We start from the raw sequence: 72,089 nt of genomic DNA, 5'->3' as shown, positions 1-72,089 counted from the left end.
CTGTCAACATTAACCCCTGAATGTATCAGAAGAGATAAGGATAAATTGCAGACAAATAAGGAGAGCAGCTTTCTAATAATCTTTCAGAGTGAAACAGTAGGCTAGATAATCTGTTGAATGCATTAGCATATACTTATGATGTGAATATAGAAGACTGAGAAGTAGAAAGCATGTGAAAGACAAAGAGTTTATGTTAAAATAGTGTAGGTGGTATAGGTAGGTGACTTGTGGTGACATTAAGATACAGTGAGGTGATTTTAAAAATGCCAGTGCAAACCTAAAAGACATCTGATTTAAATTTCTGATGTTTCAGTTTTCTAACTCTCTTGAGAAGAGATGAAGCTAGGCTTGTGTTTTTTATTATGCTGTGCAATCAAATAAAGTAATGATATTTAGAGGAGCAGTATTTGAAATCTTGATGTTTGATATTGGTCAAAAAGCCTTAGAAGCAACTGATTTGACAGTTTTATTTCTTTTCAGAGAGTTTCATGCATCTCTCTAAATTGCTTGTAATATAATCAGAAAGCACTGACCCATAATCTAAAAAAAAAAAATAACATAAATAATACATTCCAGCTTAGTGAACCTTGTACTGGAGAGAAGCTGTAGTGATAATATATGAATTATCTTATTCTGTCCTCTCCATTACCCTGTCTGTAGATGTGGCAAGATACTATAGTTCTTCACAACTCCAAAGCACTAGCTACATTTATGGATACAGATGTCCTTAGAGTTTCAGAGTTTCAACTATTTCCCTCATTCACCAAACCAGTAAGCATTCATCATATATATATATATATATATATATATATATTAATTTAAATAAAAGCATAAAATTTACAGACTGGTGTGGAACAGCATTTGTGAAGATAGAGTTGTAAAGATCCGCTTTCATCGGTGTTACTTATTTCATTCAATGAAATGTTTTCTTGTTAATGAAAACCATTAGAATAACTCCATATAGCGTAAAAGTCTACTTTCTGATGTTCATTTAGTTTTCTCATCGTTTCTCAGTTTAATACTGTTCGGATTTCAGTATGACTTCTGCAAGGCTAATCTCAATGTGTGATAGTGTAATGAAGAATCTAGAAAAAAAAATCCAGATATAACAAATTACTTATTAATTTCATTACTATTGTATCATGAAAATATTATTTCAAAATAAGAAAGCACTGAAAATATTATTGATCTTTCATGCCAAAATGAATACTTTTTAGAACAATCTATTGCCCCCACCCCCTGCACTGTGTGTACTGAAAAGTACAAGGTACATTATTTCTATTGTACTTCTGCACAAAGTGTTTGCCCTAGAAAAAAATGTCATTCCTGTGTGAAATAACTGTAATTACTTAAAAAGTTAAGCTCTCACAAAGCTTTGAAGTGTTTAAAAAAAAAAAAAAAGTATGTTTTTTTTTTCAGTTTTAACCAAAAAAATTAATAAAACTTTCAAAGATATACAGAACAGTAATTAATTACAGTGCCTCTGGGTTTTTTAAAATACTGTAATTTTCTAATTACAGAGCTTCCAAAGTTATAAATTCTGATTCGCTCTCAGATACATGCATATAACTTTGCTAAGGTTAAGAGAGGTAATACATAACTTTGGGAGAGGGAAAACATATCCTAAAAGACTTTTATGTCGCACACATAACAGATAATAATGTATAATAGAATCAAAAATATATTCATTTTTATGGTAGACATTGGAATGAAGTATTACATGCTCTCTGTCTAGACTTTGGAAAAATCTCTAGTGAATACATTTGAGGAAGGAAGAAGAAAAGGACAAGGAGGATTGAAATATGATCACCCATCCAAAATTGATTAAGCATATCAGTCTGAAATATTACTGAGTACCTGAGCCTAGTTAAGTCATGTATAATTGTTCAGTTGTTTGAAAAGAGGAAATGTTTACGTTTTCAGCATCTGTTAATCAATAACAAATACTGAAGTATGTGCCTCATATTGAGGTTCCTTTCATAAGGCGTAATTAGTGTAAGTATAATAGAGTAGGAGCCAAAAGCAGCCACAAAGAAAGTGTAGAAAATTTCAGCTTCTGCTAGAGGACCCTAAAAAACAGTAGAAAATATGATGTCTCCTGCATAAGCAGAGGATACCTTGTATCTGTGGGATTTTGGTATACCTAGATCTCAGGTGATACTAATGTCATGAGCAAGACTGTGTGCATGTAGGTGGGGAGACAATTGCTCAAAACCTCTATCCATCTTTTTAGGTGACATGCCAACTGCTTTCTGCAGAATTGAGTCATGGAGGTGTATTATGAAAATATGTTTTGGATCAAGCTCCTTAGAGAGGGAGAACAGTTTTTAATTCAGGAATCCCAGCACGATTTAGACATAAATTAGTGTAATATGCATAAAAGCAGTGTTTTGGGCATCCAACAACAGAATGTAGAGTTTAAAAGCATGAATGATGCAACATGATCTCACCATATGACAGAGTTTGATTGTGTGGTGACTCCTGCTGTTTTGAAGCTTTTTAAGGAATCCATCAGCAGTCTTACATCTTAAAAAAAAAAAAATATTTTAAAAAAAAGTCTTGAAAACAAACAAACAAAAAAAAAACGAGTGTACTTAATTATGAGATGTTTACCAAATCTGGTGTTTTGTTAAATGTTTATGTACATATACTTCTTACATGCTATCGGGATCTCGGCCTGTGGTGGTACTTGTGGAGTAGCTGCATTTTAAAAGTTTATAAACAGCTGTCAACTCTGTGATACCAAAACCACTAATTACCCAACAAAGAATGGATGTTGCTAACTCCAGTATAAATGAATGAAACTGCTTTGCTGGTAATTTAAATGTTCATTATCTGATTCTTAAAATTAGAAAACACTTATCCAGTCATGCTTGATTTGATTCACTGCTGTGTTTCAAGTAAGGAACTGCAGTATATGAAGTTCTATAAACTGCCAAAATGAGCAAAAAGCACTAAGGAAATTAAATATGTTCCGTGAAAAATGTTCATTTATTGTTCATCAACAGAGGTAAAACTCATTGCTACACAAGCTGGTTCAACTTTTTACAAATCTGTCTATCATATATCCTTCTTTGATTCTCTTAGAAGTCATTTTTGGTTAAAGTGTGGTGTCTCAGTACATCAGTACAAATAAAATTCCACAGGACAGAGATAATATCCAATTACTTGTTTGGCTGAAAATAATTTCTGTTAACATTGAAAAAAAAGGAATAAGAAACACCACATCATCTTTAATAAATCTTACAATATTACAATGAATCTTGGAATGCTACGAACCAGCTTTTACTGCATGCTTTTCTATTAAGGCAGAAAATTGTGTTGGGGAAAAAGATACCCATCCTGTTTCTGCTCCATTGCAATGGTTTCACAGATGATGCTTTGCTTTGAATTTGCACTGGAAAAAAAAAAATCTTTAAAAATCGAATGCATATGAATTCTGACATAGTATAATAATCAAAAGTCAGTTTGGTTACATATGTATGTATGTTCAAGAGGAGCCTGGTATCTTCTAAATTACTGTTCTTAGGCATTTTTACTTCTTACCAACATCACTGATTGCTTTGCATATCATTCAAGGAGTACAAGTGTATTCTTTGAGTATAAGAATACGTGTAAATTACATTTTTCCTCCTTCGCTATTACCATCACCTTCAAAACAGTTTCCTGGTTTACCAGTCCTGTTCTTGTTACAGTCTCTATCACAGAAATAAGAATGGAATTTTAATGCCAGTGCAGGCTGTGAAAGCAGTAATTGGGTGTGTGACTAAGCTATTGGAATGTGATGTATTAGGTCCAGAATGTACTTATGAGTTCTCCAAACTATATCATAAAAGATGTATGGCAACCAAACTGGCAACGTTGAATAAGGTGCAACATTAGATTTGACTGTTGGTAGTGGGTAACTAGGAAATTCATTCTGAGGATGAGAAAGGTTTCCTTGAACGCTTCCTCTTCTATTTTCCACCCACAAATTATATTACACAAACAATTGTATTCACTAGCAGGTCTCCTTCAGAAAGGTAGCAATGACAATCTATAATACAAGAAATACAAGAAAAAACCAGCTAAAACTAAAAATAAATGTAAATCTAATGTAATTCTATTTTCAGCTATAGTAAAGAATTGATTTGACCCATGAAATGAATTAAGCTAATGTATTCATATCTTTCCCTAATCCTTTTGTAACATGTGAATCATTGTATTTTATATTTCTACTCTTGCTGTATGTTGGGTTATATTTTCAATTAGGTATCCTTGTTAATCAAATACTTACAGCCAGTTAGTCTATTATAAATATATAATCACAATAATTGGACTTATGATTACCTCAGTTTCACACTAGTGTAATTCAGATATGAATCTACATGCCATAGGCAATTGTTTAATCTAGTTTAATTTGTTGAAAAGGTTGACATTCTTCTGCAAGTTCTTTGCTGTGCACTTGTCTGTACTAAATTTTATATAATGCTGTTTCTTCAACTTACACTGACATCATCTCAAAGTGTTTCATTACAGTGTTGCCTTGTCTTAAGCATTTTGAATGGTCTTATGTTGTCAGCAGTTGTTCTTCCTCAAATTTTCTGTCTTCACAACCTTTTTCATGCCTTTGTGAGGTATACTTTATTAACTGTCCATTTTGAAATACATCAAAAGAATAACATACCATAATCTTAATCTTTAGAACAAACTGTCCAGCTCTGGCCAAGTTCTCTGTATTTTGGATGTTTAAAATAATTACTATCAAAGCACCATTGATATTATTAATATGATATCATCACTTTCAGTCATGTAGCTGTCACAAGGACAATGATCACAGGAATTGTTCTGTTCTTCAGCACTAGTAAAGAAGAGGAAAAAGCCTACATTTAGAGGAATCCCGTGAGATGAGTTATCTACAGATGAACCCTCTGTGATTTCCCCATTCTAATCTCAAGTGAAGATTAAAAAATGAATGACATTTTTGCTTTGCAGTTTAGTACTTCAGTGAAGGTGATTTGACAGCCATCTCTAGGAAGGAGCAGATGGTGAAAGAATACTCTAAGGTGGATTCTTTTCTTTCCCTCCAGTAGATTCTTTCATTTCAGTGAATAATTGATGCAGAAGGGAAATTCATAGCATAAACTGCTTATTAGAAACATCAAATTGTTTTGAGGGGGAAACAATGCTTCGTTATTTTGGGAGGGATTTGAAAACTGTTCAAAAGGCTATTATCAGCTATGTTAAAGAATACTTGGGCAAAAGAATGAAAGGTGCTGCTGATGATGATTGTATATGCTGTTATGTTCAAACTCCTGATATCAGCAAAAGGTGACATCCCATATATATGTGTGTGTATATACGGAACTCAGCATTTGCTGCCAGTCAAAAAGCTGTTTTAACAATCTGGTAGTCTAAGTTAATATGGAAGAGGCATGTTAATGACACAGTTTAAATTGTTATTAAAAACAAAAGAACAAAAATGCAAAACTCAGAAACTGTTCTGAGCATCTAGCCATTTTCTCTGATGTTAGGTTCACCTCCTTGACCTCTGGGCACACACGGAGCTGCTCCTGGTTCCCCAGGGGTGACCCAAGCAGCCAGGACTTTCTTTTTCACAGCACTGCCAGAGTCAGTGCCTACAAGGGAGGCAATGGTCACAGGTCCTTTGTCACAGGAAGGTCTGACTGGGGGCATGGTGAGACCAGCCCAGCCCTGGGACCTAGCACTGTTGGGTCAGGTCATCACAAAGCCTGTGGCCTTGATAAAAATTGGTTAAAATTTTTCATAGTAAAAACTATATTTACAGGGCTACTCTTCATACAATACTGCCTGACTGACTGGGTCTGTGGTTTAGAGAAGCTGTGGCCACACAAGAAGGGAACTAGACTCCAGCATTCACGGAAGCTAACGAGGTAACTTCTTTTTATTTATTTATTTAACTGTTTGTTTTGTACTATCTAAAATGAGATGATGTACTCAGATATGTGGAAGGTTATGCTTCTGTTCAGTTTCTCTTTTATGTCTCCTTCTCCCACCTCATCCTCATATGATATTTTAAAATAGAAAATGAGTATGGATTTGTTTAATGGATTTGTTTAAATCTCTGAGGATACAACAGTGCTCGTGGGAAACCAACAGGGAACTGTGTGAGCCAGGATTACTCTCTCTAATGAATGAGTATCAAGACAGAGACTAAAAGAAATGTTCCAGAATGGCAGAAAGAAGATACAACGCTAGTTTCTGCACTAATCAAGAAACAGGTAGTTTGTAAAACCCACACACTGAAGCTAGGGGATGTAATAAAACAAGAATCCCTCTATCCAGACACACAAATAGACTGCTTTTAGACAGCCATGGTTACAGAGTGTAATCTCTAAATACATATAACTTACCCAATTGAATGATTTGATACTACCATGTACCTCTATAGAATTACTGATCCAAGTTTTGGCAACCCTAACACTTAAAATGCAGTGCATCTTTTTGTATAAAAATTAACTAATATATATATATATATTTGTAACTGTGTGTAACAGTAAGGGAAGAACCTTTTTTTCAAAAGAATGAAAATATTACTAAAAAAGCCACAAACCATAAAACTTTAGCAAGTTATATTAACGAGTTATAACAGAAAAGAATGCTTAAATTTTCTTCTCTTAAAATGAAAATATATGGAAATTATATGTAATGATGAGTTCAAACAAACTATAAAAAAATCTCCTGCTTTAAATTAAATGGGTTTGATGAAATGGGATCACTAGATACCTATGCTATTTTGTGAGTAGAAAAAAAATACATATTTTCTGGATCTCGTAAATGAATGTCAGTGAAAAACATTGTGTCTGAACGAGGAAAAGAAAATCTTTTGCAGTGAGACAGCAAGTCAGATAAACATCCAATTGTCTTGAATGCTGATGTATGGTACCAAAAGGATATATTGGGCATATATTTTGTTCTTTCTGTTACTGTTGATGATTGTTATCAGACATATGATATCATTTCTGTTCACTGTGCAAATATCTGACACTTTTAAAGCCAATAAATAAAAGGAATACTCTGTAGCATGAATATGTGAAACTTTATTTCAGGGAAAAAAAAAAGCTATTAAATCAGTGAACTTAATAGAGAAGAGGTTTTCACTGGCTCTCATGTGTCTGAGTTTGGAGCAATGTTTTATATCCAGGGAAGGAAAAGAAGAGTCTTTTAGCTTTTAACTAGCTGTTTAAGGGGTTTATTTATTTATTGATTGATTTATTGGTATCAATATTGAAAGATTTCATTTAGTTTTTTTCCTTGGTAGTCTTGAATTGCTAGTGAATTTTCTGCCTTGTTATAACAAGTGTTTTTTACAGTGCCCCAAATGGGATGGCCTTTTAAAGTGTATACCCTGCTGTTTTCTGAGTAGGAGGGTAAAATTTTGTTCTTAATGGCTCTGAGATTCAGTTGGAACCACTGCTTTCTGCAATGATCCTGCAAGCATGGTGCACCGCTGCGTAACCATTGATTCTGAATAGCTGCAAGTTACCAACAATCAGAACTATACTACCATTTTGTTAATGCTAAGGTGATGTTTTTTTCATTGCGTTTATATACATTTCTACCTTTTATACTGCATTTAGATGTCTTTTAAGCAAATGTCATGACCTATGATTCCACAGTGTCATTAAGATATGCAAATATTGACTTTTTAATTGAGATCACTTTGTTGATGTTAAAATATTTGTGTTTGATTGTTCATTTTATCTTCCTGTTGTAGTTTTTTTTTTAGGCAAAGCTGTACATCTTTATTATTTCAAGTTTGCTTGATGAATAAGTCCCTCCAAACTGGTAATTAATTTAGATGGCATTCTCTGAACTCTGAACTGATTGCAGTATATCATCTTTTCATAGACACACTGCATGGGAAAGTAGAGTTTTGGCAATGCCACGTTAACAGAATCCATTAATCATTCATATGTGATGCCTGTGTATATGTAACCATGACTAACAGTAGCTTTACTCGATCCAATAGTATAGAGTAAATGTTAGAAACAAAAGGGAAAAATTCAACTGAAATTTAAAGTATTTTATCAAAGCTAATTAGTTTCCTAAGGGAGTGACCCTTAAAAATGTGAGGTTCTGGTGACTGATAGCAATTTTACCTAGAAAGGGTCTAAAGGATACTGTGTTTCCAGAAGATTCATTAAAAAACGTGACATGATTCAGGCTAAGCTATGATCTCAGTCCCTGTAGATACTAGAATATCTATCTGTATGAAAAAAAGATACTGTGTTAATCTAAACAACAGGAAAAAATGAAATATTTCATTCAGTTTGCATCTTACCAAAGGGAAATTGAGCTGTAAGACAAAAATCTGTGGGAAATAGAGAAATATATCTGGATTTTTAGAGATCATCAATTCCACCTTCCTGTCCCAAAGCAGGATGATTTAGATCAAAGGTTTATTTTGATTTTTTTTTTTCTATAAGATGTTTGTTTAAACTTCTGCACCTTCAAGACCTGCAAGAATGGAAACTTCACTATTCCCTCAGTACTTCACTATTTCTAGAATGTTAGAATGTCAAAAACTTTTTAACTGTCAGGCACATTTACTTCCATTGCTTGTAGAGGTTCTCTGATAAACATTTTGGCAATTTTATATTCCTGTCTGTCATTCTCCAATACAAAGAAGACTTTTTTTTTTTTTTTTCCCCCACTATAAACTTCTAATGTACAGAGACATTAGAGAGACAGAGACATCCTGTCTGGCTTCTTAGCGTATACAGAACACCATAGATAAAAGTGGTACAGAAGAAACTTTTGCTTCTGTAATAGCTATTTCCATGAAAATAAAGAAGCCATTTAACAATTGGAAATGGCTGCTAGACTGTGTGATCTGAAAAGGTGAAATATAAACAAGGAAATATCAGTTCTGTCTTCACAAGCCTTTCTTCTTGGTCTGATTAAGAAATTAATGGAAATGCAAGAGACCCAGCATGTAGTCTCCTGTGTGGTATCATATATCCTGTTTCGTACTAGTAACGTTGTTCACACACATTCATTGTGATCTGCTGGAAAAAAAGTCAATGTTTTGTGCAAAGATAATTCTGTCTTTTAGTAACTTTGGCTTCTTAATATGCATAATTTTCTAGTTACATTACAATACATTTGAAAACTATCAGCTGGTCTTGGAGTTGTATTGGGTACGGTATATATACACATATATTGTATATATATTTATGTATATATTAGTAAAACATAAGCTACTTCTTTCTCTGCAAGAATCTGCAGCCAAGAACTGGCTTTTTATTGTGAATATTTGACTTGTAGAAGCAATTGCAATCTCCTGCTGCTGCACAACTCATGATGCACAAGTCACACAGACAAGTCATACAAGAAATACTGTAGCCATTTTATACATAGAGAACTGAAGATGCCAAATGGAATTGAACTTACACACTGCAGTGAAAGACTTTTAGCACAGGATCATTCTTTGTATTTATGGAATCTATGTAAACATGCAGAGAAATGCATTGCCACTTTATTTACCATTTCCATCCACATACAAATTAGACAGGAAATAAATAAAGCTACTGGCTTGCAATGAACTTACCTGACACTTTTATTGTGACACTGTGCCAGTCATACTTTGAATATATTTTCCAGCTGTTTCATACTTTTGTCTCTGTACACTTGAGGAGAAGGAAATCACACTGTCAGACTTACCAGCTGTTCTTGGTGTTATCTTGACTGCTCAGTAGGGAATATTTTTCCTTCATGACTTATGAAACTCTAATACAGTTCATTGTACTGTTGTGAGATTTTATGAAATCTGTCAGGTGGCTATTCAGCTCTTGTCTTAGAGCTTTGGTTATATTTCTAAGAACTTTTAAGTGGCTAAATGTATCTAAACCTCAGTAAATAAAACCACAGAGCCTTATCATTGGGATAATCTTTAGAAACATTGCATAATCTCTCATGGCCCATAAACTTACGTACTGTAAAATAATGCTTTCCTATCATTCTCAGTGCAGGTTTCCCTGAAGTTACACTTAGAAAGTGAGATTTCATTTCATATTTATGTGAACGTCTACCAGCACAAATAAACGTGTATGAATAGCAAAGCCATAGAATGAATTAAATAACATTTATTGTTATTTATATATTTTAGTAATTGATTTGCTTCCAATTTGTCAATCTTTTTAAAATTACATATGAACGTGCAGGTTACTTATGGATATGAGGCATGCTATAACAACATCTACAGTCAGGGGAGTGGCTGCGGACAAGGAAAAATGGTAGTGAACAAGGCTATATCTTGATTTTCTACAGAGATGTTTTCAGGTATTGAGAATGTATCCATGTCTTTTGTGCAGCAAAAAGGAAAAAAGAAAAGGCAGTATGAAGCTTTCTGGGATCAAAAGCAGATTTAATTTATTTAATTTTAATACATTTGGCATTGGAACTCAAACCCGGAGCAGCAGCAAAACCTGAGGCATGCCGTAGGAGCCAGTTAGAGCAATAGTCTTGAAAAGCCTTTTAAAAATGGCTTAATTATATTGCCCTCTACTGGGACTATAGAAGATTGCAGACTGATGTTTAAAACGTGGAGGGAAAAAACAAAACAAAACGAACAAAAAACAAAGCAAACAAACAAACAAAAACGAACACGACTGACAGAGCCATGAGCAACAATTAAGTTGTTTTACATTGCTTAGCAGAACGCTTCTGGATTTGGAATCCAAAGATGAGCTTGGGGCTTCTACTGCCCTGCAAAGGGAGTATTCATTTCCTTAGAAAAAAAATCTGCAGACAAGAGAGAGATTCAAAGTTAAACTTCCAAGTACGTGGGTTTTGTATTGTGAATTTACAGGAAAAAAGGAAAGGTTTTGGAGTTATGCAGGCAGATGACCTCATAGCTGATGAGAAATGTGTGAAATTCTGAGGAAGAGGTCTCTTGGGGTCCTGTGCCACAGATCATTTTATTTTATATTTTATTTTATTTTATTTTATTTTATTTTATTTTATTTTATTTTATTTTATTTTATTTTATTTTATTTTATTTTATTTTATTTTATTTTACATTCAAAATGAATGCAGTTTTGTCCCCACTGAAATTTATCAAGGTTTTTTATTATTATTATTATCCAGCATTTCATTCAGATCATTTTCCCTGCTAGAACTTTAGGTCATTATTCAGTACATATGCTTTGTTACTAAAGTTAATGGAAAAAAGTAATCCCATGTATATGTATTCATATCTTTAAACAAAAAAAGGCAAATATTTTAAAAGTTTGGCTCATCTTTGATCCACAGTAAAATCTGCAAAATGCTGACAACCAGATACAGTAATTCTATACGTGAACAATACACTATGAATTAAATTCTCATCCTTCTGGTGCTTATGGGTATTTGCCACTGTCTCCCACAGTTTTCCTTGGAGCTGAAGCATACAGCAGAAAAAGTGTATGGAACGGTACCAAAGAAATCATACATTAAAAACAACAACAAAACCAGAACAACAGCAAAAACTTATTGGATATTTATTTGTATTTCTAGAACCTGTGTTAGCACAACAGCTGAGGTTACAGGCAAAGTAAAGCTTTTTCCTGTGCACCGATTTTAGAGGTATAAGTAAAGTTTAATAAGCTTATCACAAACTATTAATGCACCTGATTGCCTGTGTGTGGGCATGGGAAATGTGACTACACCAAGCAACCAAGGAAAATGGCAGAAGCTTGAGACAAAATGAACAGGAAGAGTGCACTTACAGCAGAACAAGCAGATCTTATCATATGTTCAGTACCAAGCAAGGCTCTGCAGTACAGTGAAGCAAAAATGTGTAGTGAAAGCAGTCAGCAAGCTAACAGATAGTTTCCATTACCCCGGTTATTCCTGTTATCACAGCTTTGCTTGAATGGCTTCTATTTTTAACCTAAAACATAAGTCAAGAAATAAGTCAGAAATGTACCAAGATGAAAACTTCATTGATGTAGTTCTGACATGGACAGATTGACCCAATATGTTGGTTAAAGAAAGTTTTGCATGCAGTTTGAAAGGGTTTGATTATTATGTTGTTAAATTCACCAATTTTACATGCCGTAATAATCTCTAGAAGAAATCTTCCTTTCCATATAAAGAATTGGAGAATGTGTGAATTATTCATGGCAGCAAGTTGAAGATCAGACTCATTTTGTGTAAAAGATTAAAGATTAGGTCAGGACTCCTTGGTCCCATAAGATGCACTTGCAATAGTTTCATTCCAGCCACTTCATTTGCAGTTTTCATGTTCTTGTTTAACTTTAGCAAGGTCATCCACACTTTTAAAATCATAAGAAAAAAAAAGAAAAAAGAAAAAAAAGTGAGGGGCTGGTTCTTAAGTGGATAGATCTAGTTCTTTTGTTTTTTGTATTTCTCACAATTAAGGCATCTGAACATATCCACATAAACAATCATTTTTAATTATTATTTCTTCCTAACACTGTTTAGCAACCTATGCTTCTATCCATAGTTGCTTTGTTTTCTAAACTCCACATGACTATTGGAAATCAAAAGGGTTTTGACTAAATCTCCTTTGTTATTAATCATTAGTTTTTAATTCAAGGACAGTTCCTGAGAAGCAAGCAAAAGGTAACTGAAAAAGCCCAAGGGTTTTCATATGCTAAAATATGTCATAGAGGGAGGTTAATTTCATGTCTGGAAAATGTACAGGTAATCTGCAAATTGAAAAGCTGAAATCCACTTCTTATGCTACCTATTTGCCTCCCATCTCACCGCAGAATGTTGTGTTTGATTTTTTCTTTCCAAACTCTGAAGACCTCTGTTCATTAGCTGCTATCCTGTATCTCCCCAGTACATGTAAACTGCTCTGGTTACTGGAAGCAAGAATTTACAAGCTTGATTTTGCTTGTCTTGGCTGAAGTGCTGAATTCTGCTTTTTGTGACATTAAATGAACGAGGTAGAGCCTAGAAGGACTCACCATCTATTTTTAAGGGAACTTGATATTGTTTTTATTTTAGCGTTTCATAAAGCATATTTTGATTGCTGAAGTAGTTGCGATATCACTGTCAATGAAAGTGTGTTAGTATGCAGTATCTATTTACGTAACATGTCAAAACTGAAGATATATTTTGAAAGTTCTTCAAATACCTCTGTTACTAGAACAATGTAAAAAGACACATTTACAAAATTTACTGTATTGAGCTGCTTATATTAACACAAAGGATTCCTGCAAAATTGTGGTTTGAAACAAACATGCAGAACTATTCAGATTCAGAAACCCTCCAACTAGTTACATAGTTGGAGGGCTTCACAGGAATCATGTATTTTAAAATTAGAACAGTGGAGAAACAAAATGATGTATTCTTGAATAAGCAATTAGAAGTTTCTGAAAATAAACTGTTTTGTAAAAGAATACTGACCTCAGTGGACTAAGAGATGTTACTTCAGTTTGGGGTTCTTAACTTTTTTCTTACTAAATGGAAAGCCTTTTATTTTACATTAAGTGTTCCTTATGAGAATGAGGAAGATAAAATGAAGTATTCAGCAAATGAGTGTATAGATTATGAAATACATAGTAAAATTGTATTCCTCCTTGCTGTCCTTCAGGCTGGTGTGATTGGGATAAAACCCTAAAAATCCTGTTTTCACTTTAGTACTAATCTTTCTGTTGAAGACTGATATAATGATAGAACAGTATTCAGGATATTTATTAAAATATTAATCTTTGTTTTACTTTGAAAACTAATATGTAGTCCTGTTCACTCATGTCTTTCACTTACTCATAGAATGATATGAAGAATTTGTATGGATAGAATACATTCAAATACAGCTTTTTGAAAATAAATAGATAAATAAAAATTAATAAAAAATAAATAAATAAAAATCACATTTAGCATTAAAATGTCTTAAGTAAAACACTCTGTAGTGTAGAATTGGAGAAATTTCCAGTGATTTCCAGTATCACAGTTCATCCTTTTTTCTGTTAGCCTAGTTGAACTTTACATTAATTTTCTATTTTATGGATTTTTATAAATTATTTAGTTGTATGCTTAAATACTGAGAGCAAAGTTAACAAAATAGTTTTTGTAAAGTGATTTTTTTTTTTTTTTGGTAGGGAGTAACATCTGTTTTGGAAAAATCTGCTACATGTTTTTTAAGAAAAGAAAAAATGGCCAAGTTTATCACACGCCAATATAGACCATACATCCAACAGTATTTTTAAGCTGTGTATAATACTGAATAATCAGTAAAATATCTGACTATAAAGAAGAATAAAAACAAGGTAATTGATCTGTACTGTTCCTCCTAGGACACAGCTTTGCTAAAAGGAGAAAAAATGGCAAATGAAATAATTGTATTTTAAGATGCTGAAGAGAATAGACTACATGAATGCCAATTAGTGCATGGTGTAGACGGATGAGGCATGCATTATCCGTTCTTGGGATTCAATTTATTTTTTTTTTCAGTGATTTTAACAATCTGCGTTAGAAGCATAAATTTTGAAGTAGTTTGTATGGTCTAATACAGGTTATGCAGGCACAAATGAGAGAAAAAAATGCTGCTTTTTCATATGCTTGAGAATAATCTTTCTTTCTGTAAGGCCTATGTACTCTTCCTCAGGCCTATGTACTCTGAGGTTCTGAGGCCCATGGCTTGTTCATGATACTGCTTCATGAATATATACATTATCTGAGCTTGACTCCAGATTCCTTGAAACCAATAAGAGACTTTACATACAATTGAAAGGTATTTGACCAATAATCTGATTCCAAGGTATATTTCTTATTCACTCATTAGCTGGGGGGAGGAAGTTACATTGTTCTTTTTCTGATATGTGAGGAATCTTATTAATAAATTCTTAAATAATTCTTAAATAAATTATTTAATAAATGCTTAAAATTTTATTTTAAGAATTTATTTAGAGATAATTTGGTCACGTTTTTTTTTTTTGCCAACAGGTAATTCCTGGTTTTCACCAGTGTGAATACATGTAAGTGGGAAATAAGATTCAGCATTTTTCTCTCATAAAAATGCTGTGACTGTAGATTGTACATGGCTTCAGAGTTGTAACTCTGAAGACTGATCTTCAATGCGAGGTTTAAGTAGCATAGTTCAGACTACAGATGGTTGGAAATATATCACCACAAGGGACTGTTGCTGAAAAATGTTTCATTAAAACTATTTGCATCCTTTTCCTTTTTCATCTTTATTTTCAATTTGTAAAAATGTATGTTTTCAAACAGTTTTGACCGGTAATCTTTCCTTAATCCAAGATATAATGTCTCATCTAAATGAAGAAAAGGAGCTACCCAAAATCAATCTATTTTGGACAGGCACTTGAGTCTGTTTCCCTTGCATCTCAGATAACGAATCTCAGCACTAGACACGTTGCTAATCATAAGTAACAGACTAATGACATTTTTGAGAGATCATGAGTTTTACAGATACTGAATGAAAACACTAGCTTCATCTCAATTTTTTCCCAGGTGGTAATGAAACCACATATATCACTCTTCCAAAAAGATTCAGAAAACAAGAGGATAGGAAAAAAAAGAAGAATAAAAAAAAAAAAAACTCAAAACACTGGTAGAACTGCTTCCCCTAATTCACCTCTGAACTGTGTTTTCAGCTATAAAATGTTCTTTCATTAAAAAGAAATATTTATTAAAGGCTTTTCATCCCCTGTCTTCCACTCTTCCCTCCAACCCCCAATAAGAACACAAGGAACTGCACTCAGGACCCCTTTTTTTGTTGTTGTTGACAGAAATCAAAAAGTCTGCATGCTAATGAGTTCTTTTCTCTGAAAATGAGCTCATTACTGTTCATTTTCCTCTGCTTTTAATCTGTTCAAGTGTGTTTCTTTAAAAATTTCAAAAGGCATTTCATGAATCTGTAACAAAAGGAAAGTTAAAAAAAATAGACTCCCTCTAATGAGAAACATAGTCGTGCTTCAGTCATGAAGGCAGGAATTAAATTATTGAAGAGAGGAAAACATGGATGGGCTACAGAGAAGTGAACTAGGAAAACATACAAAATTTCATAAAGGGAGATAAAAGGAAAGCCGAGAAGCCCCAGATTGTTATTAACTTTGTACAGTGAAATGCACAACATACTACAATGTAGTATAAATTACAAATATGTATAATTTCTTGATATAGTGTCCTCTGGTTGGGCTGAGATTTTTTCTAATGTTATATTTTACTGATAAAGAATTCAGTTTATACAGTAATAAAATGAAAGATAATTTCTAAACAAATCTGATCTTTAACTATTTCAGATTTTTCCTAGTCTGACTGCATCTCTACTGGATGCCACATTGTGTATAGAAGGTAATACTTTGCATTAGAGTACTTATATAAATGCATGACTTTTAGCCTATTTATTTACCTATGCTCATTAACGAGATTCGTTTGAATGACCTGACCTCAAGTTGCTCATCAAATAACTTAGGAGATTCTTTGAAGAATCGAACATGGAATTCTAAATGATTCTGTGCTTAACAGTAGACATCCCTAACTTTTTTTTTTTATTATTTTCCTTTTTCTGAATCTTCAGAGTTTACATGCTTTCATTGAGTTAGATTTCTACTTTTTCTCCTTCAAGCAATACGTACTAAACAGTTTAAAGATGTTGTAATTACTGAAATTTCTGATTTCTTTTGCCAAGCAGTATAAGAATTCAAAAATTTGGTATGTACTGCTAGGTTGAGCAAAATGGATGCAAGTTGCTAAAAGAAGAGATGTTTTCTTGCTTATGTAAAACTGCTGAGCTGAGCAATATTTGTGCTTTCTTCCGAGATTTTCCATTTGGTAGCGCAGCTGATTTCCAGCCATTCCTATTTTTCACACAGTATGAGTTCAGTTCTGAGCTCATACATCACTGACCACATGCTAAAAATGGAATTCCATTTACATTTAATAATCCCATTTCTACTTTCCAGAAGGCTTGTTAGGTTTACACCCTCCTCTTCCTAGCACTCCTCCTTTATTGGCTTGGGGTGAGTTTTAAGAGCATGAACATAATCCTTGACGGAACACTTTCTCTGTTTCTCTCCCCTCAACATGTAATTATGTAGTGGGCTGTTGAAGAGACTTAATAGCCCTCTCAATGTATAGACAAAATACTTTAGAGAAAGATATATATGTCTAATTAATGAAAGGCTGGCACTTCAGCATCATGTATCATCTGAGCATCATCCAATTAAAAATAACACAAAAAATACATGAATTGTAATGCCATCTATTCAGTCATGGTCTGTGTGATTTTGACATTGTCACAAGGACGTTTGCTTCTCTATTTGAAGCTGGTGTTGTGGCATAAAAGAAATTGGAAAAACACCTGACTCAGGGTTGCATAGATTTTGGAGAAACAGTCGTGAGAATATTGACAAGCTTTTAAAAGATTTACTCTTTTATTATTCTTTTCTATTTCCTGTGATGCATGTCAACTTGGGTTATTGGAGTTTTATCTTCTGTAGCCTTACTGATCTTTAGCTCTTCAGTAGACTAATAACAGACAACACATGCTAAATAAAGGTAAGAGCACAGGCGTTCTGTCAAGAGCTGTCTCTCAAAGTTCATTTAACCTATATGCTAATATTTGTTTTCTGTAGTGAGTAATGTGTATTTACACTTACACCAGTTAAGGTTCAGTCAAGCATTGGATGTGGCTGGTAACGGATATGCTGGCATGATCAGTTTTTGCATGAACTATATGCTCTTGAACCAGAGGCAATTTACACTGAAAAAGATTTTTTATGCCTACTTATTCTTAACTATAAAGATGAATGCCACAATGTATTACTACACCTATTTGTTTAATAGTTTTGGAAATAGAGACAGTTAAAGAACTGGCAGCATAGGCTGAAGGTTAGATGGTGATTTCTGTTCATGTGATCAAACTTAATCACGGTACCTTTCAGGCTACTGCAGCTGTAATACCTGACTGAATGCTGTGAAATTGGGAAAAAAAAAAAAAGGAAAGAAAAAAAAAGCCAGTTGTTCTTTCTTCATTCATGCATATTTTTGAGTTCCTGTTTTCCTTGCATCATATATATGCTGTTCCATTATGACTGAAAAACAGAAACAAAAAATAACCACTTCTAACATCAGTAGTCATATTCCTTTGCTTGGATAATCATGTCATGATTTTGCTCCTATCAGAACAGTTGTTGTATTCTTCAATTTGGGGGATTTTAGGGAGAGAATACTTTTCTAGAATTTCAGAAGTTTTGCAAATATTGATGCTTCCAAGAGTTGTTATTGCATACTTGATAAAGTAATCAATTTTGTTGTATAAAGAACAATGGTATGAATTTAGTAATCTAGGATTGCGTTGTGAATATACTCACACAACTTTTTCAACTTCCAGTTTTTCAATTGAGTTTTCTGTTTCTATTCATACTTGACTTAAGCATATAGAAGACTGAAATTGTCCTGGAAAGAGGCTGAATCGCAATCAGAAACATCTTTCTTTTCCGTGAGTATTGCAAGTTAAGATACTCAGACTTCAAATTTGTTTGCTTGTTTGTTTTTCATGTTCTGGGGAAAGGTACTACTATAAAAGTGTCTCATGATAGCCTGTTTCCAGATGCATGTTACGAGAAAATGTGTTTTGTGGTGATCTCACTGTGATAGTTTGCAGTATGTTTTCTCTGAAAGAAAAGTACACTTACCACTGGACCTTACAGGACAAATGTTCTTCCATGTATTAAAAAAGAAATAGGCTCTGAAAATCAAATGTATATTGATCTCTATAGAGTTATAGATGGTAGAATCTATTTCTAATAAGCGAATGAAAGCAGCAATGAGGAATATTCTGTGATCATATAAATCTATGAGATAGCACTTAATTTTTTTGCAAAATCTAGTTTTACAAAGTATGTATCTTCACCAGAAACATATAATTTAAATTGAATATGTATTTGGGTAGTAAAGCATTGGAATCTTCATGATAACTGGAAATCTCCGTTGGCAAAGTATGTTCAGATGGTGAGGTATGAAGCTCAGCAAACACGCAAGAGGCAATCCAGCTTCTACAGTATGCAACCTGGTAAAGCTCTGCAAAATTTTACCAGTTAATGTGTATACAGTAGCTCATCCTGGAAGGTGCATTCAGTTGAAACTTTAAAAGAAGAAATGGATTAACAAGACACAGATCTTTGTTACTAAAATACGCAAAACAAGGTAATAAATTATGCACCCCGATTGTTAAAATATGCAAATGGATCTACCATATGCATAACAATTTGACTAGAAAAATATGTACATAAGTCAATGAAGAATCAGCAGGCTGTGCAACTTGATGTATGCATTATATAACTTGATCACAAATGTAAACAAAATATTAAATGACAAAATACGTTATGTAGATGAATCGTTAAAGAACACTAAAAAGATTGAAGATCTAATCCTTTAGAGGTGGCAATATTAGGAGCAGTGTTTTATTGTGTATTCATGTAGGAGTGTCAGAACCTGAGTTTGGCAAACTTGATGAAGATAAATGGGATGCATTTTTGATTTAGTATGGAGCTTTTGTTTGCTTTGCTTCCTGGTTCATTTCTGTTATTTTGTCTGTTTTCATGATGTCACACATCTCTGTGGACTGTATACACATTTATAGAAACAGCTGAGTCACTTGGGAAACTTCTGAAAGAAATCAACTCTGCTGCTCAAACACAACATGGAGATTTCTGTGCCTTTGGTCTGAGGAGGAAAAATGCAATGTCTTTTGTTTCCCAATCAGATGGGGTTACTCCCTGTTGTTTTCAGCACCTTTTTGATTCCTAGCCCGGTTTTCAGTCTGGATTTTTATTTTTCAGAAGTGAGGGAAGCAGTACAATAATAGTAACCCTGCTTTTGGGAGATTGCCAGTTTCTTGTATGTGAAATGAAGGTGTACCTTCAGAAGAACTATTTGCTGTTTACCAACCTGTTTGAAGGATTCTTTATGGGAAAAGACAACTTTAGTAAGATCTAAAAACCTCAGATTTCCTTGCTGCTGTTTTGTGTTTTGTCATCTTTCAGGAATGATATGGGAATTATATGAATTGCATTATACTTATTTCCTGGTGTTATGAGATTATATCCATGCCTTAAGAGTTTCCTTGATACCATTGTCCTCTTCTGGATGGTAGAATTATTATTTTTATAGGTTTTCAGACCATTCCTCTTTTGGGCCTAAGCATGAGGAATCTAAAATATAACTCCTTTGCAAAACATGCACCATCATATCTCTAAAGTGGAAAGTAACAATCAGCAGTTTGATATTGACTCCAAATCAACCTGGATTTTATGTTATGCACATGCTTTCATCAGATGCTGGCGTGGGAGATCTGTGCATAGGATATCTTTGTGCTCCAAACTATCCATTCAGAAAAGATGATACAGGAATCAGGAAGATAACACTGAGCTATTAACTATTCAGGGCACTTGTTTTGCTATATAAGAAGTGCATTAATCTAAAATGCATAAAACATTGAGTTAATTTCATTGAATTTCAAAGCATGAGAACAGCACATGCGATCAATGGCCTTTTAGGCTATTCTGTTTCTTACAGTAACTAGTAGGTGCTAGGGAGGCTTATGGAAGACTATAAGGACAAGGCAAGCAAATAGAAATGCTCATAGAATGTCATAGATTCTCTTGGGTCAGAAGGGATACTGTTGCATGAAACACCCTTACCTAGATAATCATTGCATTATTTTGTCTAATCACTTTTTTAATCTCTGTCAACGCTTAACAGTGTTTTATAGAATTGAGTTCCACAGTGTAATACATCCTACCTGATGAAATAGCTATGTTTTGTATGTTTTGAGCCTACTCTATGTTAGAGTGTTTCATGCCTCCTAGATAGTGAGCAGTCTTTTTTTTTTTTTTTTTTTTTTTCTCTCATCTCTCTTTTCTGTCATCTCCTCTCCAAGTTATATCTATTTCTTGTGTGGCAGGCATTCAGAAATTTTGAATGTCCTTCACTATGGTCAGTTCTTGTATCTAGTGCTAATTCTAATCTATCCTTTTTTTTAAATTGAGTGAAAGTGAGACACTTAAGTGAGCTCCAAGCAACAGGGGTCACATCAAAAGCTTTTATTGATAATCCCTCTCAGAACTGTCTGATATTGTCATTCTCAGAAGGGAGTTGATGAGTGCATCATACTTTTGTATCTTCTGCTCCTGCTCACAGCTGCATAGAACAGTATGTAGGAATTGGCTTTGAAATATTTTACAGAATTCAAGCCTTTTGAGCTTTCTGCTCTCTGAATAAATTCTGAATACTTCTCTTTAGCATTCCTTCCTGCAATGGATTCCTCCCTTCTAGGGATGGGAGATACTTTTTCTAAGGCCACTGAGTAGCACAGACTCTATGTAGCTACCTTTGTGGTATTTCTTAAAAGTAAGCTGATACGACTTCAGAGGTCACCGATAGGCCATGGGATGCTTTTGTCCCATAGTAAATCTTCACTTGTTTCCAGGAGTTCTTAGGGCAGATCTTGAAAGTGGAAGAAAGAAGTAGAATAGAATTGAATGGAATGGAATAGTTTAGTTGGAAGGGCTTTACTGTCATCATCAAGTCCAACTGCCTTACCACTTCAAGGCTAACAAAAAGTTAAAGCATATTAATAATGAATATTAAATAATTTCATTAATTAATGAGGAAGGATATGCTGGTTGATCTGATTGGGATGGCCATTTAGCACAAGTTCATCAGTCAGCAATGTCACAAGACATCTGGAAAAACATTTTAGAAGTACTGACAGAGAAAGAGGAGGAAGATAATAGACATGGGAATGAAAGAAAGTGAAGGCTGAAAATTAAAACAGTAGAGAAACAGGATACAAGAGAAGATAAGGAGCTACAAGGAAAGTAAGAGGGTGAAAAGAGAAGGGGACAGCAGGAAAGGGGGGAAAGACAAAATACTAGCTAGCATTGCTTCATTGGAAGGTGAAAATGTTAGCTGGGCTGTGTCATTTAATTTTCTGTATGAATGAGTACTAACCGTGTAGCTAGTCTGGGGTCAAATACCTAGTTATAAGGGAAAACACATGAACATACAGAGAACAGTTGTCTCTGGACTGGCCACTAACTGTAGACAGCTGCAGCTGATGTGAATATATACCTTCTTTCTTATGGAGAGTGATTTTTATATGAATGACAGGAGTCTGCCAGCCCAGAGTCTTCCTTTGGCTGTAATACTCTGTATATTGGCATTAGTTTCTTGGAGAGCACAGTTTCCATGCGTAGGCTCTTTTCAGGCTGCCTTTGTGGGTTGCTGATCCTGCAACTGCTTCCACTAAGACCTATACAGGACTAAATCTATTCTGTGCCTTTACACAGAATAGCATTTTCTGGTCCCGAAATGATTAGTGTGGTGTGTTAAGAATATAAAACTCATTTTCTATATTTTGAATTAGACCAGAATAAATATAAAACAGAATATCCCTTGTGCTACATAGTTTGTAATTGAGTTTGCTTCTTTCTTCAATCTTGAACATACAGCTTATAAATTAGTGGGGCAGCAGAGTGAAGCAGAGTGTAAAATATTGCAATAAAACTGAACACTTCGTATCTTCTTCTTGCACAGTTATGATCATTACAGAAAATAGTTATTAAATCTCTAAAGATTACTTTAATTGAATTGCTTGTGTAATGATAAGTTACTGTTCCTAGGGTCCCACAGATAAAAACAACAGAAAACCTTTCAGTAATACTGCTCTTTTTTCATTCAGAAGAAAACTGCAATGTTGAATTTTTACATGAACAAACCTTTTATCTCTGTTATATTCAAAATAGATATATATACTATGGTTCTGCTTCTCATAGGCAATTCATTTAAAATTGCTACATGTCTATGGGGTTAATGCTATTTTACTTCTGTTAAAGAATTTGCCATTTCCTTGAGTATGTGCCCGTCTGCCCGGTCATTTAAAAAGCAGGAAAAAAAAAAGTCAGTGTACTTGACATATGACAGATAACTGAAGAAACAAACAGTATTACAGTCTTGCTCTTTTCTCTCTTATTTATCAGTCTGTCATAACTCTTTTGTCAACAAGGTGTGGCTTTTGGCTTCCTGGCTTGTCAGACATGCTCACAAGTAAAGGTATTTTTCTCTTCTGTGGGGTCAGAATCTGACAAGACAGGTATCCTAGAGCTTACAACTACCATTTTAGTTATTGGTACCCTTTGTTGCTTATACATATTTTCTTGAAGTATCATCACTGCTGCTGTGACCTTCTTGAAGTTGCCATAAAGCTTTAACTGTTTTCCTTAGGCTGCAGGTCTCTGGTGAGGTAGCAGTGATGTGGTGCTCTCAGGATCTCTGCTAGACCTGTGTTTTGCACTTGGAGTATTTCAGTCTCTAGCACAATCCATTTATCACCCAGTGATGACTGCCAGGACTTTGTCTCCTACTAGCTCATATTTCCCAGCATTATATGTAGCCCTCTTTCTTCCAGTTCCCTGTAACATACCTCTCACCTTATCTGGTGCCCTTCTGTGGTAAGTTCACGAAAACTGGGCCATTGTTTAGAAATGTGTTTTGCATCCAATTTTGTGTGTTTTAAAATTTGTCTTTTATCCACTAATTGCAACAGCAATAGATGAAAAAGAAATAGGAGTAGATTAATAACAGCATATAACGTAAGTAATCAGATGCTTACTTAATGAACCATTGCAGATATGATCCATAGACACATTATTGGCATATAAACTGGCCACAACAAGTATTTTAATGAGATATGATAGGCTACTTAAATCAGATTCTTGACAGGGTTATCCAAATGTGTTCAAGCTGGAAAAAAAAAAAAAAAAAAAAAAAAAAGTAATTGCAACATTTGTGGTAGCAAATAGCTAGAAGTTGTAAAACAGAAATACTAAACCACATGGCTTAGCAAGACAGTTTTCTATAATGAGGATAACATCCTCATTGCATCTCCTCTAATGAATATGAGGTCCACAGTGAACACTTTAGTAGCAAAAAAGAGGAACTACCATGCTTTGGGTATCTTTATGGATCAATCAGTCCTTAGTAAGAATACATTTTAGACAAAGCTGCACTAACAAATAGTATGTCTAACGAGGGCAAACATTGTGGTAAGAGGCAGGGATATCATTTCCTTAAGTAGTAGATATTTCTGTTACTATTTTTTCTAGAAATAAAAAAACTCAACATTTGAATACCTTTAATAAATTAACAATTTTTAAAATGTTAAATCTAATGCATATCTTCTCAACCCACACGGATAATTGGTCTCACCATCACAACTACACTGTCACTGGGTTCAAGCGTCAGTTCTTGTTTTCTATACCAGTCTGATATCCATAATAAGTTATTTAGTCATCCATCTTTCCTCATTTCTGTAATTAATAATCTGTCTTCTTTCAATCTATAAGTCTGCTTTATGTCTTCCAATGTAGGAAGTCCCAGATTCTGAGCATTTAAAAGCTAGTGTTGCTGAACCATTGTCCAGGAGTTTTTCAATGTAAACTGGAATAAAATGTCAAGATGTAGAACTTTGCTTTTGTGAGTAACAGATTTCTGCTATTTACATTTCTGTGGATAGTGTAAATTGTAATTCTGAGTGACTTCCAGGGGACAAAAGATAAAATTAAAATGCATCTCTCAGAGAAATAAGAGAGAAATATGTGCTGTTTTCATTTAATAAGGACAGAGACTGAATCATCATCATCAAAGTCATTCTATTTTGGAAGTCTCCCTCAAAAAACATTAGTATTTCTGTCAAGCTAATAGTTTGCCAGAATGTGATTTGTTCATGGTCGGCATATTCACTCAATTAGAATAAAGGAAGTTATGTGTTTTTAGTCTGTCTAATTTGGGTCTTCGTGAGATTCCTGACGGGATTATCTAAATGTATTCAAGCTGAAAAAAATCTCACATTAATAAAACTTGTAATATTTAAGGCAGCAAACAACCAGAACTGGTAAAACAGAAAAATAGGGGAATATGTGGCTTCTCAGAGCAGTTTTCTTTACTAAGCATAACACTCTCACTGAGAGAATTGTTTAATTCAAAAGAATTAATCTAATTTCAGTCCTCTCGGGAGCTTCCAGTGAAAATAAAGGTACAGGCTATGTAGTGCTGTCCTGGTTTTTTATTTTTGCAGTGGTTGCATTGCTTTATTACAATTCTACGGAGCAGCCTGTTTCTTTTACCCAATACTAAGCCCTTTGTTTGTACCTGATTTTAAGCAACTAGAAACTGCATTGTACTAGTAAGACTAGTGTTTCTTATTTTCCAACAAGGTTTGTTGTTTGTTTGTTTTTGTTTGTTTTGAGGCATAAGGAGGGTTAGGGTACCCCGTCACTTTCTCCTGATTTTGTGCAGTGTTCAATTTCTTGTGCTATTTTATTTGCAATTTTCTAAGGTCTTGTAGAGAATAAAGCTGGCATCAACAGCAGTGCTTCACCATTGTGTAACTGTAAAGTTTTTCAATAAATGAGCTTAAACTGACAAAATTTAAATAGGTAGCATGTCTTTTTTCATTAAATAAATAAAAATCAAGAATTAATGCTGAGAATGATCAGTGAGGAATTACGTCTGAGATCATAATAAAAATGTCCTGTTTCTAGGATGTATTTCAATTATTACTCGTTTCTTGTATTTTGGTGATGGGAAATTTTCTATGGAAAAACACGATACTGTATTATTTAATAATGTACTACACTATTTTTTGTAGTATAACCATTTTGAATATCAGATTTTTAGTAGGGCTTAGCTCATGGGACCCGTGGCAGGGACTATGTTTTCACAGTGCCTAGCAGAAGGGTGTACAAACACTCTGCATAAGCAGAGCATATGCAAAGCCATAAGGTAAAACTGCAACTAGTCTCAGATGGCTGGGAGTAGACATCCTCTTCCAGGTGCAGGTGATCAGCTCCAGAGGTCACTTACTCTCCATTTCCCTGCCAGAGAACATCATTTCTTCAGAAGTGCTGGCAGAGCATTCAGGTAGGAATGCTCTCTAAGTTGTTTAATGTAGGATGAAGTGGCTTAAAAAGACTTGCCAGTTAAAATGTTTCATCTAACCCAGCTTCTTGTGACTGAAAGAGGTGAAGGAGATAAAAAATCACAGTAACATTTACTGAAGAGGGGAGAAGGAAGCAAGCCAGCCTCTGTTTTCAGAGTGCATGTCTGTGTGTGTGTTTCCTGCACTACAGCTGAGTTTGTGGCCCAGGAAAGAATCTGTCTACACATATTCAAGAGAGGATGATGCCTGTGTATCCTAACTCACCTGAGTGAGTTAGTCCTAACTTAGTCATACCCATAATTTAAAACAAGTCTAGAAGAGAAAAGTAATTATAATTTAATGTAGAACTGACACTAAAATGGACATTATTCCTGTTCATAGAGTGAATTTATTGATGTTTTTTTTTTTTTTTGTGAGTGCATTCTTGTTTCTACAAGATAGTATTCACTTTTTTGACATTTCATCTAAGGAAATTAATTAACCTATACTCATCTGTTTTTCAGTTGCCCATACTTCAGAGATACTTTAGGCAAGGTACGTATTTGCTTTTCTTTTGTAATTTAAGATGTAAAAAAGAAAGTCACTCCAAAGTAGATCTTTTATCCTGCAAAACAGAAGGATATAATGTCTTGAATTTGAAATTAGTTTTTGAAATTTAGGAGACAACATGTGAGAAATTTTCTAAAATTTGCAGATAATTAATGATAGATAGGTTTAAGTACTCCATACATATTATTTTATAACTTAAATATATAATGACTGCTTTTTCTTTCATTCAGTAATTCAGCTCCTGAATAATTGATTTAATGTACCATAGTTAAACAAAATGTCATAGAAAATCAATATATCTGGAACCCCCTGTAGTGCTATCTACTGGATATATTTTTCAATGTTTGTGCAGTGGCCAAGTGTAAAAGAAAGGGGCATTATATTTTTAGTGCCTTTTTAATACCTTCAGAGTAAAATACAATGTAGAGATTCTGTATAAATACGAGCAACAAAAAATAAGAATTTTAAGGATTAATGGAGCAAGGTGATATCTCTGCATATGTAGAGGAGTTTGATGACATAGTTTGTAAGAGAAAACTGCTTTTGATTTTATTATTTTTTTTTTAAACTTATATAAAAGAAATACAGGGCTGAAATAAATGGTATTCCTATTTGAAGTTTTAACAGGGTGAATACTTTCACACTAATCTATTAAAGCTTTTGTGGAGTCCAGCTGAATAAAAGAGAGTCACTCTTCTTACTTAAAATTAAATACTTCACCTGCACTGTGGATGGAGTTCTTAGTTTTTTGGTTTAATCAATGTCCCATTGAGCTCGCTTAGAAATTTCCTTCTTCACCTGCTTCTTATAATTAGCCAAGAAGTTTAATGTCTCTTAATGGAATATCTAGCATTGCCTCCTGCTGCAGGTAAATTGACCATTCATCTTTTGCTTTTGTGGTAATTCCTGTTTCACTCATACCCATTTCCAACTCCTTCCTTCAAAATATATTACTTAATTAGCATCTATAACAATAGCTTATTGTAAGGCAGGGGTTCAAAGGTTTGAGAGTAGTTTAGCGAAATATTTCAGCTGCTGAACAGCCGTTATAGCTCTCTAGAGTGGAGCTGTAGACTTTATATGATTCACTTAAAATGGACCAAAGGTGAGAGTAAGGTGATCCTTAACAGGGTTATTGGTAAGATTGTACTGAAGAGAGCATACCCAGGAAATAGGATTGTCTACAGGATAACAAGATTATCCCCTGCTAAGTTCACGCTGTAAAGAAACAGGCATAATATGCAGTAGAGGAAATGAATGGGACTGTTAGAGATTTGAAACAGATCTTTGATTACTTCAGTGCTACCTTTTAAGAAAGGTGGAATTTGGAAAAGTTAAAGATTACAGGGTCAAAAAAGTTGTAAAGTCTCAAATAAGGTTAATAGTAAAAATGGTTTATTACGTGTCAGGTAAGATAACAGTTTAATGTTAACCCTTATACAGCAATATTTATTTTGAGTGCTTTCAGCAATTCTTTAATTACATACCTCTATCAGATAGACTAACATCTTTCTGGCTCCATTTGTCTTTGATTATGTAAGACCACGTCAGGGTCATTTATACCATTTATAGGTATAAATTCCTATAAATCTTTTACCTGATCTTCTGCCATTTATCTCAATGCAGAAATACAAGTAAATTTGCCAAAAAAATGCCATCAGGCATAGGCATACCTGACTTCTTCCAGAATAGTCACTAAACTTCTTACTTAAGATTGTGCACTGTGTCATACTGCTGAGTATTTCTGAGGAGTCTTCTTTTTTACAGTGGTTGCAACTTGCAACTTTGGGGCTGAAATTTCCCACAAAAACTTTTGTGATGCTGTCTTGATACACTGCATGTTTATAGATTTCTGGTCTACATGTGGTAATCCTGGTGAATTGCCATTGGTCAGTCAAAGGCAAGAAATGAATGCCTTTGGGTATGTGAGATACATCTTTATTCTCTTCAACATTTACACTGTCCCAAAATGAGCTATGAGTGGCTTTTCACAGATTTCTACTCCCTGTGCCACAGGATGTACACAGAGGGATATGTCTGATACATTGAATGCATGGAGTACAATTCAGGCTTTACACTTCTTTCAAGTTTAGAAATGGGGTAAAATTTGCCTGTATACTACCCTTATTGCATCTGTATAAGCTCCAGCTATGGTCTACCACTTCTTCCAGAAAGTATTTATCTTTTTGAATACCATCAGCCTCACAGTAACATTTCCTCTTGAGCTGTAATGTTATCAACAGTGGCAAACCAGTCCCACTTCAGCACTGAAGAGTTTAGTCTAATAAAAGAAACCGAGGCACCTGCAGTCACCGTCTAGAGCATCCAAGTAATTCTGTCCCCTTTTTTAATTGCATATAATGTCTTAGCAGAGAATTGCAAAAGGATTCAATTGTCAACAAATGTACAGATCTAATAGCAAGATTAAAGAAATGACTCATATTCAGCAGTCAATATGTTCCATTGTTTCTCCATGGGCCAATCACTAGAATTACGGTCAAAGGGTTAATCTGTGTATTGGGGTGAGTGGGTGGTGAGGGAAGAGGAATAACGCGAGGAGTTGGTTTAGGCTAAAGCAAGACAAAGCTGGAGATACTGACAGGTAAATCAGGAAAGAAAAGCAGGGACTGTGAGAAATGAACCACTGAGATGGAACTGAAGAGGTCATTTAAATGAACCAGAGGAGAACCAGAAGCAGAAGAATAATCACAATATTAGGCAGGTGTATGCTGTGAAACCTGGCTCTGCCCCCACTCCCCCATCCCCTGCCCTGGCTCCATCTTTTCCTTTTAAAGTGATCAAAACCAGTTTTATAACTGAGGAAGTCTAGCCTAGAGGCTTTGGCAGCCCTTGTGTTTTATAACAAATCATTTAAAAGAAGAAAACATGTATCAGCTGATTCAGTTCTAAATTCATTTGGAAACATGGGGAAAGAAATTCTCCCCACCTGACCGGACATGATGTAAAATAGCAACCTGTATGGTACCATTTTGAGAACTGGAACTTTTGCTAGGGAGGCCAGGTTAGATCTGAGGTGTGCAGTTTCTTCCTCAGACTGATCATGATTTGTGCTGCCACAAGACGAAATTAACCTGTGCAGACAGCACACGTTACCATTGTGGGCTCCCTGGACCTTGCTGTCAAGATTGGGATATAGCAAAAGCATTTTGCAGATCTGTCCCTTTTTTGTTGCCTGTGTGTGGGAGTCATACAGTACACAGACATAGGGGCAGAAGAAACACTTGTCCAAACAGAGAAATGGCCCTGCACTCCTTGTTTCAGACATAGTGTGGGTAAGGAACTGGCATGGCACGAGCTTCCAAGTTTTTATGCTTCCAAATTGTGCTCAGTTCCTGCTACTTTTACTTTAAGCAGCAAGTCCTCTTCATTTTTGGTGATAAATACTTTTTGGTTACCTCAGGAACCTCTTTCACTTCCTTGGCTGTGTTTTCTTCTGATAATTGTTTCTCAGCTAGTAAAATATATGCTTGTGAGTTTATCCTGTGATTTTGATTAAGAATCACTTTTTTTTTTTTCCCCCCCAATCTTCATTCTCCTTCAGTCTTGCTTTTAGAAGAGGGAGAAGAAAACTCATTGGAGAACAAGCCCAAACATTGTAAAACCTCAATGAACCCTGAACAGAAAATCTTGTATGTCACTTAGCAATACAAATAAGCATTGGATGCAATAAAAATGATAACTGTATCATTAAGCTCTTCACATGTGAAAGAACTCTGAAAAGAGCAGAAGATATGAATGCTATCTTACAACTCTTCTGTAATTACCTGAATGAAACAAACAGAAGGCTTGCCAATTCCCAGTTATGGTATTGTCCCCATTTGGATTATATACATTCATTACAATTAACTAATATACGGGTCATATCATCTGCAGTAGTTGCAAAGTGTCTGTGCTTTCATTATGGTCAGTGCAACTAGGACAATTTGCATGGGTAGAAAATATGACCTCATGTCAATGTGATATGAAAAAAATATATTTTATTCTATCCTCACTGCCAACACATATGGCACTTTTATGTGGTACAGTCTCCTTAACACACAGCATATATTTACAAAGTTCTTCTGTTTGCTTGGGCTGGACTACAGATGACCAATCACTATCATCCAAGTGCTGCCCATTAATTCAGCAACTGTGATCATTATGCTCTTATTTTATAAGAGCTTCTGATCAAATAGGTTTCTTGCTGACACATTATCCAAATTCAACAAACTGATTCATGTATCATGGTACTTATCTATAGAACTTGGGAAGTTTTTTGGAAAGGCACTGTGGTCTTCCTGAGAAAGTTTCCAGTTATTCTGGGTGGAGAAGCAGTCTTGAATGATACCTTACCATAAAAGTCTGTGTCCTATTGAATGCTAACATAACAAGCATTACTGTTTTAATTTCAATTTTAATTAAGTATTGAATACCAAGTATACCAAGGGGCTGTCACTGAGATATAAGACTCTCTATTTTTATTACAGTAATAGAGACTATTCCTAAATACAAAAGACTTAACACCTTGAAATATTAATTCTTCCAGAGTTTTGTTTTATAAAATATATATAATTCAAAGTCACTGGAATCTACAGTGGCAAATTACAAGAGCTACTAAAAATTCTTTTCAAGCTAGTGTCAAGTCATCAAAAAATGAATACTCCTGACCCTTTTACCAAAGTGTAAATTAGTGGTCTAATAGTAATATTCAGATGGGCAAAAGAAATATAAGCTCCTTTTGATGAAAATAATACAAGAATGTGCTTCCCTACTGTGAATCATCTTAACATGTGAAATAGCATTTTGGTACAATGATCTCTGCAAAGGACATAGCAAGCTGGCAAATGTGAGAACAAAAATGAAGGCAATTTTGTGCATCTCTTGCCAATGTTTCATTCTCTTTTTAGTTATTATATAAAATCTGAACATCTCAAAGAACCTCTACATCTTATTTTTAAAAGCAAATAACTTGTCCAACCAATAAAGCTTTTTCTGTATGAAAACAGCAGTTATGGATGTAAATTAAAGTTAAAACATATAATAAACTGACCATATGTAGGAATGTTTGAAAAAGATGAAAAATATTTTCATTTACGAATAATATCTGCTTTTACTGTAGCATTAATTTTTGTTATTAAAAAACAAACAAAAAACTGTACATACAAAACAGAGTTGCTACAAAACTGTAGAGATGTTATTTTTTTTTTTCCATAATCATATATTGTAGGAAAAAACTCTTAAGAGGTGGAACCATATGTTAACATATAGAAAGCAGATTTTTTTTTTCTTCTGCACATCCACCTGTTTTACTTTTTAAGACCATTTAGAAAATGCTGTGTAGCCTAAAATTCCTCAATGGTGGAATCCCTTTTTTTGTAGTAAAAGCTTTATTGCATTATGTCACTTTTGCTCTGTGATGAAAATTTGACTGCTGTTTGTCATATGGGTTGATCTTGATACCTTTCTTGGGCATGAAGATAGTTTTTATTTTTATTTTTATTTTTATTTATTATTTATTTATTTATTTTATAAAACTGCTATATATACATATAAAGCAGACAGATGTGCCTTTCCCACCATTTATTTTACTTGCTTTCATTCTCTTTTGGCAGATACAGCTCATGTAGAGCCATTCTGCATACAGGCATTAATCCAAAAAAACACTTGAGCATGTGCTTAGCATTTAACAAATGACTAGTCTCATTGAACTATGGCGTCATGAGCTACAGTGCTGTAATGAATCAAAGCTCTATAGTCTAGCCTAGCTCTCATCAAAATCAGTGATGTGGGTAACATTCACTGTAAAGGCTTTGGACTAACCCCAAAGATCCAAGATGCATGATGGCTTAACTTGAAGATAGTTCTATTTTTGCATGTAATGTTTTCTTAATGATACACATTGTTCTTCAAAATACTGTAATATACTTTAAAATCATTAATTGCAGTGCCTTCTGGGTTTTAAACAACTGAAGTCATAATAAAGTGTATAGTTTTCCTCACATGTTGTCACAGGTTGCATCTGAAGATTGCTGATGATACTGAAAGGAATTATGCTAAGCAAAAACAAATATTCACTTTACATCTTTATCTTTACAATTCCAAAAAGAGAGGTGAACATATTGTTCATGATGACTCATTTAATTACTCTGCAGTATCTTTATCTAACTTAAAAGTTTGTTCTTCTGAGGATAGTTATTTCCACCCATAGATCTCCACTCATACTCTGGAGTACTCCAGAAGTCAAGGAGATTCTACTTCTGACTGAGATTCTCTTTATTTATTACTGCTAAGATGGATACTTTATATAGTTGCTAGGGTTAAAAAGGAGAGTGTACAATGATCAAGAGAATACACATTATTTGTTACTGGAAGCTATTATATAGCTCTTAATATCTTCCAGATTTTTTACTGCAATATATTCTGTACAGCTGCATATTTTGGGGCAGGGCTGTAATTATGCTTAAGGTTGTGATACACAACAGAAACAAGGAATTCAGAGCCAAAAGACAAGAAAGAGGTTAGCTGAGTGTTTGAACACAGAACCCACCACAGATATTGGTCACTGTCAAACAGAAGTAACTTAAGGTAGATAGTGAGTTGACATTTCCTGTCATCACCTAATGTTATTGCACCCGTGGTTTGTGTATTCTGGCTGAAGTGCTTTGATTAATGGTCCAGCAATCACTAAGAGACGTTAAATGATATAAACTCAGTTCCAAGCTCAATGAGCTTGGTAGGAAATCTAAAGGCTTAATGCCTCAGTACTGTTTAAGAAGAACCTTCAAGAAAGCTCTAGGCTCTATGCTGCTGATCTGTATACATACATCATTAAGTAGTGTCTGTCTCCTTCAAAATGGGAAGTCATCGCTTTAATGTTATTCAAATTGATACTTAGATCTCTCTTAGCCATGATATGTCACTAACACTTTAATAACAGTTAAGCTGGTTGTGCACAAATGGGGTATACTGAAAAAATACTGTAAGGAAAAGGGCACTGTGGATGTTTACATATTAATTCTTTGTGTATTAAGGTTATATTATTAACTGAACTACGAGGTGTTTTCTTACGATTTATTGCATTGTGGTGATAAAAACAGCTTTTGAATTGTACAAATAGCAAACAGTCATGTTTCCCAGAGATCAGTATGTTTTAGCCTGACTAAAAATAACTAACTAGCTATCACATATTTTGTGTTGTCTGTGTAAGAAGGTTAAGCCACAAGTAAATTCTATGAGAATATGAAGTGGGGCAAAGAAAGGCTCAAAAGAAATGTAGACACAATTTAGTTCCAGACCTTAAAATGATTACTTGTAAAACAGGCATATTGACACACATCTGGCTGTAACTTGTAATATTAGAATAATTCTCCTTCTTTTTCTCTTAAAACAGCTTATTTTACAGAATTACCTCTTCAGTCTTCATTAGTAGTCTTATTTTTCCCACTATTTAAAGCAACTTTCCTTGGGTCTTACAGCTTGTTTATAGTTAAAGAACACCTTTTGCATATTACAAATGACTAATTTTATCATGTAAAGTCAGAACGTAACAGTCATGGGGTTTCAGAGAATATCATCATCTCTACTGTAGTACAAGATGGGAGGGCAAAGTCCAGAAAGAAGCATCCTGCTCTAAAACCTTTCCTGCATCAGTTCATTGGGCATTATGATAATTAGATCATCTGTCTAAATAGTGTCCATATGGTGATTTTTCTGTAAATGTTTTCTTTATTTGAACACAGTGTATTAATCTATTTACAGCTCCACATTGAAATTAACCTTGGAGATGGGATAATTAGAATCTGAGCTGAGTAGCAGAGCAGGTTTTTTTTTGTTACTCAGGGTAGAGATGATGGAAATACTAGACATATTATCTCTTACTCTAAAGTCTAGGAGATGTTAAAGACAAACAATATGAACCTGACAAAGGAAGTGTATTACTGGATTTGTTCTATTTTAGTTTCTCTGAGTATAACAATTTTATTTCTGAAAAACAGTTGTCTGTGATCAGCAGTTAAGGATATGAAATTAAGAAAAGTTACAAGTTCAGCTGGAATGGATACTGGTATTACTTCATTTTTGCATGTTTTTTATAAATGTTTTTTCTTAATGACATGGATTTTTATGTCTTTGTGACCTAACAAAATATGTTGAGCAAAGAAATAGGAATAAGGTAAAAGAGTTTTGTTTTATTTTGTTTTTCTCCAGTATATTCAATTATTTGTCACTTTTTCCTTCCTGTGGCATGCATAGCATATGTATCAAAGAGATTGCACTGAAATTTTTGTACAGGCACAAATGAATTGCAAGCTTTTTATTTCATATAATGGACCAGATTTTAAGAATATCACAAAATGTGTCAGAATTTTCTGTACCTATATGCTTCCTTGAGTGTTTTGCTGAATTACACTCTTCGTTTGCATGATGATTGATTGTGTTTGCAGCAACGGACTTGCACAAATAATTGTGCAGTTAATACTCCCAGCTGGTTCAGTTGGCCTCAAATACCATGGTAGTGGGTGCAACATAACAGCCTCAGTAGAGGAGAATGGTTTCTGAAGTCAGAGCAACATAATAGTCCTTTGTGATTGCCAAAGCCAGTACTGACCTCAAAACAAAGAAATGGCAAACCAAAGGAATGCTTCTCCACTGTACGTAGTGCGCAACTAAACCTAAAAATTTTAGAACTGCCTTCCTGCAAGCTTCTCCTCTTGGTAAGGAAAATTGGGTAGCTGATTATTTTACTGCCAGAATAATCCAACAAGTACTGGCACAATGTACTGTAGCATGTTTCTGGGGTAAGGTTTACTAATAAGAGCAGAAATAGAAAAATCTGTTTGGTCTGATGCTACCACTTTGAGAATTTCCGATTCTCTTAGATCCTCCCTTCAGAAAGGCCTGGTATCAGGTACCCAGATCAGCTCAGACTAGTGTCAGAAAGCCCCAAGAGGTTTGTAGGTAGTGGTACTATGTTTCATTTAAAACAACACAATTCAACAAAATATTCCAGTCACTTAGTCCACGCACTTTAAGGAGTGCAAGTTTTAGTCGTAACTCTGTAAAAGCACCCGTCTGGAGAGCGTAAGCAGGACACTTAGGTAAACTTGAATCTCACAAAACAACAATAATATCATGCTACAATTTCAGGAAGAGCAATGAAATTATTATTAATTGTCATCATAAGTAATGAGAGCATAAAACTGAGAAAGGTTTGTAGAGGAGAGGAATCTCTTTCATTTACCCTCAAAATGGTCATAGCATTGGTAATAAAAGTAGTCAGAAATCCTTCAGGAACAGAGCAGCCTGTACATCTATGCCCTGTGTTTGAACTCATTGGCCTTGTGTAGTGGTTACGGGTCCATCAGGCATGGCAAGCCAACTGGCTACAGAAGCTTCCTGGCAGGGTATCTCAAAGGTGGTTTGCATTTCTTCAGGTAATGTTGCCACTCTAATTAAGAAATTTTGTGATCCATGGGTTAACACAGATAAAATTTTTATTAGCTTCCAAGAAGACCAAGACTTCTGGGGGCATCTGCCCCACTACTGAAGGAGTGAATTGAGTATGTGAGGGTGTAGTGCCTCCATAGGCAAGGAGTAATGTTTTCATAGATAATGAATAGTGAGAATCTTTAATTACTGAGATGTCTCGGTTTCTCTTTAGGAGTTTTGTCTTGAGTTGCTGCATTAGGTTCTTATTTTTTTATATATTTCACCTTATGAAAGAGTTTTATGTGCTTTGCTTGTCTAAGGTAGGCATATTTATGATGATTTCAGTTCAACACTGTACTTGACTGTATTAGTGCCTTCGCTGCATGGTTTTGCTTTTAACAAATGAAAATTTAAAACAATTTACTTTTTAAAATAGGTTTAGAGTTGCAGTCTGGCTCTTACCTGAACTTGTTAAAACTTCCATTTAAGCTCTTCTATCACTTCTCAAAATACCTTTAATGTAGATCTTACATTTTCTCTCTCTCTCTCTCTTTTTTTTTTTTTTTTTTTTTTACTAAAGTCTGCTGAGTAATTGTATTGTCTGCTCAATAGACAACTGATTACATCTCCTTCACCTCTTGCTTATAATAATGATTTCTTCAAGAGAATCAAAAAAATGTATGATATAAATTCTTTCATCAGCATCATGAAGGTCAAAGTAAAAATCACTCGCAAGTGCAGTTTATATCTGGGTCTAAATCTACCACTTGAACAGTTCCATGGTAAGCTGCTAAAATGTATGCAGAGGAAAAACCTGGATATCAGAAATAACTGAAGATGTAGTCTGAGGAAAATTTATTTCCTTCAAATGTATTTGAATGTGCAGTAATGCAGTTAGGGCCCCTCTGATACAAAAGAAGCATTCTGCTATCTTCTGTCACTCTCAGATGCCCAAAAAACACAACAGAGGAGTAACAAATTATTTTATTTATTTATTTATCTATTTGGTAAAAGGCCAGTGCTCATTGTTCCCCTCCCCTTGTGACTTCTAAAGCAAGGAGCATGTCCAGCTTCTGCATCAGCATCTGGGTAGTTCTGCAGGAGGCACAAGCAAGGGGATAGACAATTGAGAAAATCTGTTATGAAATTCCTTATGCATGAAAGGATATTCTCCAATATTCCTATCTCTGTTTGGATCCTGTTTTTTTTTTTTTTTGTTTTGTTTTGTTTTTTGTTTTTTTTTTTTAAGGGGTGAATTATGAAGCCAAGCATAAGGGCTATATTTTTCACCCAAGAATACCTTTTTCCTCAGTATCTATGTTATTTGTTTGGCTAAAATTTTATCGTCATCTCCTCTGAAAATGAATTAGTACTCTTGGTTCACCTAAATAGTGATGTAGTTTTCTTCTTTTTATATTGTGGGGTACTGGTTTCTTGCTCTTTCCTTCCCATGAATGGAGAAGGCAGAAAATTCTCCTTGAAACGAGAAATCAACACAATATTATATACACATCAAGTTCTGAATTTCCCAGTTACTGTATACTTTTGTGGCTTACCATTATTTCTGCCATTACTTTGGTGTGTGCTCCAGTATCCAACTCGCTGGGAGATTTAAATACACATTTGCTTCCAGTGTAATAGCTAAATCATTCTCTGTTATAACTACGTATCTTGTTTCTGTGAAAAAGTCCTCTGAATTAATGGTCACCCTTTTTGTCCATGTTTTATTATACTGACTTTTGCAAACTCTTGCAAAGAAATAGTTCAGTGAAACTCTCAGGTTTTGTGTTTCTTGCTTTTTTTTATTTTTTTATTTTTTTTTTTTTATTTTTTACTTTGTCTTTTCCTTTATGTACCAAAAGTTGTCTGCATTTCTTAATGACTCAGGCATCTTTCCTTATCATATCACTCTTTGTAAGATTAACGTATGAAAGCAATGTCAGTTTGGATTGGATGATACTACAGTAATTTTCATTCAGATATTAGTAGTCTAGGTAGTTTGTCCTAAATGCCAGCGAGTCTTTGGTTTCTTGCTAGGAACAACTTTCCACCAAATTTAAACACTTGTTCATAAATGTGAGAACTTCAGTGATTTCACATTTCTGCATGTTTTCCATTTAAATGGCACATTTTCATATGTGCCTTTTTAATCTACATTATTCTATCTGTTTGTGGGAAGTTTCAAAGTTTACCGCCTCTTTCAAAGTTTACCACCTCTGCATAATCAGCTGAAAAAATAAAAGGGAATTAAGATGTTCAGAATGAGATAATGTCAGGAAAAAAAGTCTTCCTCTGACATTTCTGGCTGGCATTCATTTCAAGCACAGAGGCAGAAGTTGTTTTAAGTTTCCTCATGTACTGCTCACAAAGCTGGGCCCTCTAGTTCTGCACATTATTTTACAGAACGTACCTGTTAAATATATTTTACTTGTGGTTTAGAAACCACTCAGATCTAAGAAATCTTCCTGAGGTCTCAGCTTCATCCAATGTTTGGCTGAATGCTGCTTAGCTTTGCGCTCTTTCTAATGGGCAGTTGATTTGAGCTCAATTCCCTTCAGTCTACTATGCTGCTTTTCCAGTCAACTGTAATTTTACTAGCTGTGCAATCCTCACCTATCTGTGTTTTTATTTTATTTTATTTTATTTTATTTTATTTTATTTTATTTTATTTTATTTTATTTTTATTTGTTAAGGACATTTTGGAATTTTTAGTAGATCTATTCTTTCTAAATGACATTTCCTTTCCACACTATTTTTGTTGTCCTTTTAAAGCTTTCATCTTCATATTCAGTTTCTCTGCAATTTTATTTTCTTTAATAAGACTAAGTAAAATGTTACCGATGATTGGTACAAGAGGTCAGAAGCCACTACTGTGTGTCGTGGTGGACCTTCAATTCCCTATGGATATTAAATAGAGTCAGGAGTACATTAGATAAAAGAGCTGTGAAGGTTTGGAGTAAAGGTAACTCCTACTTTTGCGGCTGAAACAGAATGGAAGAGTGGCAGAGATATTCCAGATGGACCAAAATAAAATTAAATAGCTCAACTCTGAAGAGTGGAGATACGGGGAAATAAATGGAAAGAAGAGAATGGTGAAGAGCAGGGAGAAAATTACCCATTTTGCATATAAATGATGTAATTACCCCCTCAGCTTCTCAGGCAGAAGTTGACATCCCTAATTAAAATAATTTTATGATCTTCTGGGGACAGATACACAAAAGCATAAAGAGAAGGAAAAAATAACAAATACAGAACTAACCAACACCAGCAGCCATTTCTACAAAATAATTTTGCAACAGGACCTATGATGTACACGCAGTCTCAGCTTTATAACAAATTATCAGGCTTGTATTTTATTTCAAATGATTCACAAGGCTTGATATAAAAGGCAGAAGCTGAATAAAGCCTTTTCAGGGAAGAGAATGATGAAACCACAATATGAGGACAGGGAATTGAAAGCCTACTGGACTGAATTTCATTGTTTTCTTCTGATTAATACTGGAAATTGAAAGCCACTGTGTTTAACCTGTGCTGATGCTACAGTTGCTGTAATTAAGCATGAGAATATGGTCTTACAACTTGTGCATGCTGATTGTTTTATACAAAGCACCTGGCAAATTTGCCAGTACATACACTATTAAATCTGCAGCAGAGGAGTCCAGCCAACAAAGACTGGTATTCTTACTTGTTTAATTGGTCTACTTTATTCTGTCCACCACATCTTCCTTCCCTCCCCACTTGCCAGGCAAGAAAGCAGGTAAGGAGTCTTTTCCAGACTCTTTGATAGTGAGGGGATGTGTTGTTTTAATCACACAAAAAGGAAGGTTTTTCTACAAAGCAAGATAAAACCCGGTTAAGTGTAACAAACCTGGAAAATTCCATTATCGTATGCCTCATCTTATCATTCATACCATCTGACTGACTGATTCAACGTTGCTAAGAGACTTGACAAGCCAACTTGTTAGTATTACATACTGCATTGTAGCAATTGAGAAATCGATTGTTACCACTAATTTTCCTCCAACAGGGTGATATTTCAGTAGTCAGAAGTTTGCTAAAGGATATCTTTATGTTTGTGGTTTTTTTTGTTTTTTTTTTTTGTTTGTTTGTTTGTTTCCCCCCCCCCCCCCCCCCCCCTACAGTTAGTTCTCTTTTGCATTTTCTAAGCATTTTTGGTGATTTCACAGTAAGGTCATGAGCTAGCAGCCAAGAGAATAACATTATACATCAGGACATCAGGCACAAATGCAGAAAATCAGGCTAGAAATCTCACAAGAACTGACAAGAACTGATGTTCTTGTCTTATAGTCACTACTTCTGGTAGTGACTAAGTGTCATGGTTTTGGCTGGGATAGAGTTAATTTTCTTTGTAGACTCTTGAGAAAAAAATTGGGTTTGGTTCTGTTCAGAAGACAATCTGTTAGTTCAAAGCTGATTCATCCTGCTTTAATTAATGATTCATACATAGACCACAGAATCTGGAATAACTATTGTGGTTTATGAGCTAATTAAGTATTATCTAGTACCCCACATGCTTTGCTCTTCAACTTTACTTATATAGGTAGGAAGGGGAAAAATATTGCACTTAATTTATCTGGCATTTATGTCTCAAATGTTTTAAAGAATCATAGAATTGTTTAGACTGGAAAAGACCCACAAGATCATCAAGCCCAGCCATTACCTTACGCTGCCAAGTCCACCACAAATACGTATCTCTATGTGCTACATCCACACATCTCCTAAATGTCCAGGGATGGTGACTCTGGTGTTTCCCTAGGCAGCCTGTTCAATGCCTGACCACCCTTTCCATGGATAAATTCTTCCTGACATCTCATCTAAACCTTCCCTGGTGCAGCTTGAAGCCTTTTCCTCATGTCTTGTCACTTGTTGTCCTTCTGTGGACACAAATTATCTGCCAGAGAAACAGTGGTGTGTGAATGGTCCTGAGTGAGTTACGCATTAGCCCAATGCCCTTCTGTGCAAGACTTTCAGGAACAAAAAGTACAAAGTGCAAAGACAGCAGGCAGCTGAAACAAAGTGGTATGTTTATGGTCAAATAATGGCCTTTTTTTTTCTTTTTTTCTTTCTTTTTTTCTTTTTTTTTTTAATGTAAATGAGGATAACATAATTCCACTCTTCCTGCTAGAGAAATAGAAAATCAAAGATACAAGAGCATAACATCTGTTACAGAGACTAACTATAACACAGGCACAATGTAAGAAAGCTAGCAGAAAGGAGCTTCTTTCATGAACAGTGTGACCCTGAAAACACTTTTAAGGATAAGGGATTGATTCTTGAAAAAAAGCTGAGGCTCTGAAAACCGTGTGGAACAATCCATCCTTGATTCAGGTTCTCCTGTCAGTGAGGGAAAGGTGTTCAATGTACCTTCCTCTCTGAGCTCCTTTCAGTCAGAGAATCAGGATTTATTTGCAGAATATTTGACTTGAAAACAAATATATGGCTTTCTCGCTTCTTCTTTTGTAAAGATGTATATACATCCTGCCAAAGGTAATACACAATCTGTACCAGATAGACTTTTTATTTATTTCTGGATTTTAGAGTGTGTATAAATTAATCTGTCTTTATCCCTATTTCTCGAGAGATGTACATAGATGTCCATATACCAGCATTTATCTTTCTGGTTAGTGCCACTGTGTGGATAATACATCACTGGAGCAGTGGTGCTAGTTATGATGTATGACACTAACATATCATAAAAGCATTGCCACTTCTGTGATGTATTATTCAAAACACAGAATTAAACAGAAAGATCAATATAATACAGGCACTTAATTTTTTAAGGTGTGTTAGAAGGTTTTAAATTAAAGAACATAGGCTCCAGAGGGTTTTCTTAAGAGGCTCAGTACGTAACAGAAACAAATGAGAATAACTATTATTTCGTATATGCCCCAGTCTGTAGGAATAAAAAATAAAAATCATTCTATGGCCAGTGAAACTTTTCAAAGCCTCATTCCCAACATGTTTTTAGTGCTTTCTGTCCTCAGCTGTAATACACCCAGCTTCTTACCACATTTCTCCAGTACTTCATCCACAAAATACCTCCTTTGCTGTCTCTGTGGTAGCCGGTTCCCTCCACTCCTTCTCTGGTCCCCTGGCCATTACCTGGCAGCTCGTACTGCGACCAGCTCTGAGCAATGCAAAGAAAACCAGCAACCTCAGCCCTGCTGATCAGCTGCCTGGCGTGCTGAGCTGAGCAGATAATGGTGCATTTATTTGGCTGCTTTTTGCACAGTGAGGGCACTTCTTTGAGTCTCTTTTCTCTACTTGGCTACTGATTACTGCTAAACTGATTGAAACTAAGTTCCCCTAGAACTGCCTCTTCATCAAATTTAGTTGGAATTATCACATAGTTTCAGAAGTTAATAGGGAGATGATGGGGTAGTGGATAAAAAAATAAAAAATAAAAAAAAAAAAAAAAAAAAAAAAGAAGCCTAGACATCCATCTTATTTCCTTTGTGGCTAACAAGCCCTTTTGAACTCTTACTGTTTCCAGGGATTTTCATTGAAATACATTTGAATTTAGGTTCATTCACTTTGGTTTTCCAACACTGCTAACTCTAGTGCATTTAGCAATCATACTGTAGGCAGACTTTGAATAAGAAATGTGTTTTTGTTGGTGGTGGTAGTTTTTATTTTATTTCAGTAATATTTCTGTAAGTCCTTCCAAAGTTATTAGGTAGTATTTTTCCCCTTTTGTTAAGAAAGGTGTAATGGAAAAAGAAGCTGTCAGGTCTTTTAAATATAAGGGGGAAAAAAAAAAGGAAAACAACTCCTCCCTCCTTCCATACAAATAAACAAACAAACAAACAAAAAGTTTAAGAAGAAACTACGGATATTGCAAAATGTGTTTGAAACTGCAACAGCTGGCAGTTCTCGGCTTCTCCATATACCACGTAAAGCAAAACAATCCTAAAGGCCCTGCTTTTTAACATCTTAGAAGGCCCTGCTCTTAAACATCTTAGTAGAATGAGAACTAGGTATAACTATCAGATCTCTGCTCTTTGCAGGCCTTTTTATTCCACAGTTACATACAATATATACATTATTCTGTTTCTTGTGTTTGTGGTGCAGCCATGCCACTTGTTTTCTCTGGTTGAATACTCCATTTATGAATCACTTTAGCAATTTTTTTTTTCCTGCTGTCTAACCAAAACTTTATAGTTTTAGGATAGTAAATTTTTCTAACCTTTTTTAGGTACAATACAAAATCCCTTTACTGCCTCAATATTATTTCCTTGAATCCTTGAAGATATTTATACAGTTTTATATCCCCTTAATCTCTTTTTCTCTAAGCTGTGTAAATTAAGTTCCCTGCTTGCTCTTCCTCTGTCATATCCTCTAATCCTTGAATCATTTCAGTTGTCCAAACTACCACGAAAGTAGCATATACATTTCCTGGGGCCCAGAACATAAAAATAATTTAATGTTGAAGAGGCCACAGCCTCCCATGACATGCTTCTATGAAAATACCTCTTGTGGACATCCATAGCCAAAGAGAATTGGAATACTTGCACACCCTTGGAAGTTCTATTTTGTATATTTTTTATCAGGTTTTGGTAGTATTCACAGAGCGCTAACCACTTTGTATACAATAGATGCTGCATTTTCTGCCCCAAACATCTTAAAAAGGAAGATTTTGATGTATTTGAGAGCCTCATAGCAGGAACCCCCTTTGAAGAGAGCTACATTTTAAGACCTCTGTCCTATCTCTGTTCACTTAGAATCAGCATTTGTGACATATGTTATGTGATAAATGTTTTAGATTTTTAATGTATTTTGACCTAAGAATAACGTTTCAATGAGAGGATTTCTAGGATAGTGAGAGAGGAGTGAGTTCAGATTGTACAACATACAATGTTGCACACTGCTGTTTCTGGAGGTCATGGCAATTTACAGCTTGTATCCCCAAATAATACACTGACAAGTTCATTAAGATCAGACAGATATATTTTTAAATATACAGATTACAGATAATTTTGTCCAAGTCAGAGCAAGAGGGGGACTGGCTTTGGTCCCCTAGCCAGTGATTTACAGTAGTTGTCTTCTCTCAGAGGCATTATACTAAATCTGTCAAAATTGTTTTTGTCTTTCCTCATGTTTGATTTTAAACAGAAATCCATATGTGTGGTCCAAATACTAGTGATACTAAAGAGAAATTTCTTTCTGTAGATGGGAAGCTGAAGAGATACATCTCACTTCTAAATTCCTTTTCTGTCTTGGTGTTGTCATTGTAGTGAATTAGTAAAAATGGGCTAAATGATGTTTTTAGTCATTTTCATCCTCTGTCATATCACAGCAGTTTAATGGTTATAGATGTAGGATTTCTTCAAGAAACATCCCAGGGTGGGGGGGAATCAGTTTCGTTATGGAACACAATCCTATATTGCTGGAACATAAAGGAGAGTGATATAATATAGTGGGAGATAATGGTTAGGGCTAATTATGATACTGAACAGATATAAATGTAGATACAAATATGAATGACCAATGGGTTTGTTTATCCACAATTTCCTGTAGGAGATTGTGTATATGTACTTCCTGTTTAGGGAAGTACATATACTCTAGCAGTTTATATGTTTGTGTACTCAACAGCATCACTAGCTCTGTAGCAGGCTATTCTTTGGAAGCCCTTCAAAAAAGGCCTTGTGCAGAAGTACAATGAAATGTGGTCCCTTTTTAATAACCATATAATTTATCTCAACATGAATCTGAATTTATTTAATGTGAAGTATTAGAAATAAGTTAAAAACAGTTGGAAAGTGTTTTATAATAGTAAAAAAAAATAAATACATAAAAATGCATTTTTCAGTATTGTTTAATGAAAAGTTTCTCCATAACAAGATGTACCTGTGCCTCTATTGAAGTCCTTATCATGCCCTTTTCTGGCAGTTATAAGGAGAGTATCTCTTACTCAGCTGTAATGCAACAACCTATTGCTTTAAATATAACTTTATTTATGGATCCATGTAGATTTTAGTTTTATGTATATTAGGTAATACTATGGTATTTTACAGTGAATAGGTTACTTATGGTAATCTCAGGAGCATTCCAAATCACAGCCTTTTAAGATAAATATAAATATGAATGTATTATGTCTAAAAATGTTGAATGTGGTGGAAGCTGGATGATGTTGCAATTACTGGAAGAACTACATAAGCAGATACAAAAAGAGATGAATGCAGTTCAACTGACAATCAGTAGAAAACACAATTTAACTTCCTCTTTTTAGAGCTATGTTGGAGATAAAAAGCTAGATGGGAGCCATTAGCTTTTACAGATTTATAATGCTTTTAAAAGGTTCCATACAATGAGCAAAAAAAAAAGTGGAAAGGTATTGGCCTGTAATTCAGAGAAGGTCATTTCCATCTGGACATAAAAAAAAAATATCCTCTGAGGTGTTTATCTGTAAACTATTTATGACACAAAGAGGTTTGATCAAAGGAGTAGAATCATACAGAAATTATGGAAGGTGAATGTTGAACTTAGCGATATAGTTTAGTGGAGGACTTGTTAGTGTTAGGTCAGAGGTTGGACTTGATGATCTTGAGGTCTCTTCCAACCTAGACATTTCTGTGGTTCTTTGAAGAAGGACATCGAGGTGCTCGAGTGAGTCCAGAGAAGGGCAATGAAGCTGGTGAGGGGTCTGGAGAACAAGTCTTACGAGGAGCGGCTGAGTGAGCTGGGATTGTTCAGCCTGGAGAAAAGGCGGTTCAGGGGCGACCTTATTGCTCTTTGTAAGTACATTAAAGGAGGCTGTAGCAAGGTGGGGGTTGGTCTATTCTCCCATGTGCCTGGTGACAGGATGAGGGGGAACGGGCTAAAGTTGCACCAGGGGTGTTTTAGGTTGGATATTAGGAAGAACCTCTTTACTGAGAGGGTTGTGAGGCATTCGAATGGACTGCCCAGGGAAGTGGTAGAGTCACCATCCCTGGAGGTCTTGAAAAGATGTTTAGGTGTAGACCTTAGCGATATGGTGTAGTGGAGGACTTGTTAGTGTTAGGTCAGAGGTTGGACTCGATGATCTTGAGGTCTCTTCCAACCTAGACAATCTGTGATTCGGTGATTCTGTAAATGGAGGCCTAGCCTTTGGCTTAGGGCCTAGAAGGCAAGGTCAGCGTGGTCGTCAGCAGCTTGTCTGCACTCACGTTAGTTGGTGACTCTCAAATATAGGTTCTCTTCCCAGGCAGTCACTTTGGAGCCAAATGTGAAAAGGTACAAAGCCTGCTAAAATACAATTTGCATAGAATTTAGGCATTAATGTTCAATAGAGCAGTCCAAAGGAATGAAGCAAACAAAACGCTCATAGAGAAGACGTGGACACCCAAAGCTGTGCTGTTTGTTCTGCTTCACTGTTACTTTCTAAGGCCTCCCTGTAGGATTAACACCATTTTCAGATCTGGTAATTTCCAAGGTGAGGTGGGAGCACAGCTATCAGGTGGCAGCACTGAGGTCCACCATTGCAGCCTGTGGTTTAAACCTGGTACCACAGGGTGCTTCCCAAGGACTGGCCCTCCTCTGTCCCAGAGAAACAGACTGCAGCTGGGGGTGACTCACAGCACTATATAGATATTTTTGTGCCATTGCTGTTTAAGTGGAGTCAAGGGGTGGCTAGGAAGCATTGCATCAAGTACTGATTGGGTGAGAAAGGATGAGGGCCTACAGTTTAGGAGCCGGGCGACTCAAGCATCCCCTAATTTGTGGGGAAGAACTGGCTCAGAGTGGGCTTGAAGTGGCTTCAGGTCCATTTAGACAGAAGAGAGCTTGAACCAATCTTTGTCCCACTTCCTTCAAAAACACTCTCTACTGAAAAAAGAGCAAATTTTATTTATTTTGTACTTCAGAATTATTTCTTCTTTATTTTGGAAAGAGAGAAAAAATGGTAAAGAGACTGAGAAAGTTCTTATTTCAGCCAGATTCTGTTTGTTATTCAGTGAGCAGCCTGGCTGCAATACACTCAGGTCCTTTTCCATCCCTCACAAATATTTTCTGCTAACATTATATGAAAGACATTATTTTGATGTGTTACTCTTCTGCTAGGTCTTGATGGGTGGCAAGAATAATGGTTTCAAATTTAACAGGAATGGTAGTAAAATTCTGGTGGGACCTCCTCACCTAGAAACACTAGAAAGAATAACATTAAACTTTGTAGTGCTCAGGATGAGTCTGCATTAGCATTTTACCTCAAAACAGGCATCAAGTTTGGAAGTGAATTTCCCCTCCACTTACTGCATTCTGGTTTGCTTTGAAGAATGAGCTTGGAGCATTTGGTTCATTTCCTTTTTGAATGAAAGTGAACTCAAAGCTGTGCTCCCAGCATGCACATGTCTGCCCCAACATTTAATGAATGCCAAGCCCACAGAATCAGGCTACATCTAGTCCAAAGGAAAATCCCTGAAGCATATGAGTATCACGTTGGGTCCTCAGCATCAACTACTTCACCCTCTGGTTCTGCCATGCTACTTACTAATGTGGATGCAGCCCCACAAACATGAATTTGACTAATTATATTTTATTATAGGGGAAAAGACTATAAACCATATAAACTATATACAAAAAGATGGCACAATTCCTGAAATATGTACAGAATTTTTCTTAATTGAGGCAAATGTGAGATTTTTGTAAACTATCCTGCCGAGCAACAAAGCCCTAAGGTGTGTGATTTTGTGATCTGAGTTACTTTGTCTTTCTCTCCCTTGCCAACTTAACCAGCCACTCTGGTCCTCAGTCAACCGGTGTCTCTAGCTAAATACTTGGTAGCAGTGGTTTCTGTTAGTTCAGCTCTTCCATATGGTTAACTCTTCTTTTATAAGATGGATCCTAAAGTTCTTCTCATACTTAGTAGGCAATTCTTAAAACAGGTTCTTTCACTTCACAGCATATTGTAGACAGAGCAAAGAACTGTATTTCTGAAATAACTTCTGTGCCTCGGTACTAGAAGCAGACTCTAAGGTGTGATTGATTGGCCCAGAAAAGTATACACTCATAATTCAAATTGTTCTCCACTTTCCCTCCTTTTCAATAGAAGTAGCTTTTAAGCATAATAATAAAACACATTCAAGGGAGTATTTCAGGTGCTCAAGTGGAGCACTTGTTCTTTCCCGGTGTTGCAGCCCTCTTCCTTAGAAAGCTCTGTGCAAGAGCATTTTGATTCTCTTCTGAGTCTCTACCAATGTGTTTACATAACATACAGCTCAAAGTTCTCATTAAGAACAACCTGCAAACATGTCAATAAACCCTAGATCATCATGTAAAAAGTGAGTGGCATTTCTATGTATTCCACTGTCCTAAAATTTGTCCTGCTAACTTGTTAGGCTTAATACCTCAAGTCCCTTTCAGGATGTGCTGGCCAGTGGTTATGTGCATGCGCATCTGTCCCAAACATAAATGATTTTGGGATCCAGTATATCAGGCTAGGTTCCTTCGAAGAGTGTGAAGAATTGTCTGCTACATTTAGTTGGTGGTTCACTCAGACTTTAATCATCCAGTTTTGGGTATTGGTCAACCTACTGTTAAGATGTGGATAACTGCCTCCCAAGGAGATGATTTGGGTTCTGTAACAAGTAATTTAGTTACTGCCTTTTGAAACACAATTTCCTTTAGTCTGGCTGGTTTTGGTGTCCCAGCAGGCTGGCTATTGTAAGCACTCCTCTCAGGTATCTAATTCTCTATACATTTACTTTGTGTAACTTAAGGGCCTTATCCTGCATTGTCATTTTTAGCATATGAGCACTGATCTGGCTGGCTCTCAATGCCTTCTGAGGTTAGGTATTTTTTATCAGGCTGAGATGCTGTCAATGTCATTTATGTGGAGCAATGTAATTCAAATCTGGAAAACAGCAGAATGTGATGCACCTTGAAGAAACCTATTACACGACTTTGGGTGGAGTCCTGGAATTTGACAACTACATGGATTTGTTCCAAACAATTAAATGAATCTCTCTTCAGAGCATATGGTGCAGAGAACATGTCATGTTTGAGAAATATGGTTGGCTTCTAATCTTGATTTTTAATTTTGAGACAGAACAATAATTTGGCACAACGATTTTTTTTCTTCCTGTTAAGTACAAATGTGTTTTCCTCAAAGACAGAAAAAAATATCTTAGGAAAATCCACTTGTCCCTTACATATGTCATAGATATTACCTTTTGTCTCAGTTCTTTTGAGTTACAATTTGGAGTTAATGTGGTTGTTTTTATTTCCTATTGATACTAAAAGTGTGTGGTAGAAATTAAAAATCCAGCGACTCAGCTGTTCAAGATCTATCACTTGGTCTATATAAAGGGTCTGACTGGTATAATTGTTACTAGAAAGGTGATGCCAGAGAGAAAGGATTCATTCTTTGATGCACCAGAAATTCAGCAATGTATCCTACTTCCTTGTCTGAGTTCAGTGCTGATATTTAATAGCCCCAGCTATGTGGCAGAGAGGTAGGATGCTCTTTGGGCTCGACAGAGAGCAGCAGTCTCCATTCAGGCTTCTGGAAACATCCTGAGGAGATCCTGGAGCCAGCTGTATCAGGGGAGACCTGCCACCAGTTTCAGCAGTGCCCCTCTGTGTGCTGAGCCACAAGCAGTGGCATTATCCTCGATGAGCGGTCAGAGGGAGCGAGACCTCTGTGTGCTGCTGTATGCTGTTCCCGAACCACTGCCCTGTTTGGGGAGCCAGTCCGGGTCAGGTGAGGAGCAGAAGGCACCTGCCCACCTGGCACCGAGTCTGCCTGCAGCCTGGCCAGGCTGCTCAGCTCTGATGGGCACTGCGCCACAGCACTGCCGAGCCAGGGCTTTTCCCTAAGGGACTAAGGGGATTAGATTTTTAAGGGGAAATTTAAGAGGATTTCAGATTTAAGAGATGGCCAAAGGGGCACATTTATAGCTTTTTAATTAAAAGATATTTTGGCTTGAAGGCCAGAAGGATTAAGGAATCGGTAAAACTAAGTTAAATGTCAAATGCAGGGTTAAACCACAAATTAGGCACAATTCTAATGGATCTCTAGCTTCTAACTTCTTATTGTTTTTTGTTTTTCTTTCTGAGATTAAACAATCCGTAAAGCTTATTAAGGTCATTTCCTATCAATCTTCCTCTTTTACCACCACTCTGCTCTTGCCCGTATTTATGGCAATACAAATACCTTTAAATCCAACGTAAGAATTTAGATGGCTGGTAGAATAAAAAGGAAGACCTTTAACATGTTGTGTCATGCTCACATTTTTGAAGAAAAAGCTTATATTTTATGAGAGTGATAGCTGAATTTACATTTTCCAAGCATGCTACATTTGAATATTTAAATGGCACAGTCTTTTCTTCATTCCATTTTTTCTACTTACTTTAAATGTTCTGCAGTATATGAAAGTCAAAGGGAGAAGCAAAGTATCGATCAGATTATGCAAGAGAAATTCTCATAGGCCTAATGCAAAATTTTCTCCATAAACCTCTTGTCATTATACTATTGAGTCATGTAACGTTATTTTGTTGAAGTGAAAGTGAAGGTGTTAAGTTAAAAAAAGTAATTTTAAAATTTTAATTATTCTACAAGTTATGCCCTACAACACATTTTCTAAAAATTGTACCTTTTGTTCAGCACTGAACTGCATGAATTACTTAGCAGATCAATATCTCGGAATGTCTTACAAATAATAATTTAATTCAGCTGGGATTTTTTCTGTTGTTGCTCTTCACTCACCAACATTTTATTCTTGCAGCATTAATAGCAAAAATCTGCTTGTAAAAGGAAAGGTCTCTTACCAAATGAATCTGTGAGTTCAAGGGCAAAGCTAATAGTGGTGTGATGTTCTTACCACACAACTGTTTCCTAACACAGCAACCAGAACTGTCTTGAGTTGTATTGTGGTGTCTGATGAGTTGTGTTGTGGTGTCTGATGTGTCACTGGAGACATCACCTTACTTCAGTTGCATTGGTCCTCAACTGCATGACCATCAAAACTGTAGTGTATGTACCATTTCCACACAGGAGCCATTCAAAACAGAAGTGCTCTCGAGCACAGTGCTGATAAAACCAGTAACAGTACTCTACCAACCACAGAAGTGTCTAACACAATACGGGAAGGTGGACTATTGCAAATAGGTTTGACCTTAGACATTTTTAGTATTACAAAAGGGTGGAGAGACTTCTGGTCTATACGATGAAGATACTGACAGCTGTATCAGGCCCTTACCCATACACACTCCCATGCACTGTTCTGAAAGCAGACTTACTAGCTGTGTGATCTGACTGAAGATGAAAAACTATTTTCAATACCCAATACCTCTTCATTTATTATCTTATTTATTACAGTCTAATTTTGTCTTTGGAATGAAGGCCACTGAAAAACTAATGAAAAATCATTTTAAATAATATTTAGCAGCTGCAGCTTCTTGATGCCTTCAAAATGTGGAGGGTTACATGAGTATTACTGAATATGAGTATTTCACATATAGCATTTGCAAAATTGTATACAAAAAGTGTTTTATATATGTCATAGGTCAGTATCTGCTTGTGGTTTCAGTAAACTATATCGTGTTAAAGTAAGTTTCTTAGGCTATGCTCAGTCAAAAGCATTTGTAAAATTCTGCGCTTTGAGTATCTTTGAAAGTAGCAGCACAAGGTTAAAAGGAAAAAACTGGGTGTGGAAGATGTAGAACGCTGGTTTGGCAGTCACAAAATTCTCTGTTTTTCTCAAGTCCAAACACAAGATAGCATTGCACGCTTCCTTGATTTTCCACCAAGGGATTTCTCTTAGAACATTGCCATACCTTTAGCAGTCTGCTGTCTGCTTGCATATTGTTTGATCCAGTGCTTAATTCATCTCCCTGGAACTGCCTTTAATCCGTGCAACCTCACTATTTGCTGCATGACAGAGGGTCAGTCACCCAGAGCTGACTGTGGCTCTGCTTGCTCGCTTCTAACATTGCTCATATATCCAGAGCAATGCTAGGATTTACCCTGCTGTAAAAAACAGCAGCTTTTGACCCTCTCTCTCCACACACCTCGGTTTGTGAAATTCTTTTACCAAATCCTGAAGCAAAAATTGTGTCAGATTCCTTTACTTCTGAGGTCCTTTGACCTCACTGAAAAAAAATAAAATAAAATAAAAAATCTAAAATTATGTTCATTCACTCTCTGATGTTTTTAATAGATGGTGCACTGTGTTTACTTTCTGTTTCAACACAGCATTAGCAGTAAACAGAAATCTGAACTAACAGTAAAAGGCTCTGGCATTTCAGATGCAGGTACTCCCGCTGTTTTGGTATTAGTACTTTCTGTGTGTAGGGTAATGACAGAGTTGAACTGAAATGGCATTAAATTGTTTAAGAACTGTTTTTCTGCCGTTATTCACAGAAACCCCAGCATTGCTGTCTCAGAGGAGGGGGCTCCTTAACTTCTGAAACTTGGTGGCCAAGCAGGCCAGGCTGCCTGCTCTGGGGCTCTCTGTCCCCTGAAACGTGGAGCACAGGCTTCCAGCACCACGTTTTCTGAACATGGATTTTGTATGCTTATGAGCTCTTCCTTAGCTTGTGAATTGGCACTTCTGTGCTTTCCAAAAGAATCTCATTACAAGGTGCTGGTCCAGTCACTTGTTTCCCGAAGTGTACTTCTTCTTAAGAAAAATGGTAACAGACCATTGGTAACAGAAGCATTTGGCATGCTTCCTTGCATGCCAAATGGTTTGTATTGCTCTCCTATGCAGCAGGAATTTAGAAGGCCTGAATCTTGCCCTGAATGGATTTGCAGTTACACAGGTATAAGTCACTAATTTAATTAAGGTTGCTTTAGAATTATGTTGGTATAGCTGTGTGGTGGGAAATTGAACTTTGCATATTTTTGCTTGATTAAAAGTATGCAGTTTAGAGTGCTTCTCATTTCTTCCAGGAAGCTTTTCTCTGTTAGCTTCTGCTATGCTTTTCAAAGAATCGTTACTGCCAATATGTGGTAGGATAATTTTGTATTGATTCCTCATGACAATTTTTCACTTTATATTTTCTTGTGTGTTGTGTGTATATATATACATTGTATACAAGTCATAGCATGCTCCTCCTTTATCTAATAATTTTGTCCTGTATTGATAGCTATTACTTTTGTATTGATCTATAACATGCTGACTTAATACCAATAACATCAGCCTATAAAACAGTCAAGTAGAGCAACCTAAACCACATAAAACCACCTGATTAACATTTTTTACAGCACTCCCTTCTGAAATAAACAGACTGTAGTGGCTTTTAACATCTGGTCCCCAACAATTCTTGCAGGGGTGATAACTTTTTTTTCCTCTTTGCAAATGCTGGACGCTTTTTCATCAACTTTTTCATCAAGGCGCAGCTGTTGCTGCAGAACACCACGTATTCATGTCTGAAATATGGCTGATGCTCACTTCTGCTTATTTCTACATGACATCATTTTTGCATTGGATACGATTCAAAAAGACAAATATCTTCCATGTGCTTTGAAAAGGCGTCTCATCACCACTTAGAAAACAGCCTTTTTTCATACTTACATAATACCTGTAAAAATATGCTTCAGTCCTATGCCTCTATAACAGAAATCTGGAGCAATTTCTCTTCTCATAGGGAAGGACAATGACTTCCTACAGACTCCCTCTGTAGGAACTTATACTTTCAGTCATTATTGTGTTGTCTTGTACACAAAGTCTTCTAAGGTTAGCAGCATTCATTTGGATTAGTCAAAAGTGTGGCCCATAACAATTCCTAAAAATATTTAAAAAAATAAATAAATAAATACCCCAAATACCTTGTCTTTTTAGAGTATGAGCTACACTTTACTTTCAGCTAGCAATAAGAATCTTTGTGTGTCAAAAATATACTTCAAAATCTTGATCCAAAAGAACAACTTTTTTTTTTTTTTTTTACTTTTTTTGTTTTTGTGTGTGTGTGGTTGAAAACAATAGTTTTCACCATTTAACATTGCCTCTAGTACAAGGTTTCAGTAACTCTTTGATAGATAATTGCAGTTTTCGAAGCGTGAATGGTTTTCATGTTTGTAAGAGTAACTAATTTTACTTTTATTTTTAAACTGAAAGTAGAGAATGCTATATATAGTTCAATTTTCTGAGTGGCGGAAGCCTGTAGCCTGCTAGTTTCCTTATCTTTTGAAATGAACATTTATGAAAAGCTGAATCTTGCTACATTGTGTTTCTGTAGCATAGATAAATAAGAACTATGGTTTTGGTACTTCTGATTTGGTGTGTGCAAACAGCAATAACTGTGCAGTGAGTTAGCTTTAAATGAAAATTATGTACAGGCCGATTCATTTTTCTCAGATGCACAAGATTGCAGTTTAGGTGGCAAATTCTGTTGTACCCATTAATTTTCAGTGTAGGGCAACATTTTTCCCCATCCCTTTTGTTCTCTCCCTGTTTCCCACAGGTTAACTTTAAGTAAAATATAGAGATATGTTCAGCATGGGCAAACTTTATATGCATAGATAAGGGATACAAGAGGGCGCCATTCCTTCTGTGACCATTTCTGCTCTGATTTTCTCAGGTTATCAGAGGATTTAATTTTATAAATAAATATCTTAACAGTAAAGATCATCTGAGAACTTGTACTATATTTGAAAACAGGGTTAAAAGGCAGCATTGAGTAATAACTTAGTTTAAAACTGGAGTAAGATACTCTTCTGTAAATGTAAATAATTACCTAAAATGTAAATAATTACCTACATTTGAGAAAGAAGATCTAGATTTCAGGACTTCTATTATTTCCCTATGAGAAATTTTCCCATTTTCCTAATATTTATTCTCTGTGAGAAATGTGTACCCTCTTGTAACAGTCTTTACTTCCCAAACCAACAAGAATATACCAAACAAACAAAGTGGCAAACAATTGTAGTGGGTTTACATGGCAAGGTTTTGGTAGCAGGGGGCCATAGGGGTGGTTTCTGTGAGAAGGATCTAGAAGCTGCCCCATGTTTGGTAAGGGCCCCATCTGCTGACCAGAGCCAAGCCAATAAGTGATGTTGTTTTGTGCCTCTGTGAGACCATATTTAAGACAGGGAAAAAAAAAAACTCTGCACCATACAGCAGCTGGGAGAGTGAGAGGAGTGAGGAACAGCCTTGCAGGCGACAAGGTCAGTGAAGAAGGAGGGGGAGAGGTGCTCCAGGCGCTGGAGCAGAAGTCCCCTGCGGCCTGTGGTGACGACCATGGTGAAGCAGGATGTCCCCCTGCAGCCCATGGAGTACCACGGTGGAGCAGGGCTCCACGTTGCAGCCTGTGGAGGAGACCACGGTGGAGCAGATGGCCCTGCACCTACAGAGGCTGCAGCCTGTGGAAGACTCCTGCTGGAGCAGATTCTGGGCTGGACCTGTAGCCCGTGGAGAGGAGACCACGCAGGAGCAGGTGACCTGGCAGGATCTGCTGCCCGTGGGGGAGCCAGGTTGGAGCAGTTTGCTCCTGAGGGATGGACCCCGTGGTAGGGACCGATATCTGGAGCAGTTCTGGAAGAGCTGCTGCCTGTGGGAAGCCCACGCCGGATCAGTTCGTCAAGGACTGCATCCCGTGGGTGGGACCCCACAGCACAGGGGACGAGAGTGACCGAGAAGGAGCGGCAGAGAAGAAGTGCTGTAGACTGACCATAACCCCCATTCCCCTGCACTGCTTGGGGGGAGGAGGTGGAAGAGGGTGGATGGGGGGGAAGGTGCTTTTGGTTTCTTTCCTTTGTTTCTCACTTCTCTAGCTTGTTAGTAATAAGCAATAAATCTTACTATCTCCCTATGCTGAGTCTGTTTTGCCTGCTACAATAATTACTGCGTGATCTCCTTGTCCTTATCTCAACCTTTGATCCCTTTTCATCGTATTTTCTCCCCGTTCCTCTTTGAGGAGGGGGAGTGAGAGAGCAGCTGTGGTGGAGCTCGGCTGCCCACTCCAGCAGAACCACAACAACATTCAAGTAAGATTTTCAAGCCAAACTCTGCATTCCGGAAGTTTCTTCCTGTAATAGTCAACTTATTGCAATAGTCAGTAGGTTGTTGGTCAGATTTTGGATGCCTCTGTGATCTAATATCTATTTAACAGACACTGGAAGGTCCTCAGCATTTTTGCCTCAGGCATTGAAATGACTGTTTTAGCCATAGTCTGTGGTGGATTCTCTTTTTATGGCAGACAGCACCTGTATGCCTTGGAAGATGCTGAGGCTTTTGTACTGCTTTTTTTATCTCATTTTTAAGATGATTTTTTTGAATATCTAAATTCTCTCCATATCCTATTACAGGAGGAGGTTGGGACCTTTTCAAGAAAACCTTTCCAATATTTGAATTCCGATGGGCTTTCCAATTATTGGAACTTTTTACTCGTTCTATAGTGTAGTTAAATGTTAATCAAGTTATAACATCCAAAAATTAGTTATTCTACCAGTCTAGAATCTCAGTGCCCAACCTATTGCTATCTTCCAGCAGAAAACCTTAAAGTATGTTGGTAAATAATTAAACTGCAGAACATCACACATATTTTTGTTCTTATTTTGCAGAAGAGAAAACATGGCTATCATTAAAATTTGCACAATAAATTCAAGTAAAAATGCTTACATGCAAAATGCTAGCTACCTTAGTTGATATTTTTCTATTGGAAGAGTTTTAAATAATGTATCTGTAAATGTTCTGGGGAGAGCCAAGGGAACACTGACCACAATGAAAATACTTCAAAATAATATTTGATAGAGTTTATGGTATTTATCTGTTTATGTTTTGCTTTTGTATATCAGTATTCATCTATCCTATTTTTCTGGCAATTCAAATTAATTATTTTTTGTGGATTCCCAAGATGCACTACACTCCATTTCTTTCTTATACCACTGACCATGATTAATGACCAACCACAGTGTGAATACCTCATTTTTAATGATCATGATAAATTGTAGCCCATCATGGCAATTTAATATGCTTATCATGCAAGATCTAAGTCAAAAAACTTATATTATAATTAGGAGGCACATTTTAACCGTGAAACACAAGAATAGTTTGCCATTATAAAACTTGTGGTTCCATGCTTTCACAAAAAGGTTGCAGCACATCAACCTAGATGTTCTTTTCTGTTCTTATGGGAGTATAGATCATGAATTTTTCAATATTGCATCTCATACTGCAGGAAGGTCTTGCATTTCAAACTCTTTGATTGCAGTTTTCTCCTGAACCTAATTTATGGTTGATGGAGATAAGGAGAGCTTATGAAACAGGGAAGATTAAAGAGCCTGTAAGCTAGGAAGAAGAAGCTTTAGGTTCCTCATACAATCTCGAGATTATGAGACACACATCCCTGTGACACTACTACTTATATAGAGTATAATGGTACACTCCCCAGTGCCCAGCACATCCCAACTCTGTATCACCCTGAGAACTGATGACAGATATCACTTTTTTTTTTTTCCCTGTGACTGTTTTTACACATAGGATATCTGTGGGCATGTTGTTGGAGAGGAGCTGCAGCACTTTCTAACACAGGCTCTGACATGGGTGGCTGAGATACCTAGCATCACCCATCAAGGACTCTAAACTTGGCCTCTGTGGATGTCACACTTTTTTTCATGCTTAGTTTCTTCCTACTGTGATGCCTTCCCTCATGCTACTGTTTTTCATCATTGTCTGGGGGAAGGTAGAAGCTGAGAGCACAGCAACATCAGCGCCAATCTAGTATCACCTTGGGGTATAATGAATGGTTAGCAGCACCTTTGTAGTTTAAAACTTGATTTTGATTTTTTAAGACCACACCAAAGAAGCACAGTAATGAAGACAGTAATTCATCTTTTTATTTTTGCTTTGTTTGTTTGTTTTATTTGCTGCTATAGCATTTATGGTTTCTCTGAATGCTCTTGTCAAATCATCTCTGAGTTAGCATCACTTGGCAAAATGATATTTTTGAATGGACAGTGTATATACTTCATATAAAAAAAAACTTCATGCTCTATAATGTCTCAACAGAAGCATGATCAGCAATCAGTAAAATGGAAATTAACTCGTTCCTTTGTTATAAAGAAATATAATCATTTCATGGAAGATATTTTAGTATTAATTTTATCATCAGAAGTCATTTGACAGCAGTTCTTTAAGACTGGTCTCTTGTTGTTGCTGCTTGTGCCTGGACCAAGAAAGGAAAAATTGTATACTTCTTCATCATGGAACATTATAGGGGTGGATTCTATGCGGTGTGGGTGGGAAGAAGCTGTAGACAGAACCTGTAGATCTCTCTGCTGTCACTGCAAAAACTGAGCTTTATCAGCATAAAATTTTCTTGATTTAGTAGACTCAGAATACTTGATTCCTAAGAAGGAGATGATAGAAACTGCAAAAAGCTTCTAAAAAGCATCTCAGTAAAAGCGGGAGTTGGCAGAATATCTTAAAAGGGGGACAATTCAGTCAAGGAAAAAATATGATTTAGAAAATAATATTTTAAATGTAAAAAATGGCTTTGCCGATAGAGATAACAACATTGTCTTATGCATTGAGATGCTGAGAGCTCAATAGCCATTTCAGATATATAAGTTTTTTTAAGACTAATTTATAGGGTTGTTTTTAAAATATTCAATTTCAGTGCCATCAATGTTGTCTTAATGTTTTGTAATCATAATGTTGAATTTGCACTGCTCTCAGAACTTTAATTACAAAACTAAATTGTACTAATATCCATTAGGTACCTCCTAATTGAAGCTACATCATATGTCTGATGTGGCAGTACTAATTGGTATAATTAAATTCTAATATGCATCAGTAGACTATTAAAAAGAGAGTTAAGAACAGAAGAAGTCGGTTTGTGAAACTTCTCATATCTAAAGTGTTCTTGCAATGGGAAAGAATGTTGGCTGTACTTGCTAGTTTTAGTTTAAGCACTATGCACAAAATGAACCACTGTTTCATTCACCAACGCTCACTTTTCTTGAAGCATTATATGAGCATATTCACTAATAATTTATATAACGCTCTTGTTATTTATTGCATTTATTTATGTCTAGTAGCCTATGATGTTTGGTATGAGTCTTAAACTGTGAAAGATTTGCCCACTTTGGTTTGGGTTTAAGTAACTGCCAAGTTGCTACATGTCTCTTCTTTTACTGTGTTGACTGAAATGGTTCTTTTCATAATAATTCACCTCATTTCTGACGTATGTCACCTTTAATTATTGCAGTTTATAAATTAGAAGGGCCAGGACTCAGAGACACACATGAAGATCTTCAGAAGCAATAAATGTGAATATTTTGTATGTATTTCAAATATCAGGTGACCAGGCTTCAGTCTCATGATTTTACAGGCAGGAAATATTTTACAGGCAGAGAGGTTCAGAGAAACCTCTCTGCTTCTTTCAGAGGTAAAGCTGGCAGTTCAGGTGCATGATAGGGTACCAACACCAGTGCCAGCAACCCCCCTGCCCTCCTCCTGTTGGAGAATTCAGACTTCTAGCAGTCACAATCCATGGGCATTCATAAGGTCTAGCTCCACAAATGGAGTCCCACTGAATTCCTCATAGTTAATATGCTACTTCACGGTATATACTTTTTATAAACAAAAATACCATATCAACACTCCTACAAGAAATGTATGTAGTAATCACTGGCCTTATGAAAATTAAATATACTGCTTAGTCTGGTCCTTCAGATAGTAAGCATTGTGGTAATAAAGGTATAATCTGCAATTTGCATGCTTGCTAAACTTGCTGTCAGAAGGAAATTATTCAGTCTTGCAGATGGGTAAGTTCCTTAGCCAGATACAACAGACATCTCTTCTCTCCTCCTTAAGATAAGTCTCATTCTTCTCTTAATACAGAAATCAGATGTTCAGTGCCAGTTAGGCAACCTTTTCCTTTCCTTTTTTTTTTTTTTTTTCTTTGATGCAGTTTTACCTCTTACTTTTAAAAATGATATAGGATGCTAGTACATCTTTTTCACTTTGGAACCATTTTTGAAAACAAAGTTTTGTTTGTTCATTTGTTTTTAAAACCAATCTTTGGTATTCCTTGTAGCAAGGGTACATCATTATTTAACACCATATAGTACTTCTTTTTAACTAATCCTTGAATTTCATAGTTACAACTATAACTTTTCAAACTAAATTTTATTTTATGAATCAGTCTTTTAGAAGCTATCTTGTAGATCTAAAAAACTTGACTGATTTTATATTTTTCAATACAGTATGATTTTCCACAAGATTTAATTTAGAGCTGACAATTTGAAATTTATTCAGGAGGGCCTTAAAATATCCACTAAGCTGAACTTACGTGGTATCTGGAGGGATAAGGGTTTTCAGCTTTGAATGAGAAACAAGAATTGATTAGCTTTCAGGATTTTAAATGAAGCAACATGCAGCAGGAATGCCCAATCAATGAATTGTTTAATCAGCTGGAGAAGGAGTGATGAATACCAGCAATTCTGTCACCAGCTTGCATCATTAGTACTTTTTTTTTTTTTTAAGTATGGTGGTTTTATTTGTTTGTTTTGATTTTTAGTATTTTTCTTGAGCATGGCATCTTTCTAGATGAGTTCTTGCTTTGTTGGGTAGTGAAATCAGAAGTAATAGCATATTAATATTAAATAATGGAAGAGAAATTTTGGATGTTAATGTCTGAAAAATTATTTTTTCTTCTCCTGCTGTTATAATGCTGTTTCTGTTTTCCTCTTTTACATTTACTGTCATTTAAAAGTGTTATTTTTCCTTTTATTTGCAATTTTTGCAATTTGTTTTCTCCTTTTTATTTTCTATTGTTAAAAGTTTACTTTTTTTCTTTTTCAATTAAGATGAACTCGGAAAAAACATTTTTTTTCCTAGCATATGCAATCAAAATTGGTAGCCAGAAAGATGGCAATGATGTCTTGTTCAGTAATATGGGAAATAATACACAGGCAAAATTATTACAATAATGGCAGATTTCATAATCAAAATGATAGAAACGGGAAAATTGTAGTGCCTGTTGAAAATTAGTGAATCTACAATATTATTTGCTGATGGTTTTTCAATAGCCTATAAAATCTGTCATGCATCCTGTAACCACATTTGACAATAATAAAACTTTTTTGCCTCTATCTGCATCAGGATTGCTTTTCCAGAATTGTTATTGATATTTTAATGAAAATGCAGATTGAAAATCCCAGTTGAGATTCCAGGTCCAAATTAAATACAAACTGGAAAACAATGAAAGTAAATTTGGTATGATTAATGAACAAAAGGCTCTAACCCATTTTCCACTTTCATTTGCTGGTTACTGTAGCTAATAAGATCAGACCATTAAATTAAGACTTTGTGATTTCTGACATTATTTTTCAGAAGTACTCTATATTTTAAACATTATGAATATGCTAGTGTAAGTGAGAATTCTATATCTTTAATTGCAATGCAGTGTTATAACCAGATGTATTTAATCCTAGTCTCAGTTGCTATCATAACAGAAGAATTTCTATTTCAGCTCGATAGCTGTCTACTTGTCTTTATTGGCCTTTTCTCTGCTTTAATATAAGTGAAACTGTTCAGGACTGTTCAGGAACATCTATGAGCAGGGTGTTCTGATATACCATGTGGCCTTGGTAAATAACATCACATCAGAAATTCTATAAACCTGCAGCAGGAAGTCAAAAAATAAAACTACCCCACATCTTCTGTATACCTGTTAAAAAATTTAGTTTCTTTAACTATATCTTAGTAAAGTAAAATGTATTTTGCAGAATTAACATATATTATGATTTGGCTACATTTTCATATTTTCAAAATTGCAAACATCCTCATTTGAACATTGATCACAAAAAGGGATGTTCAAAGAGTTGGACCAGCTGTTTCAAACCTTCTCAAATTTGAAACTCCCTGACCTGGATCATTTGCTAGATGGTTATGGTCAGCATATAGATAAAGAGTAAAAAAAAAAAAAACTGTGTGGGATGAACAGCAGATCTGTTTGGTTTGGTGGTTCACAGGTCACAGCACAGTTACTGCAGTAAATTCTGTGATTCTGTGAGTGGGAATATGGAGGACAGTTGCAGGAGAATCAGACTGATTCTTTCCTAAGAGCAACTGAAGATATTCTGGGTGAAAAATATAGTAGAGTTCACTGAAGTCATCCAGAAAAGCTGGGGGGGGGAGGGGGGAGAAGGGGGGATTGGCAACTGGAGATCCTGAGCATGATTATATACTGCTGAATGACAGCCAAGCAGACCCAGTACCAAAACTGATGGAAGATGGGTAGAAAGGAAGAGACTTCTAGAGATGTAGAGAAACTTGTGTAGTGTTTGCTGAGTTCAGAATACCTCTGAAAATTAGTAGAGCAGAAAGCAAGTTGTACTTTACAAGGAAATCATTGGCATGGGAGATATATGTATTTTTTTTTTTTTAATCTTTCTTTATCTATCTTTCTAATCCTATCTACCAGATTTGAGTAATCTGTGTTTAAGAGCCTGTGTTGGTCTGGTTTCTATATTCTTTCTGTAATTCAAAAACAACAACAAACCTGTGTTAAATTTTTGGGGTGCATCTCTTTCCAAAAGACATTCCATCTCAAAGCTTCTGTAAACTCAGGATCCCAACAGAGTAAATTCTGAAGAATTTACAGACTAATAGTAACTGCCCAGAAAATACGTTGATTATCAAATATACCTTGCCTGAGGTCTTCCTTATAAAAATAAATTCAAAAAGCACTCATAATCCTGTAAATATGAGCTGTAAAGTACTGTAATCTTACTATTAGCAGATTACTGAAAACAGTCCAAAAAATTAGTTAGGTAAATTAATAGATAATTTACACATCAGATAAAACAACCCCTCTTCTCATTGGACTCCTTATTCAGTCTTAAATTGTGAACGTTAAATTTATGTTTATGACAGCCAGCTACATTTAATATTTAGTTAGTCCTGGTAGGCGCTAAAAAGCTGCCCACTCCATTTTAATTCAGATTAATGGGACATGAGCACTCACAGACTGCCTTGGAGTTCTCAAATGTTAGATGCTAGAAGGAAGTGAAACAAAACTTTTTATGCTCAAGAATGTGGATGAATCACATCACTTTCAAATATTCATGAATGAGCTATGTTTGGTTAATTCCAAAGGCATAAAAATAAGTGATTTTATTCATCTTTTCATCATTTCACATTATAATCTCATTATGTGGAAGCCAATTGCTTTTATGTCTTTTTAATTTTTTTTTTTAAGTTATTTTATTGCAGGAGGAGTTCTAAGGCCTCTGCAAGTGGCTGTGCTGCTGTTAAATTTAATGGGCTCCAGCTGTGCAAGGGTATTGTCAGGAAAAAACAAACAAAGAACAGAAACCCTGGAAGAATAAACAGGAAAACAGGATACTTTTTATGGGTTATTTGTTTATTGGGAGGATGTATCACTGAACTGATAGATATGTGCGTTTTTGTTGTTGTTTTTAAGAAGCACTAAAAGCATACATAATTATATATGCATGTAGTGTATTGTTAAATTGCAACAAATAGAATAAGTGATAAGATTAAGGACCTATGGTGGAGTGACATTTAACTATTGAATATCCTTTCAGACATTCTCTGTCTTAAAGGGAATTGAGAATTACATTTTCCTACTCATTAGACAACTAGCATTCACAAGTTGGCTCAAAACAGAAAGCCCTTTGGCCCCTCTTTGTAGAGCTACAACCTCGTCCAACACCCATACTGTCACAGTATGCACAGAGCTGCATCATTGGCTGCACCAAATCACAACCACTGACTACATAAAAGGCAGATGCTAACTTCTGCCTCCTGTTGCTCCTTATGCCTCCACATCTCCCTGTCTGAGGTATGTTAGGAATTGCAGCCCAGGATAATGTTGGCCTTCTTGGCCACAGGGGCACATTGCTGACTCGTGGTCAGCCTTGCTCTTCATCAGGACTCCCAGGTCCCTCTCTGCAGAGCTGCTCTCCAGCAGGTCAGCCTGCTGTGAAGAATTTCCTTCTAATGCTTAGTCTATCCTCTTTTAGTTTAAGACCATTCTCCCTTGTCCTATTCCTTCTGCAAGAAGGGAGGTATAAGTTTCATAAACAGGCCTGATTTTTAGCCCAAATGATGCTTCTTTCACCTGAGAAACTTCCTGTTCAGCTCCTGTATTCAAGTGTGTTTTTCATGCTCATGTCCCAGCCTGAGTCCTCATCCTCACTTGCATTATTAGGAATAATTGGATCAACCCAGTGTAGACTGTGAAAAAGAAAAGTGTGGTTAAAATAGTGTGTGTCTACTGGTAGAAGAAAGTGAGATTTGAAATTTATGTTACATACTGATGTGCCTAAATTCACATACTGAAAATTGAATGCTTTTAAAGATACCGTTTGCAAATCTGAAAAATCATACCATTTCTACTTTTTATTAATAACCCCAAATGTAAGCTGATTCCTACTGCCTTCTCTCTAAATTTGATTCATTTCTTCTATCTTACCGATTAAATAAATTGATCTGGCAGAAACTGAATATGAATGAGAGAATAATGAGAGAATAGTGGCCTAATTGAGTGTTCCTTGTTTACAAGTTAACTTGGAGATACCATGAAATATATATCTTTTATACAACTTTTTTTTTTTACTTTTTTTTTTTTTTTTCATATAACCAGTATTCCAAAAGGAGAAGTGTGTCTTTGAAATGCTATATGGAAAGCAAAGTTCCTGTGAAGCTCTCTGGCTTCAGAAGAAGTTCCAACATTGGACTGAAAGTGGCAATTCAAGACAGAATTGGACCATTTGATAGACCAGTAGATTTTTTTTTGTAGTTGGGCAAAGCAAACACATACTTCAGCACCTCTGCGTGTTTGAGTGCTTCAGGACATGAGAGCATTACACCTACATACTCCCCATGTGACATTCCCAGAATGGTATCTGGCGTTAAATTCTGTTATCTTTTGTGTGTAATTATGTGACTTTGAATTCCCTTTTTAAGAAATACTCATCATGAATACAAAATGCTCATTTTCAAATATCATCACAAAAAAATCCATTATTTTCACTATGTTTTCTGTCTTTCAGCTGTGCTTTCTGGTCATTTTTAAAGCTTAATCCATCCTTTTGTGATCTTCGCCATGGGAAAGGTAAATGTAAATCTTTCCAATAGCAAAGAAACAAATGGAATGAAAAAGAAAACTGTTTTGTTTTGACAGAAGTGTTAAAATTAAAGCATAGAATGCAAGGGTAAAGCTCTGCTCTTCAGAGGATTGTTTAGACTTCATAGTAATTATTCATTTTATATGCTTATATTTAAGGATAGATAAGAACGACCACATTCACATTTTTGTACTGTGTCAAGGGAAAGGTTGCAAATCAACATGAAGCTTGTGACTTTTTTTTTCTATATCCCTGACGTAATATTTTATTTTACTTTATTTTATTTTGTATTACAGATGAAACCAGATGATTGCCTGGGTGCAAGCAGGGAGCAGCAAAGACCCTTGATCATCTCAACAATCTCAACAAAATGAGGCATGACTCAATTTTGCTGTGTTCATCTTTTGTCTCTATACTGCCTTCATTAATTGTGTTTCTTGCTGTTTTTTCTCCCTTCTCCCTTCTTTGCAAGGTGAGATACAGTGGATGTCTTATGCTGCCTCTGAACTGTGAAGCATGTTTCATTAACCCTGTTCTGTCATGGATCAGATGTGTGGAACTGAGTTTTGGTGACTGGGACTGTTTGAGGACTTCGGAGGGCTGATTTTGCTGTCTTGCTCCCTCAGTCAGAACAGGGACTGTTCAGCCTAGAGAAGTCTTGGTAGACATCTTATCATTGTCTATAAACACCTGAAGGGAAGGTACAAAGGTGATGGAACCAGGCTCTTTTCAGTGATACCCAGTGACAAAGCAAGAGGCAATGGGCACAAACTGGAACACAGGAGGTTCTGTCTTAATATCAGGAAGCACTTCTTTACTGTGCAGGTGATGGTCACTGGAACCAATAACCTAGAGAGGCTATGAAGTCTTCCTCCTTGGAGATCATCAGAAGCTTCCTGGATGTGGTCCTGGGCAACCTGCTATAGGTGGTCCTGCTTGAGCAGGGGGGTTAGACCAGATGGCTTCCAGAGGTCCTGTCCAACATCAACCATCTGTGATTTTATGATTTCATTCCTATTTTTACCGTAAATATTGTTGGCAATTCAAGTAGCTACCTTTGAGACATAAATGAGACATTTCTCCTATTTTCTCCTAGAGCTGATAAACAGCTGTTTACTTTTTCCCCCTTCTGCCTGGCATCCAGGGAATCCTAAATAGGGCTTTAAGTTACGAATATCTTTTGGTTGAATTTGTCTGGTTGCTAGACTTCTAAACCGTTGAATTGCTTGTCTGTTGCACAGGAAAGAGGTGCCTGTTTGACTTGTGCAGCTTTGTTTCAACAGAAGTGGTGAAACATAAACAGGGTTTTCAGAATAAAGTTCCTTTTGCCTTGCTGTAAGCTGGATACTGTTTTTTCAGGACAGTCCTTGGCTGGTGAAGGTTAGGAAGGATATGGCCTGCACACTCATGCTTTTGTGTCATTAGTGAGTGCCACTTGAAAGCAACACTGCATCAATGTGGCTGTGTTAGTTGTAGTCGTTGCCCCAATTAGATAATACTTTCTAAATCATTTCTAATTTGGATATTATTATCCGTATAAATGAAAAAGGAAAACTATCAGGATTTTCAGTTAAATTCTAAGAGAGCACAAAGTGGTAACCTTTCTTTGGAATATGGTCTTGACCAATTGGATTTTCCTATTTACAAAATCCAAAACTTTATATTCCCTGAATATTTTACTATTTTTCTTTGACTGTTTTGATAGTTTCTCTTCATACTTTTCTCTTTTCCTACTTTCAAGTTTTATGTATTCTTTGTATGTCAACTATGTTCTGTCTCTTTTCCTTTGAACCAGGGTATAATGCCAGTAATACCTGAGTGTTGTGTGTTGTATTTATTAATACTATTAATACAAATGGTACTTTTTTTTTTTTTTTTTTTTTTTTTTTTTACCTTTCATATTTACTTCTGAGTTTGCTTTAGTGTTTATTGCTTTGGTTCCTTTGCCAGTCTCTACCTGCATTGGTCTCTTATGGAGATGCAGAAGGAGTGTGACCATTTCCTTAGAGCAGATTCTATTTCCTTAGAGCAGATTTATATCACTGACACAGCCTCAATTACACAGATCTTTCTCATTTTGTGCTTAGTTTTGTAGAGCAGTAAGGGAACCATACCAGAACTTAAACATAAAGAAAGAATTACTCATTATTGCTATTATGCTTGATACTGTCCTTATCTTCACTTTTTGAATTCATAGCAGTTAGTATAAATAAGCAAACCAATACAAAACTGATAAAAGTGAGAAGCCTGTTGACATTTTTGTGTGTATGTTTGAGTGGCAAGGATAAAAAGGGACATTTCTCAGCAAGCTTACCATATAAAAGAAATTGTCTTTGACTAACAGGAATAATTTCATTTAGTTTTAGATGTATGAAGACATTGGTGTTTCAGAACACCACTTCCTTACAGAAATGTTCATTCTTTTATTAATCCTGTTTTTGTTTGTTTGTTTTGTTTTGTTTTGTTTTTTCCCTCCTCAAAGGACAGAACATGATCTTTGTGGAAGCTCATGTTATGAGTAATGTCATAGAAGGCTTTCTGCTACCTGAGCAATTTCTCATTTTACGATGTTAATGTGAATGGATGGAAAAAAATCAATATTTATATATTTTCAAAAGCCTCTGCTTAATGTAATGTGTGCTTCATTTCATGTTACTTATTTTTTATATCACCTTTAAAAATCAGTTGCCACTTTAAGTATCTATTTCTTTAATGAATACACTTTTCATTTTCTGGATATACGTCATCTCTTTTTCTCTGAAGACTATGTCAGGTAGAAATTAGATGACATCATGTTTTTTCTCAGGTGGAAAATAGATGATATCATGTTTTTTACCACTCACAAATGTTCAGAGTAGAAGTTAATCACTCTCATATTATCTATCTGAAATAACAGTAGGAAATTTGGAAGTCCAAATTGGTTATGTATTAGTGAAATTAAAAGGGGGGGGGGGGTGAGCTAGGTTCAAACAAATATCTTTATGAGATGTCACTGAGCAACTAATCTAAAAGAGGAGGAAAAAAAAGAAAGTGTCAAATAAAGAGTTCAGATAAAAAATTAGAATAGTCATGACTGGTAGCCTGGTGGGGGGAAAGCAAGCAAACAAACAAACAAAACCAAACATTTAAGTGCTTAGAGTGCAAATCAATTTCCACCTACACATTTACTTACGTTTCTAAAGTTCTGATACTTCCTATATACAATATATTCCCCATTTGTTGAGTCTGTGTGTCAACTGTTGAGGCAGTTGAACTATCTGTTTTAGTTCACATGGAATTAAATTAGGTGTGCTCACAGCAGCTCCCACTCTTGAAATAACTTTTTAAATGTTTCATCTGCATTTCCTGTAGCATTGTTGTCAGTATCAGCTCCTATATTCAACAGTTTTCAAATGATAAATCATGGAAATATCTAAATTAGTCTTCTTTCTGTGTGATATTTTCAAGAGGAGGATCCAGTAGGTGTTTTTGAACTTGCCTAGTGCACAAAGAGCGCTGTGTTTGGCACAGAGTTTTTGTACTAAAACATGGTCTATCTTTTAGATAACAACTTGATGCTATCAAGCACTGCTCAGGAAGTTAGGGCTCTTCATCAGGTCATTCCAGTTGCACCTTTATCATCATCCTTTTTGCTTCCATCACAGAAGACTGCCCTTTACACCAGGTAAGGCTGTGCTGGAAACCAAAAGGACGAAGAGCAGCCTCTACTCCACTGAAAAAAAGGTGCATGGAAGAAGTGTGAGCAAACACAAACCTCTATCTGCTAAAGAGCTATGAGGGCTGTTAGTTTCTATTCTAAGAATTCCTGTGTTTTCCTCATTTCCTGGAGAACTGTTATAAACAGCACTGTACAAAAAGATAATTACTCTCACCATCTTGAATATGACCTCCCCTAGGCCTGAGCTGATGTCCAGATCAAGAAGGACATTTCAGTCTGTGACTGCTATTTGCAGAGGCACTGAACTCTGGGCTGAGATGGTTATCTAGATTTAGGAAATTTCAGGCACAATCTTTATGGCATTTTCCACTGGCTTCTTTAATGGTCTGTCTATCCTTGCCTTGTACACATAACGTGAGGATTGTTGTGAATCCTAATCTTTAGCACTTTTCTTAAACTTGCTGTAGAAAGACCAATGCACCCAACTTTGACAGTGGCTTTCCATTTTTAGCCTGATGCTTGCAAATTTGGGTAGGCGATGCTTGGTGCTCTCTTTGTAAGCACTTTCTAGATAGGGCCTTAAATCTATGTATCCTACATTTGCGAGTCTATACGTTTGCTTGAGAGAGGTTCTTGCACATCATATAGCAAATAGGCTTTGAAATGCATTTACTTGTTCATGTTTCTTATGTCTGAAACAGGTGGTGATTAGCGGTGTTTAATCTTAGCCATAAAAATTAGTTGGGTCAGGTAAAAGGAACAGAACATCTCTTCTAGTAATTGTTCCAATTTGATAATACTTGTGAGGAAAGAGGTCGTGTATTAGAAAGTCTGCATTAAATGCAAAAATCTCTTAGAGCTATCTGGGACTTATTTTCACAGGGTACTAAGTAACTGCCTATTGAGGTTTTCTTATCATTTGTAATTTTACAGACCAGCCTTGTATCATTTCTTGATCATTTCTTTTCCAGGCTGATGATTCTTGGCCTTCTTAAGTTTAACTTAATATGGAAGTTATGTTACTCCTCTCATCATCCCTGTCACTAGACACCATACTTTTCCTTACTTTAGGGAATTTTCTTCACGTGGACTGAGCTGATGCAAAATACAAGCTGAGATTCATTAGCATTATAGCAGCTAAATTCAGAATCATGTCTTTTGGAGGTACTTTATGAAAGAACAAAAACAAACAAAGAACTGGCTCTTATCCCTTGCCTATGTTCTAGAGCTCTGGGTTATAAATCCATACTTGCAGAATATCGAGTAGTGTGCATTCAGCTGATTTAAAAAAAAAAAAAAATACTGGCAGGGCTCAAGTCAATAGTACATTTATTTAATCTTGTCAGCATTCATTTACAGTACAACATTTAAAGAAGACAAGATTAAAATCATTTTCCCCCACTGCACAAAGCATCAGATAAAAGAGTCTTTTCAATAATAGTATTTCATTTTGAGTTTCACCAGTCCGTTTAGTTTTGATATTACAAGAAGCCTATTAGCATTGTATTCTTGTACTGAATGTTGATGAATTCTGACAGCTGTCACTGAGAAACTGAAAGAGACAAGATTTTCAAGTCAAATATGAATTTTATTGAATAAAGGTGAAATTTACTTCACCCACATAAATCATAAGAATCAAGCTATATATGGATGAAGTATGGAAGGCATGAAGTACATGCCCTTGCCTCTACATCTGGTCTACCCCCATATTATGTCACAGTCACTCCACACTTCTGGAGAAATAAGCCTACATTTTTGCCTGTACTTGAGTGTTCAGGTGGGGGCTGTATGAGACTTCAATAACACTCAGCAGGCCTGGTCTAATCATCACTTCTCATAGTAGCATCACTTCTCATAGTAGAGAATTCACCTGGAAAATACTTTTTGTAATGATCAGGGGATGTGACAGCAACAGAACCTAATTTCCAGGAACCTATTTAAGTATTTTATGTAGTGTGAAGGGCTCCTTTGGACTTTCTGTTATCCTTGTTATCACCCTCATAGACTACAGAAATAACAAAAAGAAACCCATTTTTTTTCTTTCATATATGTTCTGGAGACAGTGTACTTCAATTATTGACCACTAATTCATTCACCTTAATTCATCTTTGCCTAAAAAGATGCCTTTATTCCTTTTTTTTTTTTTTTTCCCTAATATTATATATATTTTTTAAAATTATATTTATTTGACACTAAGGAAAAATTTATAAAACTTGATCCTTCTTTTGATTTTTTTTTTCCAAATATGCTCTGAGATTAGGGATCAGAATTTTTTGCTTTATTCTTGTTTCCTGTTCTCTAAACACCCTACTAGAAAATACTTGGTCTCAAGGAGAGGAGTGGTTAGCATTATTGATTAATGCCATAGCATTTGAATTCATTTTTAGCAGAGTTAGCAAGGTATTTGTGTGTGATTTTGAGGAAATATTTTGAAAACAGTTTTCAGATCTTACTTACAAAGTAAGTGTTCCTTTCGCGGTTTCAGAGGGCCAAAAACTAGAAAAGGAAGCTGTAATACAGATCATAGGCATGAGTGTTCATATCTTTTATAGGCTGATAGGAATGAATACTTTGCAGTGACCTTGCAAAGAAGATGCATAGGCTGGTGGCGAGATGAGTTTGGGTAACTTGTTTAAAGCTAGTTCATTTATGAATTCACCAGTTATAAACTGTTATTTATCTATATGTTGCAATACTACATCTTTTTGTGTTTTACTGTGGAATCCCAAGTGTATTTTATTTGAATTTTATTTTTCAGTAGTTGTTTTGCTGCAAAGTACAGAATATTAGTAAACAATATAGTCAATAGCAATACTAAACAGTAACTCAATAGGATCGTATTTTAAAAAGTGAAATGAGTTTTGCATAAATATGTTGTCAAAAGGATTTTCTATGTCTTGCCTTCATTATATTCTGTTTGGCTCATGCCTTTTGAGGCAACAGTTCAGCTCCTGCAGGGCTACTTTTAAAAGGCTGTCATTATTTAGAATGGATCATTTAATTAAGCTACCACAGGGTCTGTAACTAAAATTAATCAGTGTAGGTATATTGCTTGTGTGAGTCACAATTACTAGGCAAATAGGTTACTGCCCAATAGAGTTGCTGTAATCCAACTGTACATAGCCTCATAGAATTTAGAGACAAGCTTTGTTTACTCTTAATTATACCTAATGCCATTTACTTCAGCTAGGCTGTAGCCTTTGTTGCTACTAATTAATTTATGTAGTTAGCAAAATACTTCATTTTAATACCAGTGTGTGACACTATCTGAGATGAAACTGCCTGTCCTATGACTGGAGGGAATAATTAGAGAGAAAATATATCAATTAAAATGAGCTATATTAAACTATATTTGTATCATGAACACAGTTACCAAAACCTCCAAAGATCTGATCTGTATTCTCGGCCTTGGGGCACTTACTTAATAAAAACTTAATAGAACATCTTCAGTGACTCATACATTATGTAGC

General features: G+C 35.7%; 1 long non-coding RNA gene across 2 annotated transcripts; it reads left to right on the top strand.

Annotated features, from left to right (window-relative positions):
- The first annotated feature begins 14,864 nt into the window (after positions 1 to 14,864).
- LOC106016292 (uncharacterized) lies at positions 14,865 to 66,734 on the top strand. 2 transcript variants are annotated; one of them, XR_011809108.1, is made up of 6 exons: positions 14,865 to 14,954; positions 16,242 to 16,293; positions 18,378 to 18,442; positions 26,449 to 26,479; positions 64,887 to 64,948; positions 65,258 to 66,734. It is a non-coding gene; the product is annotated as an uncharacterized lncRNA (long non-coding RNA). The 2 variants fall into 2 exon arrangements; XR_002400981.4 differs by lacking the exons at positions 14,865 to 14,954; positions 16,242 to 16,293; positions 18,378 to 18,442 and adding an exon at positions 25,806 to 25,926.
- Positions 66,735 to 72,089: the final 5,355 nt, after the last annotated feature.

The sequence above is a fragment of the Anas platyrhynchos genome, chromosome 4 (genome assembly GCF_047663525.1).
Source record: "Anas platyrhynchos isolate ZD024472 breed Pekin duck chromosome 4, IASCAAS_PekinDuck_T2T, whole genome shotgun sequence".
NCBI lineage: Eukaryota > Metazoa > Chordata > Aves > Anseriformes > Anatidae > Anas > Anas platyrhynchos.
The sequence above is the reverse complement of the archived record's forward strand: the minus strand, read 5'-3'. Positions and strand labels throughout refer to the sequence as shown.